Source organism: Lygodium microphyllum, chromosome 6 (genome assembly GCF_053477565.2).
Source record: "Lygodium microphyllum isolate KBCC chromosome 6, Lygodium_microphyllum_v1.1.10, whole genome shotgun sequence".
NCBI classification, from domain to species: Eukaryota; Viridiplantae; Streptophyta; class Polypodiopsida; order Schizaeales; family Lygodiaceae; genus Lygodium; species Lygodium microphyllum.
In genome coordinates this window covers 4,897,948-4,970,036 of record NC_141140.1, presented here as the reverse complement: position 1 = coordinate 4,970,036, position 72,089 = coordinate 4,897,948, and the positions used below count along the sequence as shown (strand labels likewise).

General features: G+C 39.6%; 3 protein-coding genes across 3 annotated transcripts; 2 read left to right on the top strand and 1 right to left on the bottom strand.

The window, feature by feature from the left end:
• Positions 1-37,834: 37,834 nt before the first annotated feature.
• On the top strand, positions 37,835-48,267 carry LOC148034252 (uncharacterized). The gene is made up of 2 exons (XM_087679218.1): positions 37,835-38,704; positions 48,012-48,267. Exon 1 carries the CDS (start codon positions 37,986-37,988, stop codon positions 38,619-38,621), a length of 636 nt encoding a protein of 211 aa, XP_087535344.1. The 5' UTR covers positions 37,835-37,985; the 3' UTR covers positions 38,622-38,704; positions 48,012-48,267.
• On the top strand, positions 39,086-43,182 carry LOC148034254 (pentatricopeptide repeat-containing protein At2g33680-like). The gene is made up of 4 exons (XM_087680464.1): positions 39,086-41,375; positions 41,638-41,708; positions 42,871-42,945; positions 42,991-43,182. Exons 1-4 carry the CDS (start codon positions 39,086-39,088, stop codon positions 43,180-43,182), a joined length of 2,628 nt encoding a protein of 875 aa, XP_087536590.1.
• Positions 45,554-47,017, bottom strand: LOC148034253 (uncharacterized). The gene is made up of 2 exons (XM_087680479.1): positions 46,949-47,017; positions 45,554-46,661 (listed from the first exon to the last, which is right to left on the bottom strand). Exon 2 carries the CDS (start codon positions 46,649-46,651, stop codon positions 45,575-45,577), a length of 1,077 nt encoding a protein of 358 aa, XP_087536605.1. The 5' UTR covers positions 46,652-46,661; positions 46,949-47,017; the 3' UTR covers positions 45,554-45,574.
• Positions 48,268-72,089: the final 23,822 nt, after the last annotated feature.

Genomic DNA, 72,089 nt, shown 5'->3' with positions numbered 1-72,089 from the left:
TTGATGTGGTTCCTAGTTATAGCCAAATGCAAGTCCACTCAGATGATAGGCACAAAACAAATTTTGCCATGGAATAGGAAGGGTTCACCTATATAGCCATGCCATTTGATTTAACAAATGCTTCAATCACATTTCAATGCTTAATCTACACTAGTCTATTGGCTCCACTTCTAACCTCCTAGCCCTTTCCCCCACAACAGAGCCTCAGGGGCACATCAAGGGTAAGACATTCACACTATGAATTTTATTGCACTATAAAATATTACACTAACCAATCCTCAATAAGTGTGACACAATATCCAAGATTACAGAATTAAACCTACCTCCCAATTGTACTTGTCAAGCACTTCATATTGCATGGTATAGTAGTCATAGCCTCAAGAAGTGCACATTGACTTTAGGTACATTGAAGGCCATGAAGATCACCCAACAATATCAGTGGCCATGCATCCTTCAACGTTCTTTCCCTTTATCTCTTCTTTAGTCGATGCCATCAAGACAATCCCCACCTTTCCACCAAAGATAGCTACTACCACTAGTATGATCATCCCCAATGTGAAGCATTTGACTTTGGTTCTAAGTGCCAAGGGACTAGCACTTGTCTAGGAGGGTGGATATTGTTAATTACATTTTTGAAGGATTAACCCAAAAGGAGACAAAGTGCAAGTGTTGGAAGTTTTCCTAAATGAATTGAGCTTCAACAAGTTTATTTTATGGGATACTTGTATTTTCTAAAAGATAATATGGATAGATTATTATATGAGACCTCAATGAAATTTATATTTATTTCCATTGATCCACATAGTTAAAATGAGGTGCATAATTTAATTTCCTATATTAGAAAGGTCATCAACCTTAGGAGAAGTATGTAACTAGACTAGAATAGGTCATAAGGCCATGAAATGGACATGATGTCCAACTAGAAAACTTATATATAAGTATTGAAAAAGAATAGAACAAGCTATTCATGTGTGTATAAACTTGAGTATCATATCTTCTTGCTTTCTTTGTGTATGCCTATGAGATTGAAGGAGAGGAAGAGAGTGAGTGGAAGAGGGAGGGAGAAACTTGAGAGTTGAAGCTCTATCAATCTCCTTTCTTTCTATTCATCTCTTCTTCGTGAGAGCCAAAGTTAAGGTGAGGGCAAGGTTAAGTGAGAGATTGCAAGGGATATATATCAAGCTCATATTGTCCATCTTCTCCATATTCTTCCCTTTAAGGGATATGTGTGAAACTCTTACTAGTCATCTTCTTCATTCTCTCCTCTCTATGTGGTATATGAAGTTGGTGGTATTGGAGTTGTAAGGAGAATGAGATCTCACCACGGAGGATTCACTAGTACTAATAAGGAGATGTCACTTGCGTGCAAGAAATGTATGAAAATACCACTTATCCACCCCCTATTTAAGGGACCTTACCTTATAAAATGTACATTTCTTCCCTTATATAACCCCCCTCCCTTACACTCACGTGGTACCATACAATAAACCCTAGTGGACCCCCCGGGGAACACACACACACACACACACACAATATATATGTTTATGGTGCCTCCACAATATTAGCTCTCTTGTAAGAAGCACCTTATTATCTTATCACTCAAAGAATAAAAAATGATTGTATACATCTATAGTTAGGGTTAGTGAGTGAGATGGGAGATTAGCCACACTAAACTTTACCCTAACAATGTCCCACTTAAAGATCAATGTGCCATTAAGGGGAACAAAAAGAATGAGAGAATGTGTGAGACATTCACACATTGAAGAGAAATGGTTTATGTTTTATTCAAGAAAAATTCATAGACATAGATATTAATAGATAGTCCTTGAACGCACGTGATTGAACCCCTCAAACCACTGATATATCTCCCAAAGCATATGTACATATCTTTTATACCACTCAAGTACCTCACAATGCCTTTCACTACTTCCCAATGCTTTTTCTAGGATCTATAAATAGTCCTTGAATGCACATGATTGAACCCCTCAAACCATTGCTATTTCTCCCAAAGCATATGTTATACCACTCAAGTACCTCATGATGCCTTTCACTACTTCCCAATGCTTTTTCTAGGATCTGATATGTATCTGCTCAATACTCTGTAACGTGTCCACATGTTTCCTTTCAGGATACGTCTTAGCAGTCCATCGGGAAGAGAGTCTAGAAAGCTCCGCCTGGCACTCCCATGGAATGTTACGGGGTTTGCGATCTAGGACTTCCCGTGTCTGCCGCGTAGCGGAAGAATTCCAGTCCTTCCCACTTAGGACTGACCTGAATCAGGGTTTCCCTTAATGGTCCTTTTCCTAAACGGCAGCTAGCGTCAAACCCCAAGCGAACTACTTTACACAGAAACACCAAGGACGAAGCGGATTCATGCTGCACTTGGTTCAAGGAGAATGGGAAACGAGAGGGATGCAAGGCTCGACCTCTCTGCCCATAAGGCATAGTCCCATTGTTGTTCATTTCCTTTGAGAAGAGCTCCTTGCTGTCCATTTTGATTTAGAAAAGTTCCTAGCCAACCGGGACCACCCATCCGTAGGATGGACCCATGGCCACATCCACCGCACTTTCCTCAGGGTTGCTTTAGTTGTCTAATTACCTACCACGTTTAGTTGGACATGCATCAAGTAGCTTCCTTAATTAACCCGTTAGACACTGGTTCCTTCATGTAATCTTAGCACTTGACATAGAAAAACAATGTCAAACAAGTTCCTTTACAACAGGTTATCTTATTTATCTTTGGAATACATCCATAAAGTCCAGCCCGCAAGCTAATCCATAATCCACCCGAAGGCTATCCATAATCTGCCTGAAGGCTATCCAGCAATCCACAGGTGTGGGAGCTTTCTCTCAACCTCCAAGACCCACGAACTGCTTATTGTTTCAAGCATTCCAAGCCGAGCACTAATGGCTACCTCTCACATAACCGATGCGCCATCCATATCTACGGGTGTAGTGAGCTTACCTCCGTGTCGTTCGAGTTACCTCCTCTCCCGCGCACTCCGGTAGCTCCACGATCCAAGTGCAAGCTTCAAGCAAGCTCGATCCTCCTGCTCCAAGATCCAAGCTCCATTGCCGCGAGCAAGACAAGAGAAGAGAAGAGAAGAGAAGAAGAGAGGAGAAGATGGAGAGCTTCTCCACCCCACGGTCCCTCACCCTCACACACTCACTCCCTCACACTCTCACACTCCCTCTCTCAAGCACAATCTCAAGCAAGCAAGAACAAGAAGAAGAAGAAGAAGAGGAGAGCTACTTTTGGCCACACACAAGAATGAGCTTCTCATTCACTTTTTAACTTTATATATAAAACCCTAAATCCCTTTTGGGTGGTCATCCCCTTTTTCCCTTCTTTACATGGCCGGCCGTAGCCTAGGTCCTTTTTCCCATTTTTCTTCTATCTTCCTACCTTCCTTTCCATCGCCCATCTACATTTACAAATTGCACGGGTGAGAGCCCGGCGCTCCTTGAATCAAACCATGATGCGCTTGTGCTCTTTTACAAAAGTTTTGACTTGCGCTTTTCCTTGTGCACCTTTCTTCCTTATTTAGGACTCTTCTCCTTGTGTGTCTTTGTCTTTCATTTCTCTTTTCCTTGGCCTTTAGCTTTGTCTTCTGCTTTAGCTTTTTCGGATTTTCCACCTTCGTTCGTTTGAGGGTTAACAACAGGGATTACTAATCCAAGATTCTGCCCGTAGACTAGTATGCGGGCCTCGAGATCCAATCCTGAGTCATGTTGGCCTCTTGTGCAGGGCTTGGAAGGCAAGGGATTTATGGCCAGAGCCCCCCCTAGCACCCAAGCGTCCTCTTGCTCCAAGTAGTGCCCAACGGAGAGACCTCACACAATGGGTTTGGTCCACATTCCCGGCGCGGCTAACAACCCCCTTGGTTAGGGTCAGGCAGACAATCGGGGGTAACTGAAGCTGCCTCTCCCTTCAGGCCTGAAACATTAAATATCTTTCCATCCTTTAGTTCCTTGAGCAAACAAATGCAAACAGTGCTCCTAAACTGTTACAAGCACAATCATTTCCAGTGGTCGTTTATTTGTGCAACTGTTAAGGAGTGAATCCTTCTCTCCGAATGCATCCAGCATTCGATCCGGGATCAATTGCAACTTGGCAAGATCCCCAAGGTTTTGTTTATTCACCCTTTTGTCCTTGGGTTAGGGCCATACCCTGTTAACCCAACTTAACCAATACCTTAGGTTTTATTAACAGTAAATCCCGGCGACCATGTCGCTCCAATTTATTGATTGATCCTTTAATTCCAAGCAAATACCTAACTTCCCTTAACTTGGCAATTTTTCCCAAGAAAGGTGATATAACAGGATGACTACTCATCCTCTTGCAAGTTAAACTTGCGCAAGAACTTGCCAACCTCATTCCAAGAAATGGCAAAACTCTCTTGTGAACAAACCACAAGTCCATGCGACATTGCAACTTATTGCACCAATGTCGCATCTATTGCATGGGATCATTTCACCCATTGAATAGAGTTTTCTGGTCACGGAATTATCTCCAGACAAGAAGCAGGGTTTAGGGTGTCTTCTTACCCAACCCATTCCTAATTACACTAGGCCGACACGGGTCCTAGGGATTCCAACTCAATCCGAGTTTCATCATTTGAACGAGTGATCCTTAGGGTAGAAACCTTAGATCGTTTTATGCACGAGCGTCCAATTTTCCCTACATTCCATGAATGTGGGTAGGACCTTTGGTTCAAGGGTTTCGTCTTGGCAACAAGTGCAAAACTAGGCCGAGTCCTTAACGTGCTAAACCCTAGTTAGCACTTGGGTTATTTATCGTATCAGTTGAGCCATCCTATGTGAATCCCTTGCAGGTTAGGTGATTTAGATAATTCGATCTACTTGTCTTGTGACAAGGACGAACCATCCCTAGAGATGTTAACTTGATCTTAAAGGAGAAGGCTAGTTGTAACATCTCACAATTCACGTAAACATGCAATTCATTGCTTCTACATACCCTAAATTTGCAATAACCCTAACTTTTCTTTTTAAGATCAAAACGTCTGTTAAATTGCGGCATAACTTCCATTGATCCTACTAGGACTTGCATTCAAGAATTATGCCCACAATTCTTTTTCTAAGCTTTTAAGATTTCATGCTTCAATAAACCATGCAGCCTTTCCCTAAATACAACTCTTGATGAATGAAATTTTTTGTATGATGAATGTGCAACATGCACTCCTTTCCTGACTACAACGTAGTGAAATTCATGCCAAAAAAACTAGAGTTAACCTATTCCAATTTACAATCACATACCACACGCAAATTCCTAGAATCATTTCCATGCTCTTCTATTTCTTACGAGGTTAATGACTTTCCCTAATGAATCATTCAATGAATATTTGTCTAAAAATGTGACGTGCGATTAATCTTTCCATGCTTAGTCAAAGGTCCACTTTAATCATTTCAACCTTATAATGATAGGCAATAGGTGTTCTAGGCCGTCACTTTGACATGCACGATAAGGCAACATACTATTAAGGGCGTTAAATGGATAGACAATTTCTTTATATGGAAAATACCAATGATCCAATTTCATGTCATGAACTAATTCTAATCATTGTTCGAATAGTCGATTTATTTCCAGTTGCATTTAACTTGACTAGGTGATTTTGAGCATGCATAGGTGCTTCCTAATCCATGAAGTTATCGTGATTAATGCAATGCTTTTGCATGGAATCAAAATTAGTAAAAACCTGGACTTGTGGCCTTGGGGAGATATCCACGTGAATATTAGGAGAAGAACCTCCCGCAGGCGCACCTTGTGACTTTTTAGGGGCCATCGTAGGCGTAATTACGGACTTCCGATTTGCCTTTACCCTTACCCGATCGGTGAATTTACTTGCCTTGGTACACTGCCTCAAGATCTTGCCCTTCTCCCTCGTACGCAGGAGATCCCTTCCGAAGTGTGGATCCTTGAGAATACTGGCTTGCGGAATTTGGCCTTATGGGAGGCCTTGCGGGGTTGGAGCTTGGTTTGTGGAAATGGGGCTCCTACAAAGTTCTTGGAAATGGGGATTTTATGAATGGAGTTTCAAAAATTGAGGCCTTACGAGGGTGTTCGCGGAAAGGGCTCTTGCGAATGGGCCTTGCAAGAATGGAGGCTTTAAGAGCTTCTTCTTCTTCTTTTAAAATCCCGGGGGCTAGGAATGGACTTATGGGGGCCTTGCGGGAATGGGGGTTAAGGAAGCCCCCTTAGAAGCTTCTTAAAAGAAGCTTCTGGCTAAGAACTGATCCGACGTGGAAGAGGGAGGGGGTAATAATGAAATGCAAAAAGGAGACGGTGAACTGGAAATTGGCGGCTAGTGGCAACGTGAATTACGGCCAATGGCGGCACGCACGGCGGAGCTGGCGGTTGGATTGGGCGGCGACCTCCACGGCTGGGCGGCGTCAACAATAGCTTCCCTCTCTCTCTCCACGATCTCAGCACGGCATCCTCTGCTTCCCTCCTCTTACCTCCTAAGGGGGGGGTTTTTATAGGCCAAGGGGGGGAGAGGAGAGCTCCACCACGTGGCCACTGCATGGCTTCCCCCCTCCTCATGCAGCCCACAACTCCACTAAGCCCATCCCCCCACACTCCCTCTCCTCTAGCCGTGCATCGGCTGGGGGAAAGGGATAAATATAAAAAAATTTGCTTTAATAATATCCATTTTGCCCCTCCCAAGAGGGTGTTTACATGTGATTTGTGGATTTGAACCCCCGGGCTTGCTTTGCCAATGCGAAGGTCTCGATTTCTCGCGTGCAGGTTACAGATTACACTGCCGGCAATTTCAATATGAAAGATAACCTTTGCACGAGGTTTACACAGTGTGCGGGAAGTCAATATTCAGGAGCGGGAATATTACATTCTCTCCCCCTTGGAGGAGTCAAGATGTCCTCATCTCGAGAAGAACTGGGGGTATTGTTGGTTGAGAGTGCTTTCATCCATCCAAGTGGCATCCTCCTCGGGATAATCTTTCCACTGGATGAGGCATTCTCTCAAGGTTATGGATCTCAATTGTCTCTCCCTAACATCTAAGATCCTGTCAGGCCGTAGCTCAAGGACTCCTTGGCTAGGCATTACAACTTGTTGGTCATCAAGTACATGGCTAGGCTAGGATTAGGTACATACTTCTTCAGTAGGCTGACATTATGAACCCTTAGGTTCTCAGGGAGTTGCAGTCTATAAGCATTGGTTCCTAGGCACTTGAGAATCTTGTATGGTCCACAATACCTTGGACTTAGCTTCTTGCAATCTCCTAAGGATAGGGAACTCTTCTTTGGGCGTACGCGAATGAAGATCATGTCTCCTTCCTCGAAGGTTCTATCTTGACGTTTCAAATCCGTGTATGCCTTCTGTCTATCCTTGGCTTGGATGTTTTGTCTTATTGACTTCATTTGATCATCCATCTCTTCCAGCATCTGCCTTGAAGCTTCAACCCTCAAGGTTGGATCTGAGAAGTTTAAAGGACTTCGACAGTCCTGCCCATACAATGCTTGAAAAGGGGTCATCTGAATGCTTTGTTGGTAAGAAGCATTGTAGGCAAATTTGTTAAATGATGCGGATCTAGGACATGACACAAGCTATGGTGGATCAAAGATGAAGACCAAGTTCATAATGACATGGACAAGTAGAGATAAACTATTACACAAGTGAATTAGGTTCCAAGATAGATTAGCTTGGACTCATAAACACAATCTTGTGTAGAATTGACAATGACAGACACTTAACTGAAAGTACAAAGCATCATGATATTGTGTTCATTTCATAGTCAAGTACAATGCTTTATAGGCTTTGAGTTGTTCCACTCTCCTCACTGTGCATATGGGATTCAGGACAGCTCCTCTTGGAGCATACATCATTTGTCTATTTCTCAACACCCCCCCTCAAATGATGAGTCCCTACACTTGCTGGCTTTTGCCCCCCCTTCATGATAACATGGCCCGGAAGACTAGCTCATAGGCAGCCTAGTCAAGTTAAAGCTTGAGACTTTACATCTTGGCAAGGGTTGTACAAATCAAATTCACTAAGAAAGATCCACTATGGGAAAAACATATGAAGGATACAATGAAAGTTCTTCAAAACAATCTGTCAGAGTTGTTGATGGTAGTGGAAGCATATTCTTCTTCTTCTCTTTCTTCCATGTATTGGTTCTGGTGATGATCACTTTGCAATTGTTGGGCTCTCTTCTTGTGGAAACATTCACTGGCTACATGACCAGTCTTACCACAATAGTGACATGTAATCCGATCCTTGTTATTGTTGTTGATGAATCCTCGACCTCTTCCTTTAGGTCCAGCAGCTCCTTTGATGTACAAAAGATTTTCCCTAGATGATGAGACATTGTCTTTTGCATTCTTGGTTTTTACTTTGCCTTCTTCATCGAGTAGTGAGTGCTCAATATCTTTAAGTGTGAGGCTTGGAACATTACTCAAAGTGGACACAAGATTTTCATATGGATCCTTGTTTACACTTGCAAGCAGTACGGCTATTGCTTCATCTTCCTCAATATTCTTTTTAAGAGATGCAAGCTGAGTTTTTAAACTCTTAAACTTATTAATGTGTATGGTCATAGAAGCACTATCTTTGATATCCAGTTTATAAAACTGCATGAGAAGTTTTACCTTTGAATTCTTTGCTTGAGTACCAAACATTTTATCAAGTTCCTCCCAGGCGGTTCTAGCATTTCTAATGCCAGATATATGATGTAACACATCATCACTTAATCCCCAGGCAATGATGCCTAGTGCCTTATTATTCATCTTCTTCCATTCTTTGGATTTAAACTGTTCTTCTTCAACGAACCCGTCTTCATCATCTTCCTTCTTGTTATCTGCATCATCTTCAAACAGATCCCACAAGTCTTTCCGCATTAGGTGATACATGGTCTTTTCCTTCCAGGCATGGAAGCCTTCTCCATTGAACTTTGCTATTTGCTCAAGCTCTGCCATATTGCTAATCTTCATTTAACCAGCAAAAAATTGTATTTTAATGTGTCAAGAGACACAAGAGAATCAGTGTCAAATTGACACTAGTTGAGTGTTAATGGATACTAGTCGGTACTTGATCTGCTTCCTCTCAGGAACTTCGTGGGTGGCTTCTGAGCTTCCTTAGACACTTCCAGACTAGTAATGAGCTTCAGAGATTATTCCTCAGTGATCAAAATCACTGTTGATGATGGTAATGAGAAACAGAACAAGGTTACCAAGCTTTTCAAATTTCTAGATATGGCTTCCTCTAGGGTTTCAGACAGCCGACTGTTCTTTCAGTTCGTGCAGCTCAACGAGTTCACCATTGCCCAAGATATTGTATGGGGAGTAGGCTTGTATAGTGAGCTTCAAAAGCCCTATGCTCACAGGGTCGATTTCGAACCGTATGATTCGCGTCAGCAGTACGACCGTGAACAGGCGCAGACAGGACAGCGCGTTTCGATTTGTGTAATGCTGGAGCTAGGAAGCAGTAATGTCATTGATTGAAGTGCTAGGATGAAGCGTCTTGAGCAAGGGAAGATACCTCCAGAAGGAATCACCTGAAGATATGGCCTGTAGAGAGAGATCCAAGAGCTCCAAGGTGGGTAGGTGCAGTCTGGCTATGGCTGCCACAAGGTCCCACTGAGATTTGAAGTTGAAGCTGAAGATATGAGCTGAATGTGAGCTGGTTAGAGATCACCAGAGGTGAAGAGAGACTAGAGATTCAGAGTATGAGCTGTGCCATGCCCAACTGGGCTCTGATACCATGTTAAATGATGCGGATCTAGGACATGACACAAGCTATGGTGGATCAAAGATGAAGACCAAGTTCATAATGACATGGACAAGTAGAGATAAACTATTACACAAGTGAATTAGGTTCCAAGATAGATTAGCTTGGACTCATAAACACAATCTTGTGTAGAATTGACAATGACAGACACTTAACTGAAAGTACAAAGCATCATGATATTGTGTTCATTTCATAGTCAAGTACAATGCTTTATAGGCTTTGAGTTGTTCCACTCTCCTCACTGTGCATATGGGATTCAGGACAGCTCCTCTTGGAGCATACATCATTTGTCTATTTCTCAACAAAATTCAACCAAAGGCAAGTATTGAATCCACCTTTTTGGTTCACAGCAGCAGTGTGCCCTTAGCATATCCTCGATGACTTGATTGACTTGCTCTGTTTGACCATCAGTTTAGGGATGGTAGGCTATATTAAAACTGAGTTGAGTCCCAATGGCTTCAAAGATAGCTCTCTAGAAGTGTGATATGAAGAGAGAATCACGATCACTAATGATTCTTCTAGGCAACCCATGTAGCTTGAATATCTCCTTGATAAACAACCTTGCAATGTCTGAGGCTTTATAGTTTGTCTTAACAGGAATAAGGTGTGCAACCTTAGTAAGCATATCAGCCACAACCATGATGGAGTTGTATCCCCTCTGAACTTGGGGTAGGCCAACAACAAATTCCATACTGATGAATTCCCATTTCATTTGGGGAATGTCAAGTGGTTGCAACTTTCATGGCATTTTGACATGTTCGGCTTTGATACGTTGACAAGACAAACACTCAATGACATATTTGAGAATGTCGCCTTTAAGCCTCTCCCAATAGTAGCTCTTCCTAACTGCATTGAGAGTCTTGGCATAGCCGGGATGTCCTGAGAAAAGGGAATCATGAGCTTCCCACAGTATCTTCTGCTTGAGTGACTGGCTTGCTGGTATACATAATCTCATTCTATAGTAGACAAGTCCACTACTGATAAAGAATTCATGATACTTAGCCTGTAGCTTTTGGTCCCGATCTTTGATAGGGATCTCCCTTAGCATCTTTTGATAGGTTGGATCATGGCATGCTTCTTCTCTAGCTAGCTCAAGTATTGGGTTGTTTGGCATGGATACCTTTGTGGCTAGAGATCTAGATGCTGATGGATTTTACAAGATTAGAGAATTAAGGAATGCCTTGCGAGCGACTGAGTGCATCGGCAACCACATTCTCCTTCCCAAGTCGGTATTTGATTTCAAAATCATACTCCTCCGACACTTCAATCCACTAACGTTGCCTCATGTTGAGCTCGTTCTGGGTAAAGATCCACTTGAGACTTTTATAATCCGTCACTAGAGTAAACTTGTTACCCAACAGGTAGTGTCTCCAAAGCTTTAGAGCATGGATGACAGCTAACATTTCTAGATCATGGGTAGCATAATTCTTCTCATGGTTCTTCAGTTTTCTTGAAGAGTATGCTATAGAATGACCTTCTTGCATAAGCACACATCCTAAGGCAAGCGTGCTAGCATCAGTTACTACTTTGAACTCCTCAGTTATGAGGTCTGGAAGTTTCAGGATAGGTGATGATACCAAACTTTGCTTTAATCTATCAAAGCTAGATTGTTTGGCAGTTGACCATTCAATGGATGTTTGCTTCTTCAGTAGATCCATTAGAGGTGCTGCCATCAAAGCATAGTTTTTTATGAAGACCCTATACCATCCTGTCAATCTAAGAAAATTGCGTATTTCTTTAACAATTGTTGGTATTGGCCATTCTGACTTTGGCCGGATCCACTGAGATTCCTTCCGCTGATAAAATGAATTCCAGATATTCAATCTGACGTTTGAAGAATTCACACTTCTTCATCTTAGCATAAAGCTTGTATGCCCTCATTGTCTCAAGGACAATGCAAAGCTGGGGTTCATGATCTTCTTCCTGTTTAGAATAGACTAGGGTATCGTCGAAGAAGATGAGTACAAAGTCATCAAGATATGGCCTAAAGATATCATGCATTAACATGTTGAAGGTGGCAGGTGCATTCATAAGCCCGAATGACATGACTAGGAACTCAAAGTGTCCATATCTTGTGTTGAAGGCTGTCTTTGGGATATCTTCTTCCTTGATCCTTATCTGATAGTATCTAGACCTAAGATCAATCTTGGAGAAGATCTTCGCACCTTGAAGACGGTCAAGAAGTTCATCTATTCTAGGAATAGGATACTTGTTCTTAATCGTTGATTGATTCAACCCTCTGTAATCAATACACAGTCGAAGCGTTCCATCTTTCTTCTTCTAGAACAGCACCAGAGCTCCCCATGGTGAACTGCTTGGATGGATGTAGCCCTGATCCAACAGTTGCTTGAGTTTCTCCTTCAGCTTAATTGCTTCTGGGATGGACATTCTATAAGGCCTCTTTGCAATTGCCGCAGCTCCCAGCACTAGCTTGATCTCATGATCCACTTCCCTTTGAGGCGGAAGTTCTATCAGCTCTTCAGGAAATACGTCCGTGTACTCCTTTAGCCATGAGGGCTCTTCACTAGACTTTTGCTTCTGATCTAGCTTATTAAGCTTAATCAAGTAGACGGGTAGACCCTTTCTAACTCCCTTTACAATCCGAGATGCTTTAGCCAATTGAATCTTCGGCTTTCTAGCCTCTCCTTGAGTTGTAACCAATTCCCCTTCAGAGTTTCGAAAGGAAACTTGGCCCTTTCCACAATGAATGTGGGCATCATTAGGTTTAAGCCAATCCATTCCGAGAAAACACTCATGGATACCTAGGTTCATGACCCTGAATTTGACCGAAGTCGACTTTCCTCCCAGAAAGAATTCCACCTTGGCAGTTTGCCTGGTATAAGTGACCTCACGACCATTTGCTAATTCCATAAGCAAGGTAGGTACTTCTACTGTGGCTATTCCTAATCTTCTTGCAGAAGCTGGTGAGATAAAGAATGCATACTGCCACAATCAATCAGGATTTTGAAACCTTCACCTTGATAGTCCGATGGTGTCTGAATCACCGAAAATTGGCGATTCGGGCCTTTCTTGTGAAGAGCGGCGTGGACTATTGCCCTCTCAAACTCTACTTCCATGGTCGGGTCTTCTTCTTCGCACAATTCCCTGTTGGCAACACAGGCAATTCTTCCTCTGCCTCGGGTGGCAGCTCCTTGGCCACGGGTTGTTCCTTGGAAAGGAGCTTGACATTGTCCTCCACCAAGCTTGGGGCATTGCCTTTTGAAATGGTCGGGCTCATTGCAGTGGAAACAACGGAGATTGCCACCATTACTTTGGGTAGGGACAAAGTTATTGACATTATTAGTCCTTGCTTTCATTCTTTGTCCCCGATTTTGACCTTGAACTCTCTTCGCTTGGGGCCTATATGCTCCTCTATTCTGATCATTATAAGACCAAGTTTTGTTACTTCTTGGCCTAGCCTGCACCTCCTGAATTATGGGCGTAGCTCGAATGAGTGCGTCCTATAGATCTGTTGGGCTCATAGATTCGAGGCGGGTATTCACTGGTGGATTTAAACCGGTACAAAATTTCGACACCTGCTGTGTCATATCCATTTGTGGCACATACTTCAGAAGTGAGACAAACTTTGAGTAGTATGCGTCAGACCCAGTTGTTTCAGCTCATAGAACTCATTCATTTTCTACGTGCAATACGCAGGTGGTAAGTATCTTCCTTGCACAGCTTTCTTCAGCTTTTCCTAGGTAACGGATCCTTCCGAGATCCCTTGATCTCTACACCATTGCTTCCACCAAAGCTAGGCTTCGCCAGTGAGCTTCAGCTTGGCAAGCATTGCCTGGTGTTGGCGGGTGCAGTACCGGCTACTTCAAAGTAATCTTCCATGGACTCTATCCAAATCTCAGCATCAGCTTGGACTATCCTTCCTTTTCCGTCAAATTCTGGCGGCTTAATCTGCTTGAGAAGAAACTTCTTCTCCTGAATCACGGCCGTACTTGATGTAGGGGACGGACTGGGAATCTATACCTGGGGTTGTGCTTGGGTACAGGATTCTTAACGTTAACAACTCGCTAATCGTTATGATTATATTTCATACCCAATTCAGCTTTAGCCAAGAAACCTAGCCACTTAACTTTTTATCAATTCTCACAGACAAGACAACATTGATAAAAAGAGGTCTTATTTCATTTATATGGGCATGGCCCTTTCGGAGTACAATATTTCCTGGGATGGTAGAGCAACTGGTACATTAGTTTGGGGAGAATAATGTTGTGTTACATTTAGCCACAGGAACTAGATAATAGTATGGTTTCGGGTCATGGATCTTCAAGAATTGATAAGTCATCGGAAGATTAGGGTATCCTTTCCTTTGGTGCCTATTCTTCTCATAGCATTCCAACACCTTGATCTTGTCGGCGGGGATTATGCGGGTCAGTTCTTCGTATACATATGAGTTCAGCTCGACCCTCCGACCTTCGACATGTAAAGTTGTGTTTACGTGAGCCTCAACAAAAATGAACAGCTTCACGATCTTCAGGTCCTCCAACCACTTGATTCTCTTTAGGTTGGTTCGAAGGTACGCAAACCGGTGGGCAGCTATGTAGTAGATTCCTGATTCCTGAGTCACCCATCCATCTCCATTCCACGTATAAAGGCGATGGATTATAAAGACAGTCTAGGTTGTTCATCATATCGATCCTTCGTTGATAATCTGAGGAATGCATCACGGTCATAAACATGACTTGAAACACTAAGAATCTCTTCCATGCTTCATAATTCTACAAGACAGCATTGAAAGTAAGGAAATGTTCTTAACAGCAACATTTTATTTACTTCTTCTTATTAAGATTTCTTATAAAGACAGATCCTTCGTTGGTTCGCTCTGATACCAACTATAACGTGTCCACCTGTTTCCTTTCAGGATACGTCTTATCAGTCCATCGGGAAGAGAGTCCAGAAAGCTCCGCTCGGCACTTCCATGGAATGTTACGGGGTTTGCAATCTAGGACTTCCCGTGTCTGCCACGTAGCGGAAGAATTCCGTCCGTTCCCACTTACGGCTGACCTGAATCAAGCTTTCCCTTAATGGTCATTTTCCTAAATGGCAACTAGCATCAAACCCCAAGCGAACTACTTTACACAGCTAGCATCGAACCCCAAGCGAACTACTTTACGCAGAAACGCCAGGAACGAAGCGGATTCATGCTGCACTTGGTTCAAGGAGAATGGGAAATGAGAGGGATGCAAGGCTTGAACTCTCTGCCCATAAGGCATAGTCCCATTCCGTTCCCCTAAAACAATATAAATTGGGATTTATGTAACCTAAACTCTAGGTCAACACCCTTGCTGTTCATTTCCTTTGAGAAGAGCTCCTTGCTGTCCATTTCGATTGAGAAAAGTTCCCGGCCAACCAAGACCACCCATCTGTAGGACGGACCCATGGCCACATCCACTGCACTTTCCTCAGGGTTGCTTTAGTTGTCTAATTACCTACCACGTTTAGTTGGACATGCATCAAGTAGCTTCCTTCATTAGCTCGTTAGACACTGGTTCCTTCATGTAATCTTAGCATTTGACATAGAAAAATAGTATCAAACAAGTTCCTTTACAACAGGTTATCTTATTTATCTTTGGAATACATCCATAAAGTCCAGCCCGTAGGCTAATCCAAAATCCGCCCGAAAGCTATCCATAATCCGTCCGAAGGCTATCCAGCAATCCACAGGGATTACTAATCCAAGATTCTACCCATAGACTAGTATGCAGGCTTTGAGATCCAATCCCGAGTCACGTTGGCCTCTTGTGCAGGGCCCGGAAGGCAAGGGATTTACGGCTAGAGCCCCCCTGGCACCCAAGCGTCCTCCTGCTCCAAGTAGTGCCCAATGGAGAGACCTCACGCGACGGGTTTGGTCCATGTTCCCGGTGCGGCTAACAACCCCCTTGTTTAGGGTCAGATAGGCAGTCGGGGGTAACTGAAGCTGCCTCTCCCTTTAGGCCTGAAACATTAAATATCTTTCCATCCTTTAGTTCCTTGAGCAAACAAATGCAAACAGTGCTCCTAAACTGTTACAAGCACAATCATTTCTAGTGGTCGTTTATTTGTGCAACTGTTAAGGAGTGAATCCTTCTCTCCGAATGCATCCAGCATTCGATCCGGGATCAATTGCGACTTGGCAAGATCCCCAAGGTTTTGTTTGTTCACCCTTTTGTCCTTGGGTTAGGGCCATACCCTGTTAACCCAACTTAACCAATACCTTAGGTTTTATTAACAGTAAATCCCGGCGACCATGTCGCTCCAATTTATTGATTGATCCTTTGCTTCCAAGCAAATACCTAACTTCCCTTAACTTGGCAATTTTTCCCAAGAAAGGTGATATAACAGGATGACTACTCATCCTCTTGCAAGTTAAACTTGCGCAAGAACTTGCCAACCTCATTCCAAGAAATGGCAAAACTCTCTTGTGAACAAACCACAAGTCCATGCGACATTGCAACTTATTGCACAAATGTCGCATCTATTGCATGGGATCATTTCACCCATTGAATAGCATTTTCTGGTCACGGAATTATCTCCAGACGAGAAGCAGGGTTTAGGGTGTCTTCTTACCCAACCCATTCCTAATTACACTAGGCCGACAATGTTCGGTCCTAGGGATTCCAACTCAATCCGAGTTTCATCATTTGAACGAGTGATCCTTAGGGTAGAAACCTTAGATCATTTTATGCATGAGCGTCCAATTGTCCCTATATTCCGTGAATGTGGGTAGGACCTTTGGTTCAAGGGTTCGTTTTGGTAACAAGTGCGTGAAACTAGGTCGAGTCCTTAACGTGCTAAACCCTAGTTAGCACTTGGGTTATTTATCGTATCGGTTGAGCCATCCTATGCGAATCCCTTGCGAGTTAGGTGATTTAGATAATTCGATCTACTTGTCTTGCGACAAGGACGAACCATCCCTAGAGATGTTAACTTGATCTTAAAGGAGAAAGCTAGTTGTAACATCTCACAATTCACCTAAACCCGTGATTCATTGCTTCTACGTACCCCTAAATTCGCAATAACCCTAACTTTTCTTGTTAAGATCAAAACGCATGTTAAATTGCGGCATAACTTCTATTGATCCTACTAGGACTTGCATTCAAGAATCATGCCCACAATTCTTTTTCTAAGCTTTTAAGATTTCATGCTTCAATAAACCATGCACCCTTTCCCTAAACACAACTCTTGATGAATGAAATTTTTCATATGACAAATGTGCAACATGCACTCCTTTCCTGACTACAACGTAGTGAAATTCATGCCAAAAAAACTAGAGTTGACCTATTCCAATTTACAATCACATGCCACACGCAAATTCCTAGAATCATTTCCACGCTCTTCTATTTCCTACGGGGTTAATGACTTTCCCTAATGAATCATTCAATGAAGATTTGTCTAAAAATGCGACGTGCGATTAATCTTTCCATGCCTAGTCAAAGGTGCACTTTAATAATCTCAACCTTATAATGATAGGCAATAGGTGTTCTAGGCCGTCACTTTGACATGCACGACAAGGCAACATATTATTGAGGACGTTAAATGGATAGACAATTTCTTTATATGGAAAATACCAATGACCCAATTTCATGTCATGAACTAATTCTAATCATTGTTCGAATAGTCGATTTATTTCCAGTTGCATTTAACTTGACTAGGTGATTTTAAGCATGCATAGGTGCTTCCTAATCCATGAAGTTATCGTGATTAATGCAATGCTTTTGCGTGGAATCAAAATTAGTAAAAACCTGGACTTGTGGGCTCGAGGAGATATCCACATGAATATTAGGAGAAGAACCTCCCGCAGGCGCGCCTTGTGAGTTTTTAGGGGCCATCATAGGCGTAATTACGGACTTCCGGTTTGCCTTTGCCCTTATGCGATCAGTGAATTTGCTCACCTTGGTACGCAGCCTCAAGATCTTGCCCTTCTCCCTCGTACGCAGGAGATCCCTTCCGAAGTGTGGATCCTTGAGAATACCGGCTTGCGGAATTTGGCCTTATGGGAGGCCTTGCGAGGTTGAAGCTTGGTTTGTGGAAATGGGGCTCCTACAAAGTTCTTGGGAATGGGGCTTTTATAAATGGAGTTTCGAAAATTGAGGCCTTACGAGGGGGTTCGCGGAAAGGGCTCTTGCGAATGGGCCTTGCGGGAATGGAGGCTTTAAGAGCTTCTTCTTGTTTTTTTAAAATCTCGGGGGCTAGGAATGGACTTATGGGGGCCTTGTGGGAATGGGGGTTAAGGAAGCCCCCTTAGAAGCTTCTTAAAAGAAGCTTCTATTCAACGTGGAAGAGGGAGGGGGTAATAATGAAATGCAAAAAGGAGACAGCAAACTGGGAATTGGCAGCAGCTAGTGGCGACCTGGACTACGGCCAATGGTGGAGGTGGCGGCTGGATTGGGCGGCGACCTCCACGGCTGGGCGGCGTCAACAATAGCTTCCCTCTCTCTCTCCACGACCTCAGCATAGCGTTCTCTGCTTCCCTCCTCTTGCCCCCTAAGAGGGGGGTTCTTATAGGCCAAGGGGGGGAGAGGAGAGCTCCACCACATGGCCACTGCATGGCTTTCCCCCCCTCCTCATGCAGCCCACAACTCCACTAAGCCCATCCCCCCACACTCCCTCTCCTCCAACCGTGCATCGGCTGGGGGAAAGGGATAAATATTAAAAAAAATTCTTTAATAATATCCATTTTGCCCCTCCAAAGAGGGTGTTTACTCACGGTTTGCGGATTTGAACCCCCGGGTTCGCTTTGCCAATGCGGAGGTCTCGATTTCTCGCGTGCAGGTTACAGATTACACTGCCGGCAATTCCAATACGGAAGATAACCTTTGCACGAGGTTTACGCGGTGTGCGGGAAGTCAATATTCACAAGCGGGAATATTACATACTCCCATTGTAAATGCAATGTCCAAACAAGTGGTAATCATAGCATACATGAGACTATCCACATATGATGAATATGGAGTCTTGGCAGTTTCAGCCTTCTCCTCATCAAATTGGAAACAATTGTCGGCATTGAGTTTCACATATGGAGGCAATGGAGTACTAGTTGCCTTTTTCCCCTTCATACTAAAACACTGCAATCTTTGCTAACATAATCCTTTTCGAATAGATATAGCAATCTCTTTTTTCTATCCTTGATTATATGCTTGCAAAGAATGTGATTTGCATCTCCCAAATCCTTCATTTCTAAGGTTTTCATTGACCTTTTCTTTAGGGCATCAATTTGGTACTTGGATTTCCCAACTATCAACATATCATCCATATAAAGGATCAATGCTATCAAGTTGTCATCTTTAACCTTTCTTGTGTGTAAGCAATCGTCTATCTCACTTCTTTTATAGCCGTGAGATTGCATAAAGGTGTCAAACTTATTATATCATTCTTGTAGGGCTTGCTTTAGAGACTCGTTTTTAGCTTGCAAACAAGCTTTGCTTTGCCATGTTCCACAAAACCCCCTAGTTTCTACATGTAAATCTCATCATGAAGGTGACCCTGTAGAAATGTTATCTTGACATCCAATTGTACAAGCTCCATATAATCTTTAGTCACCAAGGTAAGCACAATGCGAAGACTAGTCAATTTCATCACATGTTGAAATATCTCATCAAAGTCCAAACCTTTTTCTTACTTAAAACCTTTGGCCACTAACCTTGCCTTGTACGTTGGTTTAGCATCACCTATAGCGTTCAACTTATAGATTGACTTGGATGGGAAAAAAAATATTGCCCTTTGGCAAAGGAACCCACTCCAAGTTTGATTCTTCATAATGACATTTATCTCAAACTGCATAGCTAGCTCCCAATTAAGCTTATCATCATTAGTCATGGTCTCTTTAAAATAAGATGGCTCCCCACCATCTGTCAATATCACATAGTCAATTCCTATCAAAAATATATTAGGGACATGAGAGATATGAATAGATTTGTGTAGCACAATGGGCCAACTTAGAGTGGGAATTTCAACCTCTACTCTTTCTTCCATGAAGCACCATAGTGTTCTCAAGCTAGTACTCAATAAATATCCCTACTTTCTACTCACTAGCTAAAGCATTACATGTGCCCACTATTTGTACACTCGATGCACCAACACTTGTCCTATGTGGCAAAATAATAGGTGGTGTTGCATCCTAGAAAGTAATCTTTCTTATTTCCACTTCCTTAAGAGGCTTTTTATGCATCTTTTTCTCATTGAAGTCCACATCATTACTACATATAATATTTCTACCTTCTAGATCCCAAAGGCGATAACGCATATTGCCACTCTGACCATAGCCCAGAAACTACACTTAAGCTAAGCATGTGTAAGTTCCCACCATGTTTAGTGCTAAGCATATATTTTGCCAATTCAACCACTCTTTGTTCTTTCTCTAGGTTGGAGCTTCTTGCAAAAACAAATAGCATACTTTCATGGAGCGATTGATCACTCCCCCCTCCCCCACCTCAAGCCTTTTATTAGCTTTTCAGTTACATTTAGTTTAATTCACCATTAACCATTAAATTAGCCACCAAGGTTGCTCAAATAGTTTAAGAAATTATAGAATACATGACGAAGGTATATAACGTGTGCTTATCCTTAATGGCTTGAAACTTTCTTAATATGAATTTGAATGAAAAACTTGCTCAGAGAAACACACAGTGTGAGACAAACCACCCGAATGGCTACTCTTGAGTCAAGACTTGGGGGGGAGGGGGACGTATTTGACCTATTTTTAGGCATGCCAAGGAAGGGGTTCGACACAGAGACACATTTATATATTCTTATGAGAAAAATGGTTAAGGTTTTGTAGAGAGCAATATATTATAGGGGGGGTTGGTAAAGAAGGTATTCTACCTTTATCCTAACAAGGTTGGAGGTGAGTGTTAGATATCATGCGGGTAAAATAATATACTTGTTTGGAAAACAAAGTGTCAAAAATTGTGGGCTGGGCGAAGGTGACAAAAGGGAGAGGAGATCCATACAAGATACGTTTCGTGTGGCATCTCTCTCGTCAAAAGGGAAGGAACGTTGGCTTTTGATACATTCTCATGCGCCGTTCCGTGACTTGTGGCTTTTCGTCTTGTGTACATTATTGACAATCATATCTAACCACCAGACCAGCCAAGCATTTGTGATCCGCAACTCGTCATCAAATCATGAAAGCGAGCCGGGAGGCTGAAAGGGAATGTTTATAAAACAAGTAGAAGGTTATTATCACTCATCCATCACCACAACTACTTTATGAATCATGTACCCACCCACCCTCAACTACTCTTGTTTTCGAAACATACTCTTGCTCTTGGAGTTCACCACCATTGAAGCTTCACAATTGATAAGGATCTCTTCATGTATCATGCCTTTTCATGCATGGTAGTAGCAGGTGGTTGGCTAACTTGCCCTTGTAACCCTCATCATGAACATCTCAAATACTACCATTGTCAGATGAATGCATGGGGAGCTCGAGCTCGGAGGGTCTTGATGCCAAATTCAACCTTTGCCTTTCAACATCATAGGACAAGTCCATGTATTGGAAATCGCTGGCCTTTCTGTGGACAAAGGACAAGAGATCAATCACAAAGGAGCCTGATGAGGCGTCGGAGATGATGTGTCTTTGAACAAGAGGGAGAAGAAATGGTCCAAGAGATCACATGTCCTAGGACAATAGAGCAAAAAAGAAGGGCCAAATACATATTGAAAAATAAATAACATAATTGTGTGTATAAAGAATTATTATTTAAGGAAATGTGTACAAATCAATGCGTCATCAGAACTCTAAATGATCCAATGGAAAACCCCAATCTTATAACATTCTTTCTATAGTGCCAATTAAAGATGTTGGTTGATTTTGAGCATAACGAACACTAGTAAGCATGAAATTAGACAAGCTCCAAAAAGGAAACTTTCCGATTAAACATAGGCTTTGTTAGCCAATATTGAGACATTATTGTAATTGCCAAATGTTAAACATATATCGAGTCTCAATAAAATTTGTACCATTAGGTATATTATTGATGTTGAGTTTACCTATCTACTCCACATTTTAAATCCAATGTGTGTATGTATATATATGTTTCCACATGGGAATAGATGGACATCCCACAAGATATTATCATGTTATGCTTGTATTATACAAAATGCACCTCTATTTGCATATTTATTATATAAATACATGTGTTTATGTTACGCATGCAAGTTATGTACATCTTTGTACACATGCATTTGACATGTAGGTTGTGTAGCTACCTATAAATGTGTATTGTGTATATCTCACAAGGTGTAATATAAATTTGCAAAGGATTGCCTACTTGAATGGTACATTAAATTTTAAAAAAAAGACACCACATATTTATAGAATCAATAAAGCAAGAGAAAAGGCATGGATTCTTAAATCTATGTCTAAGAATGTAGAAAACAAACTTGGACACACACACACACATAGAATGAAATAGATGGTAAACCATTAAGAAGGGAGAGAAAGAATGCTAGATTTCCATGTACTACCATCATGTTGAATTTACTGTCTATTCCTTAGATAGGCTCTTCAAGTGTCACTAAAAGGCATGGATTTTTATATCTCTCATTGAGAATGCAAGAAAACAAGCATGAGAGAGAGATAGAATAATATATATGTGATAAAAAATTTGAGAAGAATATGAGATTGCAAGGTACTCCATCATGTTGAATTTTAGGTCTATTTCTAGGATAGGATCTCAACCTATCCTAAGCTAGGCCAATCATTCATATGTTCAATGTAAACCTAACTCTCAATAAGAACAAAGGGAGCTCATTTTGGGGATATGTAAGAAATCAAATTAATAGATTCTAATGTTAGAACTGCAACCTTATTTGGCTAAGCATTTGATTGGAAGCAGTATTTTACATATAGTGGTGACAACACAACTTTGAAACTTGTGATGAAAACCAAGCAAATACGGGCTACAATAACATTGGAAAATTTTCACAAAATGGAATAAGAAATTTTTTTGCTTTGTCCAAGGAGGATCAAAAGTTTTTGCTTTATTAGGAAGAATGCCCTCTATTGTGATTGTCAACCAACTCTTGGTACAAAAACGGGATCTTAATTATTATAGGAAATAATTACTTTGATTAAAGAAGGATCAATAGCATCCATTTAAGCTATTTATGTACCTATAGAGATGACACAACCTACTCGGCTCCTCCCACTACTACATATGGGCATTCAGATGCTACAACCATGCTATCTAGAGGTTTAGCTACTAAAGGTATTTACCCTTCCATAGATCCCTTAGATCCGACTTTGACTATGTTACAACCCTAGATTGTGGGTATCATTTCAAAATAAAGGCTAGCTAGTTCTCACTCAATGAGAATAGTCATACTACCATTTGGTCATGTGGGGACATGGAACCTGAATAGGATTTATATTTGTTTGTGTTGTGTGTGTGAATAAGACTTATGGCTTCACATGGATGTAACAAATCATTACTCTATTAAGAGAGCATGCATTAATGAAATAAATAAAGCAATAAAGCAAGAGAAAAGGCATGGATTCTTAGATCTATGTCTAAGAATGTAGAAAACAAACTTGGACACACACACACACACACACAGAATGAAATAGATGGTAAACTATTAAGAAGGGAGAGAAAGAATGCTAGATTTCCATGTACTACCATCATGTTGAATTTACTGTCTATTCCTTAGATAGGCTCTTCAAGTGCCACTAAAAGGCATGGATTCTTATATCTCTCATTGAGAATGCAAGAAAACAAGCATGAGAGAGAGACATAATAATATATATATGATAAAATTTTTGAGAAGAATATGAGATTGCAAGGTACTCCATCATGTTGAATTTTAGGTCTATTTCTAGGATAGGATCTCAACAGGCCAATCATTCATATGTTCAATGTAAACCTAACTCTCAATAAGAACAAAGGGAGCTCATTTTGGGGATATGTAAGAAATCTAATTAATAGATTCTAATGTTAGAACCGCAACCTTATTTGGCTAAGCATTTGATTGGAAGCAGTATTTTACATATAGTGGTGACAACACAACTTTGAAACTTGTGATGAAAACCAAGCAAATATGGGCTACAATAAAATTGGAAAATTTTCACAAAATGGACTAAGAAAATTTTTTGCTTTGTCCAAGGAGGATCAAAAGTTTTTGATTTATTAGCAAGAATGCCCTGTACTGTGGTTGTAAACCAACTCTTGGTACAAAAATGGGTTCTTTATTATAGGAAATAATTACTTTGATTAAAGAAGGATCAATAACATCCATTTAAGCTATTTATGTACCTATAGAGATGACACAACCAACTCGGCTCCTCCCACTACTACATATGGACATTGAGATGCTACAACCATGCTATCTAGAGGTTTAGCTACTAAAGGTATTTACCCTACCATAGATCCCTTAGATTCGACTTTGACTATGTTACAACCCTAGATTGTGGGTATCATTTCAAAATAAAGGCTAGCTAGTTCTCACTCAATGAGAATAGTCATCCTACCATTTGGTCATGTGGGGACATGGAACCTGAATAGGATTTATATTTGTTTGTGTTGTGTGTGTGAATAAGACTTATGGCTTCACATGGATGTAACAAATCATTACTCTATTTAGACAGCATGCATTAATGAAATGACGTAGCATTTTGAAATGAAATTAGTGCCTTTTTTCACCTCTCCCTTATTTCTATACTTTCCACATGGTATCTATCCTAGGTTCAATCATGGAGGATGATGACCCTATTTCTACTCTCCATCTCATATGTGATTTGGTAAAGACATGTTTCTCCCCCCTACTCTCACTACACTAGAAAATGGACTTTTTGTTGTCTCTTCTCTAGCATTGGTTCTTTACAAAAATGAAGCATATATTAAACCCACTATTGCGAAAAAAGCAGCCCCCTCTTATGACAATGAATTCATAGTAGAGTAAGAACTTTCTTATGCTTTTAGTTGCACTCCCATCAATAATAAATCTACACCTGTAGAAAAGAACTTGTTGACCATGCAAGGAAAAGACATGCACAACATCAATTATAGCCAAGTAATGCAAGATACAACCTTTCTTGTTGCTCAAGATGCAACCACTAAACAATATACTTTTCTTTAAAAGAAACCTTAACCCTCAAACTTTCTTATTCCACCTCTATTCCTAGTCTTCTTTCACACACATCATGTAGACCTCTCATATATCCTTTTACTCATGTATCCTCATTATCATTGGTATCCTTTTCCCCATGTACTCTCTCAAGCAAGATGCAAACTTCACTCCCTATGATTACCTCAAGACAAATCACTTCAATCCCCTTCACTTCTCTCTAGGAGCTCATCCACTTCAAATATTGTTTATGCAATGACTTGCTCTAAATCCTCATTTATTAGATTTACTTTCCTCTAGTTGCTTGGGATATTTTTGTCCTATCTGTGGTGGCCAATTCACTCCAAATCTTGCTATCCAAACTTTCCTAGCATTTGTTCTATGTCCCATGAAGGGAAAATGTGTAATGGATCAAGGTTAAGGATCAAATGTGCATGGAACATGATAACAAGGTAGCTCTTCTTATTAAATTGATCGACCATAGTTCAAGTTGAAAGGTAAGATGAAGGCCTTCAATCATAAGAGGGAAATTTTAGATCTAGAATAGGTTATGCATTGTGTAACTAAACTATAGCATATAGGTTTAATTCCTATAATTTTCTTTCTAGAATGCATTAGCTTATCTACATATAAAGCCATTATGCTAGACAAGGGAAATGTTATGGGTGAATAAGCCCTATGACTTCATATCAAAGTAATTGTTTGCCATCTATGTATAGAGAATCCATTGATGAAATATTGAAGAAGTTTGAAATAATTGCAAAAGCTTTGCTTCACCTCTTCCTTCTTTCTACCTTGACACATGTTGAATATTGCAGCCATTTGGTCATCCATTAAATTTGCAAGCAAGGATATATTTCACAAGAAAAGAGAAAGAGTCCACCCCAATCCAATGCCCCAATCTTCATAGTGCCAAATAATCTCCAATTTTGACACATTGAGACAGATGGGAACAATGCTATGCTTTGTGACTTGCCATACTTGGAACTTGCTAAAAGGTGGAGTGGAAGATGGAAGCATGAGTGGAAGCAAGAAGAGAGCAAGAGCTATGGAGGTTCAAGGGAGAAGAGAGAGACTGGTGTGTGGAACTCCAATAGTCACAATGTGTGACCTAACTTTTCTTATTCTATTACCATGAAAAGAATAAAGAATAAAGTGGCAGTATAGGTGGCTAGATATAGGTGACCTTTAATCCCCAATAACTTTCCACTTAAAGGCGAATGTGTCTTAGCAAGGAGTAAAAGAAAAAGGAAAAAAGTACAATATATGCATAGAGTACAATAGGATGAGGAAAGGTGTCGTTTCATCATATGTCCATCAACCTCCTAAGGAAGGCATAACATTCCATTGGGAGACTTTTAATAAGCAAATCTATAGGATTCATATCCCTAGGAATCTTAACAAACACAATGGACTTGTCCTCTACCACCTCCCTAATGAAGTGATAGTGCACCTCAATGTGCTTTATCTTCACATGGAAGACTAGCTTACGAACCAACTGAATGGCACTCATCAAATCTGAATGTAGTGTAGGTGTCATAGTTATAGTAGATTTGCACCAAATGGCCTAACCATAGGTCCTCCTTGCAAGCCTCAGTGTGGCTGCAGTATACTTGGCCTTGGTGGTAGATAAGGCCATGCATTTTTTCACCCTAGATATCCAAGAGATAGTACCTCCAACATATGTAAAGATATACCTAGCAGTGGACTTCCTACTATCTACATGTCCTGCATAATTTGAGTTAGTGTAACCCATGACTCCTATATCTTGGCTACCATAGCAAATACACATATCTATAGTGCCTTTCAAATATCTCATGTACTCTTCATAGTGTCTCAATGTCACTTGCCATGTGTAGCCATATAAGCTCTCTCCCAACAATGAGATTCACCTTTCTGCATAGTCTCCTCATAGGTAAGTGGCTCAAGCAGAGTGTATCACCATGGCATAATCCATAAAGGACTCATAGTGATCGGAAGGATGTAAAGCTCTAGTAGAGCATCTCAAAGTTGGTTGCGGGGCCTATATGACATATCCTCTCTATCGAGCATCATGATCCTACACAATAGGTGGATCCTAGGCCACTAAATCATCAACAACGATAGCAAGTTGTCTCGCTAGGATTGGTTGTACTATAACATGAGGCTCCTCTTGAAAGATCACCTTGCATGTCTCAATCACCTCCTCTAGTCTCATATGCATCTTTTTCTCATGGAAAATAGCATAATGGCTATGGATAACCTTCGAGCCTACGAATTCCAAAGATGATAGCCTATCTCACTTGCATCTTCATATCCAATAAGGATACGTTTGATAGACTTTGAATCTAACTTATTGTGCTTATCTTTGGTAATATGGCAGAAAGACTCACATCCAAAGACTTGCAAGTATGCATACGAGGAATGTTTACTAGACCATACCTCCTCTCCAACTCTACTACTAATAAGAGCAATGCATGGGGATGAATTAACAAGGTAGAGGTTGCTAACCTTGGCACCTCTAGCAAAAACAAGGCTACCATGGGTCATCTTCTGTGAAGAATCACCAAAAGATACATGGTACCTATCATCATCCAACTGTCTAGTTGAAATAAGGCTTTTAGTCAAAGCTGAGACATTACATAAATCATGAAGCATAAAAGGAGCACTAGCGTTAAACTATAGTCTAACATCACCTATGCCAATTATATCCAATGCAATGTCATTTCCTAGTCTAACAGAGCCTACAATAGTATGATATTTGTGAAATCAATGGTGATGTGAGGTAATATCAAATGAAGCACCCAATCAACAAGTCAACATTGAGAGTAAGTGAACGGTGTATCGGTTAACTGAGTAGCTGAAGCTATAAGAATATAGTCATAAAAATTGTACTCCAAGGCATTTATCTCCTCTATCTTCACACTAGACTTAGACGCAATCTCAGTGGACTTTAATTTTCATGTAATTTCCCCTTGCATTTCTCATTGCACCTATCATTGTGCATTTTATTACACTACGGTCTAATGTGACTATACTACCCACCACAATAATGACATGTCAAAGAGGACTTATGACCATGGGACTTACTATAGGATTGTCCATGACAATGAGACTTGCTCCTCTTGGGCCATGAGTCTCAACCACCATTATTATTATCATTTTCACCATTTCTAACTCTAATAGTAAGTGCATGAGAAGTGCAGGCTACATCAATATTATTCGTGTTTACTTCTTCAATAAGTAAAGCACTCTTTACATGATTGAATTTAAAGCACACAGGAGAATTAGCACTCATAGTAGTACAAAATGTATCCCATGGCTTTGGTAGTGTGACAAACAAGAATAAAGACTTTATGTTATCCTCAAATTCGATGTCTTGCAAGACATCCTAGCTGAAAATAGAGTGGAACTCATTCAAATGAGTAGAGATAGGGGTGCCCTCCTTCATGTGAACATCCACAAGCTTCTTCAACCAATATAACTGAGATGTAGGACACTCCTTGTCATAAAGATTGAGGACATTCTTCCATGAATCAAATGCACCACCCTCAAAAGAGATAGCTTTGAAATACACATGCTTAGACAAAGACAGTATGATAATGGACTTGCATAACTCATCAAGCTCATCTCAATTGTCTCTATCCCACCTTTAGCTTTATGACCTTGGTTTTTAATGGTCGAACCTCCTTCTCATGCAATAATACTTGCCATATTTGAGGCTTCCAATATTTGAAGTTATTACCATCAAGCTTTTCAATGTTGAAAATAATACTATCATGGCTTATGCATGAGAAGTACCTGCCATTATGATTGCAACTAACTGCAAAGTACAAGAGTATGGGCTATTATAATTACATCAAAATATCCACAAAACTAAGCCAAAGGGGTGAGCAAGAGGGTGGGAACAAAGGAAGATATAGTTGTCCACAAACAATATGCAATAGAGTGCTCAAACAATGCATCTATACTAAAAAAATTTGCTCATAAATAATATTCAGTGTTACTGTTGATAAACTATAGTAGATGACCATATATCAATAGGAAAATGACCCATGGAGTAAGCTCCCATTGCTAGGAATATCCATTTGGCAATTTGGGATATATATAATGCACATAGCTGTGTAGAAATTGAGTGCCAACAATTGTCAAAGAGCATACAGAGTGTCAGATACATAGATGCATACAACCAATGCATGTCAAGCATCCACCATTGATAAAGCATTACAATGATAGGTACCATGTATCCAAATGCTCAAAACTAAATCAGCCTACAAGAGTCAATATCTATAAGAACAATATACGTGTGTATCAAGCATGTACATGAGTAAGAGACTCCCACTATCTCTAAAGAACCAAGCTTTTCCAAATAAATATGAGTGTCTTTCACTAGAAGTGAATCCGAAATGTAAAATGAGCTAGAAAAGCTCAAGACATGAGTATCATAGCATCTAGGAAGCCCAAGTACATCATAAATACATTCAAGGATATGTACACCCAATATACCTTCAACCCACAAGCAAATAATCATTGAAGCAACTATCCAAAGCTCAAATACATCCAACAAAGCTCAAATGCAAAGCTCAAAATGCTTCATAAGCATATCTAGGCACATACATTAATGCAAGCATCCATATAAGCATATAGAGTACCCAAAGCACTTATAGTCATTCAAAGCATAAAGCTCACTATTGTATGCTTACTGTCCAAACTATTATTATAACAATAAACCCTTCAAGGACTGAGCTATTCAAGCTCTAAACAATCCAACTAGCATCCCAAAGTATTATTATACCATTCACACACCAAAATAGAATCATCGAAGCATTAAACATACATTATAGAGCTCACTATTTGCTGTCCATAGGATATACATCAGACCTGTCTTGAGTAAACAATCAATGGACGAAGGTATTCAAATCCAAATGCACATCCAAATGGAAGTGCTCAATGTCAAGGAGGTTACCCAAGTGAATAATAACCGTATTAGCAAGCTGGGAGCTAGAGATGAGTATTGGGAGTTGAATGAGGGGCAACTAGATCAGTGAGAACAGCTGCTGACGCAAATCACACTAGTTGTCCTAGGGATTTTGCTACTACTACTGGTCAGCTAGGGAACAATGGAGCTCTCACTAAAGCTAAAACACTCCCTTGAAAGGGCTTGAATGAGGCTAGAACAAGCTAGAGTGAGTCGAAGATCAATGGGACTGATGCATACCTTGGGATATGGCTACCATGAAAGCTTGAAGTGGAGCTCTTCTTCTTGAGTTGCACCAAGTGATGATGAAACTCCTCAAATGCTCACTCTAATACCAGTTGAAAGGTGGAGCGGAAGGTGAAAGCACAAGCAAGGAAGCAAGAAGAGAGGAAGAGCTATGGAGGTTCAAGCAAGAAGAGAGAGACCAAGGTGTGAGAACTCCAACAATCACAATGTGCGACCTACCTTCCCTTATTCTATTGCCACTAAAAGAATAAAGAATAAAGTGATAGTGATGGATGCCCGCCACCACTACAGTGTATAGATGTGCACGTATTGTATACAAGTAACTATAGGAAGCTAGGCACATGCAGCCTTTAACCTCCAACAACCCCCTTGAGCAAGATCCATTAAAAATAATGGTGGAGAGGACGAGTACAATAATGTGAGGAAATGAATTACTAGTGGAAGAGTTGAAGCTATTATGAATATAAATTCTAGCAGAGGATTTAGAACTTGCATGCTCTTATTGTTGCATACACACACACACACACACACACTCTCTCTCTCTCTCTCTCTCTCTCTCTCTCTCTCTCTCTCTCTCTCTCTCTCTCTCTCTCTCTCTCTCTCTCTCTCTCTCTCTCATGCAGTTGACTATTTACGTATGGGTTTGACTTCTAAATCTTGTCTTCCAAGCAATGGGTAAGTTTTGACTTTTAAATCCTATCTTGTAAGCAATGGGTGTGGTTGGAAGTGACTTTGTTATGTGGTAATTAAAAAAATCATTATTTGGAAAATTATCACAAATAGAACACACATATTTTTAAATTCAACTTGTGGATAACCCCATTTAGTGATATCTTTTTATATGTTAGAGTGGCTTCCCCAAGGTAGGTGAAGCAGTGGAACATAGTATTTTAGCTTGCACAAGAATTGCTATTGTTAATTCTAAGTGTTAGAAGTAGGGTATATCTAAGAGTTTCAACAAGTCTCTTTGAACTTCATGTGGGAGAGGAAGGGAGAGATAGGGAGCACTAGTGTGATGACCTTAACGTGAAGCATCTACTATGTATGAACATTACTGAGTCCATGATTAAGACATATGTAACTTTTACATATTTTAATTAGAAACATTAAAGTGAAAAATATATTTATATTTATGAAGCAGTCTAATCTAGCTAAACTCGATACTAGTGTTCGCAAAACAATTTTTGAGAGTTGATACAAAACCTTTTGCTTAGAAATTCATAGGTTCTTTTGAAAAGTATGAATTAATTTCACGAAATTATATCTAAAAAGAGATTGATCTTACAGCACGCTCCCTAAATATTTAGAGGTTTTTCCCCTCTAAAGTTTAGACGTTGGTTGTCACTCAATACCCATGCCTATAGGGCCAACAAGTTGGACACTTAGATATATGTAAGCAAAAGTGGGAGAGGTGATCTTTGGGTATTTCCAAACTCTAGAGAGTGGGGAGAAGATCCACTTCGTGTCTGTGACTTTACCATTTTTTCAAAAGTTTAGGGTTTAGGGTGATTTCATATGGTCACCACGTTTGCCCTCCCCCTTCCCAAGACAGTAAGCTCCATCGTTGGTACTGAAAGCCCCCTCCATGCCCCTTTCCCCCCCTAGGGGGGACCCTGCACCATAGGCCTCTCACATGGAGGCACCTCTAGGTATGTTGGGAGTCTCATCCGCATTTGGAGCATTCATAGGGAATATGCATACTACTATGCCACAAGTTGGATCTATCTCATCACCCTTCATTCACCAAACTCATTCGACTGCCTTCCTACACAAGACAGGTATGGCTAGCTCCCTACAAAGGTCATATGGTCAAATCATGGGGAACCCCCTCTTTAATGGTCTCTCAGTGCAGTAATCTAAATAATGGAGTGCATAACCTTTGGAACTGTGGAGAAGCTAGCAACCATGGTGGTGAAGGTTTGGCCTTGGGTGGTGGTGTAGCACCCAAGGGAGGAATTGGGGAACTTCTGGGAGCTAGCAGAGGGGGGAACATCAATTCACCAAAGTGCCCTCATGAGCCTGGAGGTGCTACTAACAAGACAAATAATTTTCTACAGCAGACTCGCCCTTCTCAATTCAATAAACTAGTGGCTGGTGAAGGTGTCAATGGAGGACATGAAGACTTTGGACTTCCCCCAAAGGGTAATCAGGGAGCAAGTCATCAAGGTAACCCATCTTCAAGCCTCCCAGATAACAAGGTTTCTCTCTTAGTCCCTGCTATTGAATTGAAGAAATTTAATTACACCTATTAGTTAAGAGCACTGATAGGTCTTTGTCATGGAGCTCGCCCACCAATTGACTTTCTAAGAAACTAGGTTAGAAATAATTGGGAATCAATTGGGTGCAAACCTATTAGCATGCAATACCTACCAAATAACTATTTCTTTTTCATGTTTGAGTCTGAAAGAACAAGCGGTCTTAACTATGTTGAGCTATGGCCAATGGATGATGCGTAACTCACCTCTATCTTTACTGAAATGGACCCTAGAATTCGATCCGACATGGTCAAACATGACATGTTTTCTTGTCCAGGTAGAATTCCTAAATTTTCCTTTAAATCTCTATTTATTTCTAAAAATTTTGGCTATATCCACAGGAAGATTACGTGGTCAAAGGCCATATACGGACATAAATCCAAGATGGCATCCTCAGTTGCTCATTGAAGTAGATGTCAGTAAGAAATTATCATTGATAATCTTAGATACAAATAGGCTATTTATTAAGGACCAACCGGTTATCTATAAAAATCTGCCTAATGCTTGTTTTAAGTGCCTTAAAACAAGTCATTTTATCAAGAACTATCCTGAATGGAACACACATGAAACTGCTGATAATAAGTAAGATGATACCCCCCTAAAACTGAAAAAACCCAAGATGATGGTTTTCAACAAATTTATAGGAAGGGGAACAACAAAAGTAAGGGACAAACAAACAAAAAACTAATGTTATTCACAAAGGTAAAAATAACAATAGATACGATGCATTATTAATGAATTTGAATAATGAAAATAATGGGGCTTCCAAGTTGGGTAAAACCGGCCATAGTAAGTGCCAAAACATTGCAAATTCAGATAATGATGAGGCTATCATTGAGGAAACTCAACTAGAACAACAGAATGAGGGGGTTACTCCAGTAGACATTTCAAACTTTGATCTCAATGTACAAAATGAAGATGTGGACTTTACCTAAGCTAAAGAGGAGGAAGTACTTGGTGGGGATTACATCCCTAACAATCCACCCTCCTTAGAAAGCCCAAAAAGGGTGGAAACAACACACAACAAACAAAAAGAAGATTTTCCAAGGTAGGTCAAAGTGTGAGTAACCCCTTTGGATAGGGTAAGGACTCTCAAAAGAAAGGTAAGTATTTAAAAAACTAATCTCAATAATGAATATGTTTACTTTTCTGTCTTATAACTCGAAAGGTCTCACTGACCCAAAAAGAGCAATCACTATCAGGAAATGGCCTAACCAAGAAGCCATTCTTCTTGAGGTTATTTCCCTACAAGAAGTCAAAGCTATTGAAGATACTTTGACTAAGAATCTGAATCTTATTTCCAAATATTTTGTACGGTTCACCACTAAGCATAATCATAGAAAAGGGAGGTGCATGTATAGGCCTTTCTAGTAGGGTCAAAGATCAGCTAAGTAATATCTCTATTGACAATGATAATAATTGGATAGTTGCCCACTTTAAAAATCTTGATGAGTTTGTTGTTGTCTCCATGTATGCCCCTAACTCTTCTTTAGAAAGAGGAAAAGTTTGGGATTCCTTGCAGGTTATAAAGTGCCCCATCATATTGGTTGGGGATTTTAACATGATGGAGTCCTTGAAGGACAGGTTCTTAGAAAAGGGACATTGCATCTCAGGTACTAAGAAGGAAAAGTGGATGGCAACTAAGGCCTTTCATGGGCTAGTGGACATAAGTAACAGTTTGAGTTTCACTTGGTCTAATAATTAGGTAAAATCTAACCTCCGGAAAGCTAGGTTGAACAGGTTTTATATTTCAACAGGCCTTCTGGCTACATTATTTAATGCTAAGTGTAAAATGCTTAAAAATATTGTTATGTTGGATCACTTCCCCATTCAGTTGAGTCTGTCAAATGACTCCCAAATTGTAAAATCTGGATGGTTCCACACCAATTCATGGTTATTTAAGCTAAAAGAGGTTAGGGACTCTATCAAGAATATATGGAAACGCTCAATCCTTCATCTCCCTAGCTCAAGCATGGACGAGGGCTATCCAATATACCCAAGAATTTCTTAGACACCTAGGGTTGAAAGAGCAATAAAGTATTCCCTTAGTAAGTCTCTAGAAGTCCAAATTGAATCAGGGCAAGTACACTTACAGACAGATCTTCTCAAGGTCAATGAAGAATTCAGACTTTTAGAAGACAAAGAAGCATCGATCATTCAGCTTTTCACTAGACAATGGTGGGCTAGGAAAGCTAGTAGACCAACCGCAAAAATGTTCAACATTCTAAAGAAAAAAAAAAGAAGGATATTGTCCCTCTCTTAACTAAGATCGATGGTACCAAAGCTAAAGACAATGCTAAAAATCTAGTAATTGCTAAATAAATCTTCTCTAATATCTTTAGTTCTCCTAGAATTAGTAATCTAGATGATACCAATGCAAAATCCAAATTTGCCCTGGTTAGGAAGAAGGTGGTCCCATCTTCCATAGCCTCCCTACTTGATGGTGAGCTTGCTGCATTAGAATTGGAAAACACCATAGATGCTCTACCGATGAAGGAAAGAGCCTAGGGATAGATGGTCTCCCTAATGAGTTTTTAAAAGAATTTAAAGAATTCTTGATTATCCCCTTGCTAAAGTTATGGAAGGAATCCTTGAGATATGGAGCCCTACCTCACATAATCAATGAAGGGGTGGTAAAGCTTATACACAAAAGAGACGAGAAAGATCTACTCTCGAATTGGAGACCAATCACCTGCTTGACCTTGGCCTATAAAGTATTTGCTAAGGCTTTGGCCGAAAGGCTTTCTCCACATCTAAATTCTTGGATAAGGAAGGAATAGAAAGAGTTTATTAAGGGAAGGTATATCCTAGGTTCTATCATTGCTCTTTGGGAAGGGATTGCATATGCTCAAAAGAAGAATCAATACTTTGTTTTTTTCAAAATAGATTTTGATAAAGCCTGTGATAGGTTGGAATGGGACTTCATCTTTCAATCTCTACATGACATGTGATTGGGGAGGAGATTTATAAAGTTTGTAAGCACTTTATTTGGCAATGCATCCTCTAGAATTGTAGTTAATGGAGAAACGACTGATTCAATACTTCTTAGAAGATCAATTAGATAGGGTTGTCCCTTGGCCACACTGTTATTTGCTATTGCAACATATTGAAAAGGGGAACATCAAGGGGATCAAACTATCCAATAATAAAGACATGGTTTTAAATCAGTTTACTGATGATGCTAATGGGACCATTAATAATGACCCTATCTCAATATTAGTTTTTTGGAATTGTCTTCAAACTTTCAGTAAAGCCTCTGGATTTATTATCAACCTAGTCAAAACAGGTATCAAATCTTTGATTTACTCACCCTCTAGATGGCTAATTGAGGCTGGGTGCAAAGAAATAAAAAGGGGCAAGGTTTTTAAACTTCTTGGAATTCCTATGGGCTTTGATATCTTTATGAAGTAGAGATGGGATTGGGTACTAGAGAAAATTAGAAAACACTTTGAGAAATGGAAAGGGATTCAATTTAATATGGCTCACAGGTGCCTAATGCTCAAACATATCCTTATTCCCTCCACAATCTATTATTTAGCATGCTAGCAGCCAACCAAAACATGATCGAAACAATTGGAGCACCTAGCTAGAAATTTCTTGTGGAGTGGGGACATGGATAAATTTAAGATCTCCAAAGCCTCATGGGTCATGTGTACAAAACCCAAAAATCTTAGGGGACTAGGGCTTTCAAACCTATAGACATTGGCTAGTAAACTTGCAACAAAATGGGTTGCCAAGATTATCGATAGGGAGGAAGATTTTTGAACTACCTTGTTACACTCCTCGATTAGTCAATTTCAAGTAGTTGGCTGTCCAAGATGGAAAATTTTTAGATTTGCTCACTGTTATCCTAGGCCCAGTAGAAATTAAAACAATAGGGTGCTCATCACTAACGAAGGGGATCTGGCAGGCTTGGTTTAAATATAAAAAACTGATAGTCCCATCTCCACATTCCAACTTTACCTTGGACACTGCAGTTGACTCTATATGGTTTAGATTTTTTCACCAATCTATCTCAGAGAATGATTTGAATAAAACCTACAAAATATACCAGAAAGGGATTAGAACTTGGGGTGATATATGGAATCCTAACACAAAAAATTGGCTAAATAATGTACAACTCACGAGTAAATTTGGCCTACTTTCGGTTGAAGTCAACATGGTAACCAATAGAATGCAACTATGGGATCCACACCTCTCAACTATCATCAATCTAAAACAACCTTTCAACTCTAGAGGAGTAAGCCTCTTCTACCCCTTTCAAATCTTTAGGTATGCAATAAAGATTTATGTGCTAAGCTCAATGAAAGGTGGCACATTAACTTGAGTAATAAACAATGGAATTACAAATTTACTAATATTTGGATGAAAGTTCTTTAGCCTAAGATACCATATCTAATGTAGCTCATAATCCTTAAAGGTCTCTAGACTAATGAAAGGGCTTTAAAGGTAGGAATTGGAACTGGACTCTGCCCAAGATGTAATACAAATGTGGAATTGATATCACATATTTTTTATAAACTGTCAACATAACACTAACTTATTTTGTTTCTTGCAGGTGCTATTAATGACAATCCACCCAGCTAAGTTCACCTGGAAAGAGATAATCTTGGGTGAAATATATGGCATATCTCCAGTAGTTTGGATTTGGATAAGAAGCCTCTTTCTTGGAATATATGGATTTGCAGGAATGAAAAAGTATTTGAAAATGTCTCTATCGATCCTATTCATGGATTTAAGACGTATTTTTTGTTGCAAGTGGATCAGGATGCTGAGAAGCTGCAAAGACTCCAGAAGGAAGCTTATCTTGGAGGCTCGGAAGATGAAGTTGTTGCCATGCTGTTAGAACTCAAGAAGAAAATTGTGGATTCCAAGAAGATCTGAAATTCGATCTGAGTCCTTTTTCCAATTGATACATGTTGTAATCTAAGACTGTTTGGATAAGGCAGCTTCCCTATATTGAAGTCCTCTTCACCAACAACTGTAAAATTTACATTCCATTTTAATATATTTTAACACTTCCAAAAAAGAAAGAAAGAAAGTGGGAGACATCTCATTGTCTCATTAGATGCGAATAAATTTGGTGTTGTTGGAGAAGCACAACCTAGGGCTTGAACTCACACATCGTCAAGCTCAACCCACACTCAAACCAAGTGGGTTATGATCTTATTGACACGTCATTGCCCCGTTCGAAGTGACTCCAGATGTGGTCAATGTTCATGGAAAATTGAGGTTTACTGTTATCTGAATTATAAAATTTTCAAAAAAAAATTCAAAATTTAAAAATAGAGGATTTTGTACATTGAACTTTATGAAAGTCTTACAAATTTTTTTTGACAAATACATGTAATTGCATTCAAAAATCCCTCCAAAAATTTGAACATAAAGCGCTTGTCTCTTCGATCAGAAATGTTTTTCGTGCAAGGCGGAACGTGGTGTTATGTGGAAAAAGGAGAGGACGTGTGAATCGGGCTCAATACGGGAGGAGTGGGGACAAAACGGTTTTGACGACACACCCCGATCCTTACGGAACACCTCTAGAGCCAACGTTTTATGATGCTCAAAGCCTCTCTCTCTCTCTCTCTCCCTCTCTCCCTCTCTTCTCAAAGCTCCCCCCCCCCCTTTCTCCCTCCCTCTCTCTGTGCATGTCTGTCTGAAAGCTCGCTCAGTTGCTCTCCTGCTCTCATAGGCTCCTCCATCAAAAATGCTGAGGAAGAAACGGCGCGTTGCTCACAGATCCAACGAAAGTTTCCCTGCTGTAGAATCACAGCAGCAGCCGTCAAAGGAGGAGGAGGAGGAGGACGACGACGGCGACGAGGACACGAAGAAGAATACGAAGCCATCGCCGACTACTGCATACGGCCGAAAACTCGTGCATCTGCTTCTTCTTCCTCCCCGCGCGCGTGTCCGCGTACTGTGCAGGAAGCTTGTGAGAAGGACCAAGGATTGCTGCGCGCGTCTGCTCTGCGATGGCAAGCTCTCGGCCATGGCCGTCAACTGCAGGACCAGAAGAAGAAGACCCGACCTTAGGGCCTTTCGACGCAAAAAAGCTTTCTGCCCGCGGGAGCCTTTGTCGTCGTCGTCTTCGTCTTCCTTTCCCGCCTCCACCTCCTCCTCTTCTTCTTCTTCTTCTTCATCTTCATCTTCAAATTCTACCTATTCTCGGTCAGCCCTGGCCCCCTCCTCCATGGCACCCTCCTCCTTGCACGCAGACGCCATCGCCGACTGCCTGGAGTTCATCAAACGCTCGTCTTCCCTGCATTATACACCGTTTGACTCCTCGCCATGTCCACCTCGCCTATCAGTAGCAGAAAGCCTGAGGTCAAGGAACCTCCCTTGAACAGGAAAGCTCGCCTGTCTGGTTCTGTATCATAGCTAACTTGGCCTGTGGCCTAGGACTTCCACATCTTCTTCTTGCTTTAGGCCCGGTTCACACTTGCCCGGTGGACAAAAGGGTGAAAAATCCCCTTTTCCACCCAGCCACAAGGATTTCCAAAGAGTTGTCCGCCCTCTCATTCACATGAGTGGTGGACAAGGAAAGGAGCGAAACGAGCATTTTGCTCCACTGAACGGAGCGAAACGCTCGTTTCCTTGTCCACCACTCCGTTCAGTGGAGCGTTTCGCTCCGTTCAGTGGAGCAAAATCTGCATAAACCTGTAATCGGCTTCGTGATCTCTGATCTCTGAGTACTCTCGCATCACAATTCGGCACATGTGCAGCCTACGACTATGAATCCTTCTCACATGTTAGCTGGCTTGAGCTTCGACAGGTTTCCTGTGCCATGGCAATGAATCGTCCCGGCTTATGAATAAGAATGGTTCCTACACTTCAGTCGATGCGTGCTGCCGCCTTCTGCAGGCCTGTGCCAAATCAAAAGACCTCTACAAAGGTAGGCGAATCTATTGGTCGATCTGTACAAACGATGTCGCGCTCTCTGATTCTCTGGCAAGCCGCCTCATCCGAATGTTTGCCGCATGCGGAAGATTACCTGAGGCTAGTGAGGTCTTCACCAAAGCCCCCAAAGCGAACACATTTGTCTGGCATGCTGTTATCTCTGCCCACACTAACTCGGACCACAACCACGAGGCCGTCAAGCTCTATTCTCAAATGCAGCAGTTCAATGTCGTGCCGGACGACTATCTCTTTGTCGCTGCCCTCAAAGCATGTGCCAAGGCAAGGCTCCTTACTTCTGGTAAACTCATCCACACTGACATTGTTAATAACTGTCTCGAGTCTGACATCTATGTCAGGAGTACCCTTATTGACATGTACGCTAAGTGTGGGAATCTTGAGGATGCCCACACCTTGTTCAATAACCATCAGATTCGCGACATAGTGACATGGAATGCCATGATTGCTGGATATGCAAATGTGGGGTATCTCCATGAGGTTCTAGTTCTTTTGGGCACAATGCAAAAGGAGGATTTGAAGGCTGATAATGTCACCCTCTTTAGCATTCTCAAGGCATGTTCTAGGACATCAGCCTCAGATACGGGAAGACAACTAAATGCTTACATTCTTGAAGCTGCATTAGAGTCAGATCTTTCCCTGAACAACAGTCTCATTGATATGTATACAAAATGTGGAGAACTCAAGGACACTGAATATTTGTTTGGAAAGTTGCCAGTGAGAAGTGTTGTAACATGGAATGCAGTTATCGCAGGTTATGTTCAGCAAGGGCTTTCTGTAGAGTGCATTCAACTTTTTCAACGGATGCACCAAGAAGGAAGAACACCAGACAAAGTGACATGCATTTGCACTTTGAAAGATGTTGCCAGTTTAGCAGCTCTAGATGTTGGTAGGCTGATTCATGCCTACATTATTGAAACTATTCTTGAGTCTGATGTTGTAATTGCAAACTCTCTATTAGACATGTACACAAAGTCTAAGTCTCTCAAAGATGCGGGCAGTTTATTTGGCCGGTTGCTGAGGCGGGATGCAGTGACATGGACTGTAATGATTGCTGCATATGCTCAACATGGGTATAGCCAAGAGGCACTTCAGCTTTTCCAAGACATGAAACAGGAGGGAATGGGTTTAGACAACATTACTGTTGCTGGTGTACTCAAGGCATGTTGTCTATATCAGGGCAGAATGATGCATGTTGGCATCCTTTGCAGCCACTGCAGGTTTGATCTTCTTATTGGGAATGCCCTTATTGACATGCTTGCTAAGTGTGAGAGTCTCATTGAAGCAAGAAGAGCATTTGATCAATATGGATATGTGCAATATGGATTCAATGGCCAGGAGGCTTTGACACTTTTTGAGCAGATGCAGCAGTCTAGAGTGACACCTAATGCTGTTACGTGTGCTAGCATCTTAAAGGCTTGCTGTCTCTCAGGTGCTCTGCATCAGGGCAAGCTTATTCACACATGTGTTGTTGAGAGTGGCTTGCATACTGACCAAGTGATTGGAAGTGCCCTTATAAATCTTTATGCTGAATGTGGAAGCTTGGAGGATGCTCATGGAGTGTTTGAAACATTGTTCAAGCATGATGTTGTCACATGCAGTGCAATGATTGCAGGATATTCGTTTCATAAGAATTACATTTTAGCGCTGCGGTACTTTAAGCAGATGAGACAAGAAGGCTTGAACCCAGACAGTGTTGTCCTTGTCTCCCTACTTTCTGTGTGTAGCCATTTGGGTTTGATTGAGGAAGCTTATCAGTGCTTCTGTTCAATGGAAAATGAGTTTGGGTTCAGGCCAAACCTTGAGCATTATAATTGCATGATTGACCTTCTTGGTTGTTCAGGTCGCTTGCATGAAGCTGAAAAACTGCTTCAAAGCATGAGATTCCAGGAGAATATGGTAGGCTGGAGATCTTTGCTAGGTAGCTGCAAAATATATGGTAATGTAGAAGTAGGAAGACGCTGCTTTGATGCTATCAGCTTACGAGATGCAGGAAATGCTTCTGCTATAGTTTTGATGTCAAATATTTATGCTGATGCTGGCATGTGGAAAGAAGTGGACAAATTAAAACAGCTTCGTAAACAGACACAAGCCTGGAGGAAGCCAGGACATGCCTTCATTGAGATTGATGATTTACTTTTAATAGTTTCCATTTATGTATTGAACATTTGGCAAGGTTCACGAGGCAAGCTTCAGACTCATTTGACACTTCTGCCACTTTTATTCATATTTGCCACTTTTAGAATGTGTGACATGTCCTTGCTCTAGATTGATATTTGATATGAGGTTCCTTTTAAACATTGTATCAACTGCCATTGTTTTGATGATGTTAATAGTAATGAATTGTAATGTGATTTTAAAATGACCTATATTCTGGAAGATTTGGCATTGTTTATATGTTCATATTGTACAAATTTTTAGATGTTTCCTTAAAATTAATACTGTAGGAAACTCGTTTCCGATCTTGCTGTTTCCAAAACTTCTGGCTACTATGGCTGGAGATGGGAGAGGAAACAAGGTGACTGTGAGAGGATGAGGAGCAAGGCCCTCTTGCAGACTTGGGACTTGGGCATGTTTTTCCATATTGCACCTCAGATGGTTTGGCATTAAAGCCCACCAGATTGGTTGTTCACACAACCATTCTTTTTGTGATGTACTTAGCCACTCTTTGCAGAGTTCCTTGTGCTTTGTACTTTGCCTGAAGGGGGTTTCCTCCGAGGTGCTATTGATCGAATTTCTTTTCTTAAAAAAAGAGATTCAGATAGAGGGCCCCTCAATGGCAGCTAGAGAGGACAGAAAGTGAAGAATGCAGAGTATTTGTATGTTTTACAGGCTTCTTAAACTCATGCATTGTTCAGGTCTCAAATTTTGGTTTTTCATATTGATTGTAGTGTAGATCATGTATAGACCAGATTTGTCTTTTTGTGAGACATAGGTTGTGGGCATTCTTCCTTATATTTCTCCACATATAGTTTGTCGTTTTTTGTGTAAAATAATTGGATGATTGATGGTTTATAAGTTGAAATGCCTTGCTCCAAATGTATTTCAAGGTCTTTTCTCCATAAGAACATGGAAGGGAACGTTACCTTGAATTCACTGTTACTGCTTCATGCGAGTTCATGAAACTGTGAAGGACGTTATCAAGGTTCGTTTCTTACATTTAACAGAAATGTTTGCTTTTTACCCATTATCTCAGAGTTATACCTCAATAAACTTCTCTATTGAGTCTCAACAAAGGCCCGGCTGGAGTGGCATAAATTCTTACTCTCTTGAAGAGTTCATTAAGCAATTCTGAGATGATATCCTGCTGACAAACATCATGCTCTTAGCCATGTTTCTGAAAGGTATTGCCTTTCCAAAATGGCTACTTGCAGGCATTTGCAGACAAAAGCAAGTGCCCAAGTACCTCAACTATTAAAGCTGCAAATTACAGCAAATATTGTTCAGGAACGGAGTCATACCACTAAGGACTTCTAAAGTGCATGGAGAGATCCTGTTAGAAACACTTGAATTGAGAAATCCTGTTAGAAACAAATCAACAAAACATTCTGAGTAGCAGAATCAGCATACAAAATTTTGCATAATGCAACTGCAGTCAGGAAGCAGTTAACAGGTTGTAAAGGAAAGTCTAATTAAGTGGCAGCATATAGGCGTGAATGTCAACATTTCATGTTTTACAGCGTGCAGAAAAGGCGTTAAATGGACATATTGAGCATCCTGATGTTTGGGAAGTTAGGGATGTTGCTCCCAACAAGGCAAGTTAGTATCCATTATTCTGATAAATAATTTCATACTTTCAGATGGCAATTTTTAATGACTCGTATGCACATGAACAGAGAATGCTATGCTTAAGCTTTGATTTACCACATAAAGTTGGCTTCAGAAGTTGCACTGAGGCAAACTCTGATGTGAAAGTCGCATTGTCGGATCCAAGAACAGGTGATGCAGCAGTACCTGATGCAGTACCAAAGAGGGCACGAACAGGCAGCTAGACTATATACCAGTTCTTGTAGAACTTTCTCCTCTTGTACGCTATACACCAGTTCCAAAGAGATTCTCCAGTGTCCTTATCCTCAAACTGGAGGTGACCTTTGTGCCTAGATGAGGAATGCCATAAATAGAATGAAAATTCAAACCCCAATTTGTGTCCTTATCAGTTTGGTAGGAGAGGCATGGCAGCCACACCACGAATTTAACATTGTAGACTTGTTACCAATTGTCATGGATTCCTGTAGTGAATGGCAGCACCCTAAACTTAAAGTCATCTAAAACCATGAAAATGCTAAGAGAAAGCTACCACCCTAAACTAAAAGTCGTCTAAACTAAAGTCATCTAAAACCAAGACATGCCAGCATCATCATAAATATTTGACTTCAAAACTATAGCAGAAGCATTTCCTGCATCATTGTGGCTATCAAATTAAAACAGCACCATATATTCTACATCACCATATATTCTGGCTATCAAATTAAAACAGCATCAAAGCTGATAGCAGCACAAGCAAATGCAGGAGTCCCATATAACAAAAGTGTTATTGTGTTATGGACTATATACCCTTCAAAATAGAAGGAAGACATTACTACACTGCAAAATTTGCTACTGATATACCATTAATTTTGATCAGAATAACAGAGTACACAGAAAAGAACAGAAATGAACATGTAACAGAGTATTATAAATTTCAGAGAATATTTTTAAAAATTGCTAAGCAGATTTGTACAAAGTTGAATCTGAATCTGTAGATTTATATTGTAGATTACTCGTCTTCACCTAGATGCTCATCTTCACTATCACCAAAAACCATTTGGATGTTTCTACGACAATGCTCCTTATACATTACTCGAGCCAAATTGTCCCTGCGTTCAGTACCTCTACCCATATTGTTGGTCTCTACATCATCCGCTTCAATTTGTGCTCGATTGACCACCTCCGCTTCTGACATTGGTAGAACTGCACGAACTTCAAATAAGGTGGATGTTGATGTCCTTGTGGTCCCTACCTCAAGGTTTACTGATTGCCTGAGGGTTGTTTCAGCATCCCTTACCCAATCCATGTCAAAGGTGTCACCATGTAGTATGCAAATATTATGCAACACAAGACATGCAGTGACAATGTCAGGAACATTAAGCAGATCCATGTCTATGCGTTTTAGGAGAATCCGAAACCTTGCCTTCAGCATTCCAAAAGCCCTCTCAACGGCCATCCGTGTACTGGACTGGATGAAATTCCAATAATACTTCATCTTAGACAAGCCTTCCTTGCTTCCTTTAAAAGGAACTAGCATGTATGGTTTTGCTGTGTATGCACAATCACCTACTAAGCAATACTTGCCAAGGTCACCTTTGTTGCATCGGATCCCAAGTGCACTGTTGCCAAAGTTCACAGAGTCATGTATGGACCCGCACCAACCTACATCATAGTCCCAAGCAGTGCAATCAGGTGCAACTGTCAATTGTAACAAAATAGAGTGAAAACCTTTTCTGTTATAGTAGTCTGCTGCATTGTCCTTAGGTGCTATGATGGGGATATGTGTTCCATCAATGGCACCAATCACAAAGGGAATGCCTCTGATAGCTTCAAATTGTTCGGAAAGCTTTTGCATTCGAAACGGTGTTGGCCAACGTATATATGTATCCTTCAATCCTGATGCTACCAATGCTGCACAAAATTGTAGCACTATGTGACATGCTGTACCTTTCCCACATCCATAGAGATCTGCAAGAACTTCGAGCGGAGTTCCACTTGCCAACCTATGCAAAGCTATGCAAATACGGGTTTGAAGTGGTATGGCTTGTCTCATGCGAGTGTTTTGCCTCCCAAACACAGCAGACAACTTGTTACAAAGATAGTGGAATGTATCCCTGCTAACACGAAGGCGTTTCTTGAACATTTGGGCTGTGTATGATCCCATTAAAGTGGCTTGATAAAAATTTTGGGCGCGTGGATAAGCCCAACATCGTCGAGTAAGGTGACCTCGACAATGATTTAGGGTCTTTGCCTTCATCATCTTGGCAACAACTTTTGCCTCATAAAGCCATGCCTTTGCAATATCATCAACTTCCTCCGATATACAATCTAGCATGGCTAGCATCATAACAGATATCACCCAAGCACAATACAAAGCCATCTCTCTACTACATGCCATAGACTCTGCATATACAAAATCTAATCAAAACTTGCTAATCCTAAAAGACAAATTTGAAGATACACATATGCTAATCCTAAAAGACAAATTTGAAACACATTTTAAGTTAGTATACTTTTGAAACCAACATATGCATTTTTGAAGACACATATAGAGACATTTTACAGTGTTGAGATTGGAACACCAACATGAGATTAAAATTAATCTTCAAACTCCCATTACAACTCAACATTACTACACTAAGTAGGCTTCTTAGCTAGCTCTAGAAATGCCACCATGCTACCATGCATGGCTTGAAATATATCAAGTTTGCGGGATTCTATTGCATCTCGTCGCTCAGATGAATCTGTTAGTTGTGAGATCAGCTCTCGTCCAGTGTTAACCATTCCAGATAGATAGTCATCAACGGCAGGCTTGCGACGTGTGCGATTAGATCCCAATATCTTTTGTGCATTTTCTATAGATGTACTACCTTCAACATTCCCTGGGGATGCTTCTCCCTCTACATTCAAGTTTTCTTGGGTGGAAGAAGCATGGCTGATGCATGTGACATGAGCTCGGCCATGCATGTACTCATCCACTACATCATACCACTTACATGTTATCTTCCTATCATTGCCCGAGATTGTGTTATGTGCTTTATCTTGCTTGTATTGTTGATACACACGGGTCCACTTCTTCCTGCAAGACTCACTGTCCTTATCGAAATCAGAATACATGGAAGCCAACTGTGTGGCAATTTTTCCCCAAAGATCAACACCTTGTTTTTGAGGCTTGTTGAACTGGTCATTCATACTACCACGAGCATGAACTAGCTGCTCAACCCAAAAATCCTTCCAAAAGTTGTTCTTTTTTTCTTCTCCATTCTCCTCATTGTCTATGTCATTGGTCATGGCTTTCTTTCCCTTAGTCTTGCTCTTCTTAGGGAGAGGAAGGGTAAGTGACACATTATTGGGTGCCACTACACGCTTCTTTGTTCCTCGAGAGTTTGGAGGTCGTTGAGGTAATTGCACACTTGCCTCGTGATGGTCCAGATTCTGACCTTGGGTAGAGAAGGGTTGAACCCCTTGCATATTGGTAGCTTGAGGTGTTGTGTAATGCAAGTGTTCAGAATAGGAGCTGTCATTAAGCATAGCACTAAACCCATGTGGAGGCATTCCGAATTGCATACCCATTTGTGGAAGATGCTGCAAATAATACGATGTGTTTGGGAGCAAACCTGAAGGACTTGAGATTTGGCTATCCAAAGAGATTTGTGGCTGTGATTCCATGACAATGTCATCTTGAGAGTCTTGCGTATATTGGCGGAAAGCCATTGCTGCAAGCCTACAAAATAAGACAATCATTTGATTACAGACAGACATTCACAAATATATAGAGAAAAGAATAGCAAAATTGTACCTAACTTTGTTTTTTTATTTTATCCTGCTCCACACACTTTCTACCACATGTGTGAAGGCTACAACAAACGAAAATTGAGTTCTGATGTACACCAATGAATGCTGCAAATTAAATAATGTTTTGCTACAAAATTGAGTTCTAATATCCGTCTACAAACCAAGGCTCGGTACTAAAAGCAGTACTTTTACAAATTTCTTTTCTTTTGAACGTACCCGAGTGATCCCTTTGGCTAAGGGATGATGCCAAGTGACGCGAGATGAGCAGGTGATTCGACGTAATAGAGACCTGATAAAAGCTCGCATGATAGCAAAAAACGAAAATTAGGCCAATTTCAACACAAATCCAATGTCTAGACTTGATTTATTGATCCAATGCATAGAGAGACACAGATACACCCAATTTTTTAGTTCAATGCAGACTGCATGCCTCTTTGGGAGTGGAGAGAGAGAGGTGCACCGATTCAGATAGATAATGCACCTAATTGAGAGAGAGAGAAATCAAGCAAATTCTGGTCAAATTGTGCACACATTGAGAGAGAGAGAGAGAGAGAGAGAGAGAGAGATATGCACCCAACTATTAGGGAAAAAAAAAGAGACGAATACGATTTCCATTGGGGAGAGAGGGAGAGATGCACCCGACACATGGGGAGAGAGGGAGAGATGCACCCGACATCATTGTGCCACAGAGAGAGAGAGTACCTGTAGATTGAAGCTCGAGAGTTTTGCGATCGAAGCAGCACGTATATATAGCGGGGAGAGAGAGAGAGAGTCAGAGATGCACCCAACTATTACGAAAAGAAAAGAGACAAACACGATTTTCAATGAAGATTACATGCCACTGGGGAGAGAGGGAGAGATTCACCAGACATCTCTATGCCACAGAGAGAGAGAGAGAGAGGACGTTTACGGAAAAAAAAAAAAAAAAGAGAGAGAGAGTACCTGTAGATTGAAGCTCGAGAGTTTGATGATGTGATCGAAGAAGCACATATATATAGCGGAGAGAGAGAGAGCTCAAGAACTGCAATGGAAGTCTTGAAGCTTTTGCTTCATAGGCAAGATGGAAGGCGCCAAAGACAAGACATGGCGCGAAGGAGATATATCCATGCTGGCCAGGCCGGAAGAGAAGAGCGAACACTTGACCGTGACGTGTCAAAAAGAGCCCCTACTTTTTTTGGGCTTCCACCATGTGTGTGAACGTTCACTTGTCGATGCTGAAATTTGATTGGTCAACTTCGTTTGGGACGCCCCTTTGTCTGCCGAGTCTGAACCCACTTAGTGGACCCTTCCAGGTGAAGGGAAAGACGTGTACTTTACTGAAGAAATAGCGTTAATTCGGGCTTTTTAAGTTTTTTGTGTAAGAAGGTACGAGTGAGCCACGGCTCTTTAATGCCAGTCTGTCTGGACGTAAGGTTTTCGCCGTACGGCTTTTCTAGCATCTTCGACGGATGCCAGTCTCGCGGCTTTCTTCTTACCACGCCTACAGCACTATTTATGTCTCTGGTTTTGCAGCCTAATCAAACCATACTTACATGCTTCTCGACAAGGGTGCATGGTCGACATGGCGCAATCCACTCAGTATTCAAAGGCTTTTTAGAAGTTAAGTAATAGGATTATGGATATCACCTACGTTTATTAAAAGACCTTTTAGAAGCTAAGGAAACACCATTTATTTTGCTTTTGTATCTTCCATTTATTTGTTAATACAAAAAAGTAATCACACTTGAAGGAAGTATTTGCAATATTACTAAGTTATAAATGGAATGGTCAAAAACCATTGTAAGCTCTTGTTCTGGTTAGGGGTTTGAAATCAATCTTGTAAATATGACTTCTTTCTTTTCCTTGAGAAAATGCATTACATTTATAGTTAGATACAGATAAAGTATGCACAAAGTTGGGGGACTAGCATAGATCATACCGTTCCACAAAAAGAGATATATGAGATCTATGTAGAGTGATACTCCTTTGGCTATGACATTGTGGAATTGGTCTTCTATTAATAAAAAAAACTTTTTTGAAGGAAGCTTGAAATCTATTAAAGAGGAAAGTAAAATAAATATATAGCTATAATAGTGATTTGTTTGTCTTGAGTAATTGTAGGTATTTACAATAGCATCTACTCAAAAAAGACATTTCTTTTTCTCTTAGTATTCTCCTATTAGAGCTTGTTTTCCATTTCCATAAGAATACTTGCAATTTCTTCAACATTGGAGCCGGATTAAAGTTCGTGAAGTTTTTGCATCTTGCTTGTATCTTTCTCAACTTGTATCTAAAAATCAGATTTAAACCCATATGATGGTTCCATAGGCATGTTTTCAAAAATCTTTTTATTCCTACTAGTCCATATATTCTAGAGGTAAATACCTCTTAACCAATTCCACATTATTGGGGGAATGCCATAAATTTCCACTAAAATAACCTCCTTCCATGATATCTTAGATGGTTGATGTGGCAAGATCAAGACCTACAAGAAGCAACAAATATTAGTACTATGGGGACATCTATAAAAAAGATGGGATATAGATTTTGCTTGTTGGTTGCATTTGGGGCATAGTCCATTACTTATTCTTGCTTTATGAGCCCCTCTCATTAGCCCATAAGGCTTTAAGGGTTATCGGCCACATGAGACATGAAATTTTAGGTTGAATCACAAGCAACCAAAGATTATCAAATCAATATATCCACTGATGAGGGCTCCAGCTCCAATTGATGTGCCATCTATAGTTTAACTTATATTATAGTACATTTAAATCTTGTGCAAGTCATAAAGATGGAGGAGAGGTATATCACCCAGTAAACACATCCCTTCAACATTGAAAGGGAGGTTGATGTTGATGACAACCAATAGGTGGGGCCTCCACAGATTGGTTCTACTTTTGATTAGGAACATTGCTTGCTTTAAGTGAAACTTACTCAAAAGTTGCTCTTTAGAAATCCATGCCTTAGTTTTGGTATCCCAAAGATCCCCCCATACTTGGATACCTTTCTTGGATGGCATGTAGACTTGATTTAGAACTCTCCCCTCCAGGATAGAGTTGTGGAAGAAGTTGAACCAAACAGAATGAGGCCCATGGTAAAAGGTATGATGAGGGTGTGGAGCAGGGCCAAGAAGCTTCTTATACTTAAACCATGCCTCTCAGATGCCTTTTGTTAATTTAGAAGAATGCTTGATTTTAATTCCCATTGGATTGAGAATAGCTGTGAGAAGGGTTAGGTTTTTTCATTTGGGGCATCATGCTATATTGAAGTTTTTGCATGAAGCATGTAAAAGAGTTATCCAATCTTCCTCTTCTTTATTCGAGCTCCTTGCAACCCGTTTGGCTGCTAATTTAGTTGCCAATGATTGTAGATTTGGTAATCCTAAACCTCCTAGCTACACTACAAACAACCCAAGAAGCTTTTGGCATCTTGAACTTATCTCCATCTCCACTCCATAGAAAATTCCTCCCCAGTAGCTCAAATTGTTTTATGCCAACCTTTGATGGTTGCCAACAAGCCAAAAAGTGGATAGTAGTACGAATGAGGATATGTTTTAGTACTAGATTTCTACAAGCTAGATTCAATTGCAACCCTTTCCATTTTTCAAAATTTCCCCTTACTCTCTCAAGAACCCAATCCCATCTTTGCTTCATAGAGATTCCAGATCCCATTCGGATTCCTAGTAGTCTAAACACTTTCCCATCCTCAATCTCCTTGGACCTTGCTTCTAGGAGCCACCTTGGGGGGGGGGGATTGATTAGAGTTTTGATGTCTGTTTTAACAGGGTTTATGACTGACCCTAAAGCTTTATAGAACATTTGTAGACAATTATAGAATGTAACCAAAGAGTTCATGTCATTGTTGACAGTTCCATTGGTATAATTAGCAAACTGATTGAGCACCATATCTGTATTATTAGGCAATCTAGTTCCCTTCAAGTTACCTCGTCCTATATCAGCCATCCTAGAGAGTTTGCAAGTATGGGAACTAGTGATGGAGCAACGGGACATCCTTGTTTAATAGATCTTTGTAAAGGAAGAGAATCAATCATGTCTTTGTTTACAACACTTCTAGTAGAGGCATTGCCAAACAAAATACTCACAAATTTTATAAATCTCTTTTCCAACCCCATATCATGTAGTGATTGTAATATGAAGTCCCATTCTAGTCTATCATAAGCTTTATCAAAATCGATTTTGAAGAATACAAAAACTTGGTTGTTTTTCTGAGACAACTCCATTCCTTCCCATAATGCTATGATAGAGTCTAAAATATATTTGCCTTTGATGAAGCCTTTTTGCTCCTTTCTTACACATGAATCTAGATGTGTAGACAACCTCCTAGCTAGGGTTTTTGCAAAGACTTTATATGCAGATGTCAGACAATCTATGTGCTTTGAATTGACTAACACATCTTTGCCATCCCTTTTATGTATCAGTTTGACAACTCCTTTGTTAATTATATGGGGCAAGGCTCCATTAGGGATTCTTTCCATATGAATAGTAGAGGAGTTATCATGAATTCCTTGAATTCTGTAAAGAATTCATTGGGGAGGCCATCCAATCTTGGGCTCTTATCTTTAGCTAAGGCATCTATTGTTGATAGCTATTCATGCAAGCTCATTCCATCGTACCTTATTGATGCCAGGAGGCATATTCCACGGTGGATTCCGTGAGGTTTTACGGTGGATTTCGTAAACTTAGATGACCGGGGCTCATACGCAAAGAGGATTCTTTGTGCGAGAAGTTGATGGGGACGCCTGTCCTTTTCGGGCGTTTCATTAATTTAGTGTGTACATGGGTGATTCCATAGCGGGTGATTCCGCAAAATGCATATTAAATTAATAAACGTTTATGAGTTTAGAGTGCGCACTCATAATAAATTAAGGTTAGGATTTATTTCTAACCAATTGATTTATTTATGTAGCTGAAGACTGCTAGGTATTCACTTTTGTCGGTTTAATTGTGTTATTTTACTAACGATTGTGAATGCTTCAGTTGATGTGTAGAGATAGCAGCAGTGGCGGAGGAAAGCATTGGAGTCTAGCGGGTTTTCGATCTTTGGACTATATTTTGATAGGCGCCACGTCTATATTTTGTTATGTTTATAGAGACATCGATTATTTATTATTATTTTTGTATGCGCTTATGCGCCTGGATATGTTATTTCTATTTGGACATTGAGATTGGGCGTGCCAGACACTATGGGCACCGTCCATTAGCTTTATTTTCCTATTTTTGGTAGAAAGCAAACTCAAAAGCTAAAAGCTTGTCATATTTTTGTAATTGGGCTATTTTTGAGCATAAAGATTGGAAATATACATTAAATACATGCTTTGTGAAGCGCTCACACAAGGCATGGGGGAGATTGAACCCAATTTGTCTCTTGTCTCATGTCGTGTTTGCTTTTACATTGGTTTTTGTGCTAAAAAGTAGAGTACTTTGTTCTTGGGGACCTTTGGGAATTCACTACGTGAGCTACCTGCGTCCGATCTGCGCACCAGTGGTATCAGAGCGGAGCAGAGATCAAGGGCTTCCAATCGCTACCAATCTCGGGCGAAGGCGGAGCTCCAGGAACAAACGGCCTCTACAGTCAATCTCGTCGCGAACCGTCGATACAGGCAGACTTCTGGTGATCAAGAACCCCTATTTCCAGTGTCAGATCGCGAAGGACCACTCTCTGTCGGCGGAGGACCACTCATCAATTCTTTTCTTCAAGTCGTTGAAAAAACAGTGAGAAAGCTCTAATCTTCTTCATTAAAAAGCTTAATTACAAAGCTTAAGAGCTTAAGAGAAGCCTAAGCTTCAAATCGTCAAGTCGTGGCAAGAGGAGGACCCCCGAAAATTCCGCGTTAAAAAAAAAAACGGCCCCCCCCCCTCACGATCAGAAACGGCGGCCTCTTTCTTAAACTTATTAAGCTTAAGCTTAACTAATTAAGCTTAAGTCCCTCCATACTCTGCAAGTCAGTGAAGGCAGACAAGTCTGCAAACTCTCGGTCACGCACTCCAGAAGTCAAGTTCAGCAAGTCACTTGGAATCAAGTCCTGCAAGTCCTGCAAATTGGCTAAGTCCAACAAGTTCACAACCCTGCAAGTCTGTTAAGTCTGCAACTCTGCAAGTCAGACTAAATCAGAACTGACTAGTGCTTAAAACTCCTAGAAGACTTGTTCGTTTGCAAAAACTCAGAACTGGAAAGTTATTCGCAGCAAGCTGTTTTACCTATCTGCAAGTTCGTTGAAGTACTTTCAGCAAACGGAGACAGAAATATTTCAGAATTTCTGAAAATTGAAGAAGAAAATACCCAAAAATACATAGCCTTGTAACCCCAAATTTGAGCTACGCTCATCCCGCTAACTGATTTTGAGTGAGAAAGGTTTGTTGAGTTTTACAGGATGACTACCCCACATATGGATGATCCTATGGCTGAAGACGACCTACCTGAGCCTACCATGGAACAAAAGCTGGATCTTATCATGTTACAATTGGACGAAGAGCGAAGAGCTAGGCAAGCCTTGCAAGCGCAATTGACAAAGCTACAAGGAGCGTCCACTGATAAAGAAGAACCCCAAGCTGAAGATTTGATTCGCTGTACCATCGACGCCACTCTTGAAGCACAAACCATTCGCAAGGAATCCAAGATAAGTAAACGAAGTTTCAAGTTTCGCACTTTCAATGGCATAAGAGAAGGAAAGACTGTTTTATCATTCATTAGCCAGTTTGATGACTATTTCCATGAGGAAACTTATCCTGAGAAAGATAAAATCAAGTGTGTTACTAATCATCTGATAGATAGAGCATCACTTTGATGGACTGTAGTCCGCAAGAGCATAGAATGTCCTGCTACATGGGAAGATTTCAAGAAGAAGTTCATGCAAAATTTCCTACCACCGCAATTTCATGAGAAGGCAATCAAGCAATGGGATTTACTTCAACAACGCGACCGTGAGCCTATTCCACAGTATACAGAGCGTTTTTGGAATGCACTCTTACAGCTACGCATGCTTGAAGACGTACCAGAGACGACACATAAGCGGAAGTACATGTCTGGACTTCTTGGACATTACTACGCTGAGGTGAATATGTTCAAGCCTGCTACCCTTGAAGATGCTATCTCCTTAGCTCACGACACTGAAGATAAGTTACGCGGAAGAGATCGACGACCACAGCCATTCCAAGCAAACGGTAATTATGGATCTAAACAATTCAATTCCAATTTCAGAAGGTTTAATCCAGGTCGTTTTTCATCACCATCTTTTCGCAAGAATTGGCCTAAACCACCTGCATTACCATCCACTGTCAATCCAAACCCTAAGCCTATCCAACAAGCAAATCCAAATATACCCAGACTCCCAGCCATTGCAAATAATGTGACCAAAGCCAAGCCCATCGTATGCTATAAGTGTCACCAGCCAGGCCATCTCGCAGCAAATTGTCATTCAAAGAAGCCATCAGCACATATCAACTACCTTGGAGCTATGGACGAAGACGAGCATGAGGATATGCCGGATTTCACTGAAGAAGAAGATGATCCTACTACTACTTCCGACACTTTACCAGGTATGCCTACTTTACATTCATTATTGACTATGAAATGTATGGTACATGGAAAAGAAAGAATTATATTGCATGATGACGGTAGTACCCATGACTTTATTTCAGCAAAATTGGTAAAGGAATTGAAATTGCATACAGTACCTACGCACTATCGCATAAAAGCTGCATTTTTAGGTACTAGGTACAATGGCACACAAGAAGTTCAAGATTTAGAAATTCAAATTGGTCCATATATTGAAAGAAGAAATTTCTTAGTTGTCCCATTACAGTCTAGTGACATTATTCTAGGAATGCCATGGAGACACCAACATAATCCCAATATAGATTATTCCACACACACAATGAATATTAATTTTCAAGGAAAATCTATTACATTATTTGGTATGCATGCATCTCATATGTTTCCACTGCTTTCGCATACTCAAGCAAAACGTGCACTACGCAAGAATACTAAATCATATCTCATTTGGGTGAATGAATTGCACGCAAAGGAAAATCATATACACCCTAGGCATAAGGAATTTCTTGCATATTTTAAGGATTGTTTTGCAGAAGACCTACCACCAGGTTTACCTCCATCACGTCCAGAAGACCATAAGATTGACCTAATACCTGGCACACAACCACCTTGCAAAGCCCCATATAGGCACAATCAAATAGAGCAAAAAGAAATCCAGAGTCAAGTAGAAGAATTACTAAATAGAGGTTTAATTCGACCTAGCAGTTCTCCATTCGGTGCACTTGTGCTCTTAGTCAAGAAAAAGAATAATACTTATCGGATGTGTATTGACTACCGAGCATTAAACAAGATCACTGTAAAGAATAGGTATCCTATACCTAGAGTTGACGACCTTATGGACAAACTGCAAGGATCTTCTATATTTAGTAAAATTGACCTTAAATCTGGATATCATCAGGTGAGGTTAGATAGATCCGACATATTTAAGACTGCATTCAGGACACAGTTTGGCCATTACGAATTCTTAGTTATGCCATTTGGATTAACTAATGCACCTGCTACTTTCAGTAGAATGATGAACCGTATTTTTCTAAAATATCAGTATTGTGTGATTGTTTTCTTTGATAATATTTTAGTGTTCAGTCAAAGTGAAAAAGAGCATTATGAGCATTTATCATTAGTTTTTCAATTACTGAAAGAAAATCAATTGTTTGCAAATCCTGACAAGAGTGAATTCTTTAAGACTGAAATAGAATATCTAGGTCATATTGTATCAAAAGAAGGAATAAAAGTTGATCCTAAGAAAATTGACGCAATATTGCATTGGCCTATTCCTAAAAATGTACATGAACTACGTTCATTCCTTGGTCTTGCTAGTTTCTATAGGAAGTTTGTACGTAATTTCTCATTACTTGCTTTACCACTGACCAAACTTCTTAAGAAAGGCATTGTTTATCAATGGACTGAAAACCAGCAGAAATCCTTTGATTTACTCAAACGTGCATTGACCAATGCCCCTGTTCTATAATTGCCTGATTTTAACAGACCATTCTTTCTAGTTGTGACTGATGCTAGCGGATCAGGAATAGGAGCCGTGCTAATGCAAGACAACCATCCAATAGCATATTCTAGTTCTAAACTGAAACCCTCTGAGCTTAAATATTCCACTTATGACAAGGAACTCTTAGCAGTTGTACAAGCATTGAAACAATGGAAGCATTATTTAATGGGTTCAGAATTCATGATAAAGACCGACCAGCAAAGCATTAGACATCTACTTAGCCAACCCCAAATTTCTGACCGTCATATCAAATGGGCTTCATTCATTCAAAGTTTCCATCCTATCATTCAATACCAACCTGGAAAAGAAAATGTAGTTGCCGATGCATTGAGTAGAAGACCTGCAATTCATAACATTTCTATCATATCTTTTGATTCTTTGATTGCTATGAAAGACACATATCACCAGGATATTACTTTTCATTCTGATTGGCAAAAATTAGTTCAAAATAATTTCATTCCTGTTGATTCATTGTCATATAATGATGGATTCATGTTCTTTGAAAAGAGACTGTGTATTACTATTCCATTCCGATCTTTTGTTTTAAATGAAATTCATTGTCCCCCATATCAAGGTCATAGAGGTATCATTTCTACATTACGCATGTTAACTGAAGATTTTTATTGGTCGCATATGGATGCAGATGTATCTAATTTTGTTTCTGAATGTTTGATTTGTCAAAGAATAAAGAGACATCATGGTAAACAGTATGGGTTATTAATGCCTTTATCTATTCCATCTAAACCTTGGGAACATATATCTATGGATTTCATTACTGGCTTACCAAATACTAAATCTAACCATGACATGATTTGGACAATTGTAGATAGATTTAGTAAGCAAGCATATTTCATTGCATGTAAGAAAACTTTAACAGCATCACAAGCAGCACAGTTATTTTTGAAAACTGTTTTTACTAACCATGGATTGCCGAAAGTGATTATTTCAGATAGAGATTCTAGATTTTGTAATAATTTCTGGATTACACTGTTTGCAAATCTAGGCACAAAGATTGATTTTTCATCTGCATTTCATCCAAAAACAAATGGACAAACAGAAGCCACAAATAACACTATTCTAGATATTTTACGTGCATACACTATCTCTAAACCTCAGACATGGGATACTCATTTGCATTTATTACAGTTTGCTTACAATAATACACCGCACACATCTACAAAGAAAGCACCTTTTGAAGTTATTTATGGACATAGATTATCTACACCTGTTGCTTCTTTGTCTAATAGAATACAAAGTGCCGATGATATTGCTGTTATGCATAACACTATTTTTGATGAAGTAAAGGATATGATTGCTAAAGCTCAACAATCATATACCAAACAAGCCAACAAGAAAAGACAAGCCATGAATTTCAAAGTTGATGATTATGTTTGGCTTAGAATAGAAAAGCGTAGACTACAAAGTGTAGATAGACATCCAGTTGTCAAATTAGCCCCTAGATTCTACGGACCATTTAGAATCATTCATAAGATTAATGACAATGCATTCAAGTTAGAATTGCCATCTCATTGGAAAATTCATAATACATTTCATATTAGTTTATTGAGACCATTTAGAGGACAATTACCTATCCACCCTGTCTATGAAAACCCACCTTTACTAGAAGAAGAGACTGAAATACTTGAACCAGAAGCCATTATAGACACTGACTACATGACCACTAGAACTGGCCGAAGGTATTCTCGATATCTAGTAAAATTTAAGAACCATCCTGTAGAGGAAGCACAATGGATGCACGCTAGAGACCTAAATGCTTTCCCCACTCTGTTAGCTCCACATTGAGCTAATAGCAATTGAGGTCAATTGCTATCCCACCCCGGGGGTATGATGCCAGGAGGCATATTCCACGGTGGATTCCGTAAACTTAGATGACCGGGGCTCATACGCAAAGAGGATTCTTTGTGCGAGAAGTTGATGGGGACGCCTGTCCTTTTCGGGCGTTTCATTAATTTAGTGTGTACATGGGTGATTCCATAGCGGGTGATTCCGCAAAATGCATATTAAATTAATAAATGTTTATGAGTTTAGAGTGCGCACTCGTAATAAATTAAGGTTAGGATTTATTTCTAACCAGTTGATTTATTTATGTAGCTGAAGACTGCTAGGTATTCACTTTTGTCGGTTTAATTGTGTTATTTTACTAACGATTGTGAATGCTTCAGTTGATGTGTAGAGATAGCAGCAGTGGCGGAGGAAAGCATTGGAGCCTAGCGGGTTTTTGATCTTTGGACTATATTTTGATAGGCGCCACGCCTATATTTTGTTATGTCTATAGAGACATCGATTATTTATTATATTTTTGTATGCGCTTATGCGCCTGGATATGTTATTTCTATTTGGACATTGAGATTGGGCGTGCCAGACACTATGGGCACCGTCCATTAGCTTTATTTTCCTATTTTTGGTAGAAAGCAAACTCAAAAGCTAAAAGCTTGTCATATTTTTGTAATTGGGCTATTTTTGAGCATAAAGATTGGAAATATACATTAAATACATGCTTTGTGAAGCGCTCACACAAGGCATGGGGGAGATTGAACCCAATTTGTCTCTTGTCTCATGTCGTGCTTGCTTTTACATTGGTTTTTGTGCTAAAAAGTAGAGTACTTTGTTCTTGGGGACCTTTGGGAATTCACTACGTGAGCTACCTGCGTCCGATCTGTGCACCACTTATACCCTGACATGATAGTTGGGTCCTTAGTTGTCATTACAAGCCAACTCTAGTTAATATGCAGGGTCACTTTAGACCTAGTTTAGTTGTACTTTGAATTTTTAGTGTGATGAATAATGAAGTGAAGAATAGTGTATACTACTCTCTAAGCTTTTGCCCCTATGTCTACATCTCTCTCAACTTGAACATGGTATCAAAGCAGCTGTAACTTCAAATGAGAAGTCAACATGGCTAGGAGAGTTAATCAAATTGATAAGATATTCATTGCTATCCTTTTCTCCCAAGAAGTCCTTTAAGGATGCTTCTGACATTTCATACACAGAGAAATTCCAGCTGATTTCATGGTGATGCCATGTTCAACTTCGTCCTGGTGTGTACAGTCAAATGTACATGACCAGTAACCTTCTGGGCAGTAATGCCAGTAGTAGCGACCAAGGAGTTTGTGAGAGTTGACTTGCCATGGTCAACATGGGTAATGTCAGACATGTTCATGATATTATGCTTTTGATCCATGATGGATGTTGTATCATGAAACTTGATAACTTTGGTTGTGAACAAGGAGCTAAGAATTCGGTTAGAGGAGGAGAGACGTGGAAAGCGTGATCCAAAAACCACGTGGACATCACAGAGCACTATGTGGAAAGCAAAGAGCATTATGTGGACATCAAAGAGCGTAGCTTTAGCTAAATACATGAGAGTGATATATTTGCAACATCCTGAATATTCATATCTGAGTATCTCAAAGAATAACCAATAGTTGTATTTTATATGGACATCAAGAAAGAAATGTGCCATTTTGTTTGTGGACTATGCATACAATTCAACAAGTCATGTTTGTATTTGTACAATAGTTTTGTAGTAGCAATGAACACATCAAGCAAGCCTAAAGATCACACAATCTAACTTAAAAGGTACTTGATTGTCTATTATGCACTGACAATGATGAATGGCAGCCCATTGTTGATTAATGGTATACTTATGGAGATTGTGATGGCTGAGTAAAACACTTGTGGGCAGGTCAGCAATGCTGGGACAAATTTGAATGTAGGTGAGCTTTGCAATTTCGGAATTGAATGTCGTTTGTGGAGTCCAAGGTGCTGAATACAAATGCTGGTATGGCACTAAATGGTCAGTGATAGAGCTGTGCATGTTCAAGAGCATTGTTTGCTCAAGCTTGACTCCTATAAGGCTGATTCGATAGACTGCAAACTAATGGTAGTCTTACTAGAGTAGAGGTTGAAATGTATGATCAATGATATTTATACATGTATGTATTAAGGTTCAGTGAAGGTAATACATGTCCATGATATCATTAAGCTGATTGGGCTATGTCCAGATTGTTAGGCCTATTCACTGCTAAACAACTTGGTTGAATAATGATTATGCAGAAAATAATGTCTACAATGGTATGATTTTTATTCACTAGTGTTATGTTAGAAGTTTAGTGATGCAAAGGAGGGTATTAAGCTCACATGCTTCTAGTACAACAAAAATACTAGTGCAATAACTTGAAACATGAACTGTCTCGATTGAGAGAAAGCATACTTATGCTATGCAATTTGGATTCTGAAATGTTCTTGATGTGCTGATTTAGTTGATTGATGTTTGAAATGAGATGAACTGGAATAAGCTTAGAATATATAAGTATTACTTGAATATATGTAAGTAGTGACTCGTTAAAAGACTATTGGTTTGCAAGGAGTCCTTGCATTGTCTATTTTAAGACTGCATTGAATACATGGAGTTGCAAAGATTGTAAATACGAATAGGACTGATAACATTACTCAAATAGAGGATGAGAAGTTGGATAATAACAACTATGCTATCTAAAATTTCAGAATGGAGAATTTTCTTGTTAACAAAGGTTATTGGGACTTGGTTATAGGTACTTAAGCTGAGCCTAAGCTTCCCGAAAAGAATCCACAGCTTAGGGCATATCAAGCATGGATGGAAAGAGCTTAAAGGGTATTGCATTGGATATCCCTATGTATTTTTGATGTTATGGTTATGAAAATCATGAATTACAGCCCATCTAAGGATGCATGGGATATTTTGAAGAGATACTATGGTACTACCATTAGTGCTAGAAAAATACAGTTGAAGCAAAAGTTTAACACGATGGATAGGAAAGGATGGTTCATTCAGGACTATGTGACTGACATAAAGGCTATTGCAAATCAGCTAGCATCCATTGGGATTGAGGTAGATGATGAGGATTTGGTGGTTGTGACCTTGAATAGTCTAGGGCTGGCCTGAATACAAGTCTTTTGATACAGGGTTGAAATACCTGACTTGGCATCCTTGCTTATCCATGAAGAAGTTAAATTGGGTTTGTGATTATGAGCTCAAGTAGCTCTTAAAAAAACAATGCAACTTTTTACTCTAATCAGCGAGGCTGTGGTCATTGTGGCAGAGGTTCTAGCTATGGTAGGCGAACCTTGAAGCATACATCTTAGCATGGGCACAGTCAACAACAGTAGGGATTTACTAGTAGAGGTAGTGGATACTCTTGTGTCAGGGGAAGATCTAAACCTAGGGGCAAAGGATCCTTCCACACTCATTCTAATCATGAAAATGCAAACAAGAATAAAAATTTCCATTACTGTGGCAAGCATGGCCACATTGCAAAAGAGTGCTAGAAGAAGCAACCTGATCAAAGGATATACAACAGGGTCACTATGCATCATCCAGTCATGCATAGCTTAAGACTTGTGAGAGACTGTTTGCTATGACTTATGTACAGAATAATGGCAAGCAGCAAAGAAAAGTCTGATGATATCTAGTATATAGATTTTGGTGCCTCAAACCACATGACACCACATGGCGAATGGTTTGATGAATTGAAAATAGGTGCTACTGGCAATGTATATGCCGGAGATGATTCTCAGCATGGCATAGCATACACAAAGATTGTTTCTTTGGTTATGCTTGATGGCAAAAAAAATAATTGCATTATGTCTTGCATGTTCCATCAATCACTAAGAATTTGTTATGTATTGCTTAGATGGTTTAGCGGAACCTATAGATATGATTTAATAGAGATAGTTGCTTCATAGAGGAGCATGGTAGAGGATGTAAGTAAATGTAAGTTTCCCTTTGTCAAGAATATGCGGAATAGTAGCAAGCCTTTACAGATTGTGCACTCAGATATTTAGGGACCCACTCATAATGTATCACTTGGTGGGTCTAGATACTATGTGATATTTGTAGATGGCTATAGCAGGTACACATGGGTATACATCCTAAAGCATAAGGATGAGGTTTTGGATGGCTTTCTAGATTTTAAAGCTCATGCAAAAAAAAGAACTTAACTATTATGTCTCATGCTTACGGTTTCTGATGGTGGTGGATAGTACGTGTCAAAGGAGTTTGACAGATACTTAGCAAAGCATGGGATCAAGAGGTAGTTGACTTGTAGCTATACTCCTGAGCAAAATGGAGTGGTTAAAAGAAAGAACAGGGTGATTATGGAGGCAGCTAGGGTCTTATTAAATGAGAAGGACATGCCTTTGTCTTATTGGGATAAAGCATCACTTACGACTACCTATGTCATGAATTGAACATCTGCAACATGATTACATGAAAATACACCTTATGAGCAGCTCTATGGCTACAAGCCTGACATCTGACATTTGAAAATATTTGGTACTATTGCCTACATTCATGTTCCAAATGACTGCAATTGTGATTGTGCATAAGCAATAACGTAACTCATATCTGTACGTATTACTACTTTCAATGTGTTCGTATGTTGAAAAAAAATTAAGAGTCCTGTATTTCAAGAAACAAAACAAAACAACTTTATACAATTATTTAAATTCAGTACACATCACATGAGATATTATGTATATATAAATAAATATTCAAATGTGGCAAAGTATAGAAAAATTTTTGGCATTCTAAGATGCTATGGTGCTATAACACTCATTACAAAACCTTGCATCATTAATCTCATAACCTATGGAGGAGTCCCCTTGTCATGTCCAAGCCGAATGATAAAGTTCATGTCTTTATCTGTGATTGTGACACACTTTGCATGGATGGTCACAAGTTGTGTATCATCGAACAAGTCGATGAGAAACCCCTCTGCAGCTATTTGTAGGGCCTCCATAGCTACAGCAATCCACCTTCTTGCTGGTGGGCCATCTCGCACTCATGCCCAAAATCTTCCCATCCCTTTTAGCTCTAAGTCTTGAATGACTTTCCGAATAGCCTTATGAAAAGAACTTTTCGAGATGAGAATCAAAAGAGCATTGATACCTCCTAATTTCTCTCAAAGCCACTGTACTTGGCTTCCACTTGCATTTCTTGTGATGTTGAGGAGGACCCTTGTGAGGGCGGCTTGAGGAAGGGGGGTGAGGTTGAGAAGTTGGTGCATCTGAGCTAGTAGATGCTCCAAGGGGTTGAACACGATATGGGGCTTTGAGCGGAAGCTTATTTGCAACTACCTTAGACCTAGCCATCTTTCCTGTACAAGAGATGTGAGAACTCAATGAATAAGATAGAAAGTGAAACCCTCTTTTATATAACCCTAAACTGTAAGACTCATTCACATAGATGCACACTCTCTGTTTCTCTCTTAAACTATGAATTGCATTCACATTGAACACATTGTTTACCTTACTATATTAGCTCTCTTCAAACCCATTTGTTGCCTTGTCGAAGCCTTGTTTCTAGCCACTTGGCATAGTTTTCTTTGGTGCTTGAGGCTTCATAATGCACTCTTTTAGTGACACGATGTGATTCCATCATGTCTGCAGTCGATTCATCAACACTTTCATTTGCTCTCTTTTGCGAGAGTTTATCTTCATCCACTACTATAATCCTATATCACCAAGATAGCAATTGGATCATTGGATTGCTACCATTCACCCCTCCACCATGATCAATTATTCTTTGGTATGCATCATGTGCTATCCAATGTGAATTTTCCATCCCTTGTGTGGACCAAATTCTAATGCTTCCCTTTTTTGCAAAGTATGGCCTATGTGCCTCAAGGATATGCTACAAAGACACATATCACACATGAGTAAAACTATGCTCAATATTTATACAATTTAAATAATTTTAAAATATTAACTTAGTACGCACCATGTAATGTGTGATAGAGCTTTTGCCCCATGCTTCCACCATGTTTTCGTAGAAGCTATGCACAACAACCTTGTTTTTCCTCCGTTACTTTGATCAGAAACTGCAAAATGTAACTTTTTTTACCCATCGTAGTCCAGCGGCCTACTAATCATGACATTCCCTTCCTCATTGATGGGTGCTGAGAGAAACTTCCTAGCCTTTGCTCCTCCAAAGCAAGGCTTTTTTGGCAAGTTACCAAATTTTCATGATCTCTTCTCATCTTTTTCAATCGTCACTTGATGCTTGTGTAGCCCAATTTTTGATAGCACTTGCTCCACATTCCTACACGTTGCAATGGCTTCTTTTTCTGGTTGCATCCTATAAGCAAAGCAAATGTATTCATATACAAGTTTCTCCATGATTTTGACAAAAGCATGCAATGAACAAATGTGAATACGATCCCATGGAATGTTGAAGATAGGCTTTCAAGTGGGATCTTCTCTATTGCGCATCGGTGCATCACTTGTCACCCTTTGCTAGTTCTTCTTTCCGTCCTTTCCTTCCACCCTCTCTGCTAAGCAATATAGACATGTATTCTTTGAATTTGCACCATTGGAGATTCCACACATGCATTTTAAAGTTTTCAAGTCTCTTGCAAGATGCCATTCAACCAAGTATTGACCATATCCTTCAATCGAGAGCATCTCACCATGTTCATGACAATCGACGATGCTTGGAATGCTCGTGTGCATAAAGAATAGCTGCAACACCTCAAATGTTTCCTTAGGAACTTCAAATGCAACGAGCCACCACACATGGCATTCGGATTGAACACTAAAGTTCCTTGGGTTGTTCTTGTCGAATTGTAAAGCTCTATTCATCAGAGTTACACTAACTCTTTGAATCTTTACTCCTTTGATGACCTCACTTTCATATAATTTTATAACAAACTACAATTTATCATTACATTTCTCAACAAATATATTGTAGTACATTACCATTGTCGACTGCACCTTGTACAAATCTAAATAGTAATCGTTGAGTCTAGTGAACTTCACCTCATATGCATCTTTGGTCCCAACCTTTAGTGTTTCCACGCATTGAACATACATGGGATCTCTTATCAGCTCCAAAACCTTTGTATTAAGTTACCGTCATGCCTCTATTAACTTTGAAGGTTGAGGAAGAGGCACAATTCTATTTCTCTTCATCACATGACCAAACCCAGCCTTCACACCTTTGAATATCTTTGAGTAAGTCATTATGCTAATACCGGTCCTGTTACAAATAGATTGTGCATCCACAGCTAAGAACTCATTTGACACATCTTTTAATGTGCACTCAATCACATTTTCCTTCACAGCCTTAAACTTAGGATTGCTCAAATCATTTTTCAATGTACTTTTCTTCAACAATCTACTAATACATGATCTAACCTCACCTTCACCTAGGTTCTCTTTCTGAGCTACCTTACATGCTTTGATACATTGCTTCCACTAGCCACTATTCACAATTAACTCATTGATTGACTTCTTCTTTTGTTTGCACTCCTATCCTAGCTTGCTGTTGATCTTTCTCAAGTTGTCCAATTGTACCTTTGCCTTCTCATATGAGATACTAATGTCATGGATAGTGTCATGCATTGAAATAATTTAATTGTTTTGTTGAATTATAGTGTCATTCAGCTGTACTACTTGTCCTATGAGCTGTTATATATGAAGTTGATGTGCAGCGATCACATCATGGCAAATTTTTATGGTTATTTGGCAAGTTGTAAATACTTTGAACACCTGATCATTGAGCCGCCTAGCATAACCGAGCAACCCATTTTCACCCTCGCACACGTACTTCAGTAAATTTGTGATTCTTGAGAAAGTTGAAGGTCTATTGTTTAAGGGGTCAATTAGGTAGATTCCCCCATCAACCCACAAATCCACATGTTTCAATCCCATTTGCATGTAACTTTGTAAAACTTGAGGGTTGACATTGGTATGATGGATTCTTTTGAATAATGGGGCATATTCAATATCTACCTCAATATGCAACTCCTTCTTTCATGTGTTCATTTTATTATTAATAGAAACGGGGAGCCTACTTGGTTGTCATAGGAGGTAGAGTGGAGATACACAGAGAGGCACACAAAGGTGCCAAGGGAAAGGAGGGTGTAAGTAATTCACTCTGTTAATGAAGGTTGCATAAACACAGAGAAGAGGTCACAATAGAGCCATGACAGAGTATAGATATGGGGAAAAATAGTTTAGAGGGTAGGGATGTCCAAGACTTTTCATATTTTAGACATTTCTATTTTACCTCCAAAAATATCACCACAAAACACGAAATTTGACTAGTTGGTTTGTTTTTTGACCAAAAGCTAGAATGTAAAAAATCCCCAAAATATCTTAAAATGAACTTCCAAAATTTCATTTTTCTTGTTCTCGATTAGAAAATCAATTACCTCATATCTACTAATCATTTTGCATTGAAAATGAAGCACCACACTCTTGTAACTAACTCCTTTTTGAATATAAAATTTGGTTGAAAAAGACTTCTTGAATGAGGAGAGAGAAGCAATCTGAGTATATCTTTGTAGATAATATAAAACATGCAAAACGAGATTGCAAAAGTGGAGAGAGAAGAGGATTATTTTACTATTCTTCTCTCCTCTTTTCCTTGTTTTAAGGAGGAGAGAGGGGGGGCTAAAAGGCCCATTTGTGAGTTCATTTCTTCCTAATGCTCTCTCTCTCTCTCTCTACATTCGTTGAAACTTTCAATGTCCTTCTCTCTCTCTCTCTCTCTCTCTCTCTCTCTCTCTCTCTCTCTCTCTCTTTGTGCTAGAGTTTCCTCATCTCTCTTGTGTATGTGTGTGTGTACTTGCCAGGTTTATCCCATCTTAAGCCACATTCAGCATTGGAGCTATGAAATCTCTTGATCAAAATTTTAGAGGAAAGGGATTTTAAAAAAGCATGATTGAAGTAAAAAGACAATTCAGTTGATGCCTTGTTCAACCTATATTTTCATGCTATTTGATGAAAGCACTAGAGATTATTAATTTCCAATGTAGGTACTCCGATTATGTTCATGAACAAGCTTGTTAGTTTGGGAGGAAAAATTTGTTAGCTGAATATGTCGAGTGTACATAGACAATCATCGATTGGCTAGAAATTCAGAGTACCCTTGGATTGGATTCTCAAGAGACTACTTCTTCAACTAAAAATAATAGTTTCTACATGCCATTTGTGTATTCTATTCTGAATTTCCAAAGAGAGCAAGAGAATGATCAATAAGATCCACAATCTTTTAATAACAACAACTTGGAGCTTAGGGGCAATACACATATAGGTGAATATGCTGGTGTTACTATGGATGTTCAACACTTTCCAGTAAATCTAGAGTCTCATGAACAATCATTTAAGGAATGACTTTGTGGGAAGTGAAACATGTAGAGTCATGGTTAAAGACATCATAAATGCTCACTAGAAGGTCACTCAAGGAATAAGTGAATATTAGGCATTGAAAAAACATGAGGAATGTAAAATTAAAAAGCAGCATTATATGTCACATTTGACATCCCATTCACTAGTGCAAGAAAATATGATATGCAAAAAGATATATAGAATGATGGAAAAATGTCACCAAGAAGCAATCTAAGGAATGGACACTAGTGCTAGAAAGGAGATATTTAAATAACTTCCCCAAAATCCTAGTTTGTAGCATAAACCTTGTATGTTGAAAAGGCAATCACATCATATATCCAAAACCCTATGAATCAAGTTAAAGTATCCCATTCAAGTAAAGAGCTCATGTGTAAGCAATCAACTTGCATGATGTTAATGGAAATTGTGCAAATGAAATTAGAGAAGCCTGTTAATCAATCTCAAATAGCAAAGTTCATGGAAATGCAAGAAATTTTGCAACATAGCTGGCTTGCATTTGAATCATGGTAAGCATGGACCATTGCCATTGGAAAATTGTTTTAGGAGGCACTCTCAAGGAAATACCATCACAATAGATTTTTGGACCTCAAAGATATATACATAAAATGGTTGGGTAGAGGTCCTTTCATGAGTCATCGGATATATCTTCTCGATGAATCACAGATGATCCAGATTAGTAGCTTTGCTAAACTCCTGCCCCATTTTCATCATTTCATGATAAGATAACATTGGTAATTGTAGACTACATGGCATGTAGTCAAGGTTAATTTAAGGATGCATAGCATGTAGTTCAAAGTAAATTTTAGACTACATGGCATGTACTTCAAGTAATTACAAACTATATGGCATATGCTTCAAGGTAATCACATAGACTACATGACTTGTACTTTTGTGATTAGCATGTACTTCAAAATGTAATCATAGACTACATGGTGTTAGATATGCTCAATGCCCTACCCTCGTTGGGTCTTGACTTATATGTCAGATGATGTCTATGTGAACGGATTGAAAAAAGGTGACCTTTGTAGATCTAGCCTTTGGATTAGATATAGTATTTATGTTGGTAGCAACTCGAGGCAGAATGCATCGAGTGTGGGAGTTATCAAGGACCCCTGTTTTGGGGTTTGGGGACATGGAAGCAGCCCTTGTCTGGGGGTCTCAAGGGGGCTAGTAGCCCCCTTGATGGGGGGTCTAGGGGCAACACCCCTGACTCGACAATAAAGGGAATATTCCTTGGACAAATAGGGAAGTCTCATAATATGGTTGGATAGGTCAACTAGATGACCTTCCCGAGCTATAAAATGTAGACCACTCTAAAGCCATCATCAATCTATCTTTCCCCCAGGTAGAGTTCTTCCAGAGCTACCCTTAAGCTCTTCGCCTATCAGCTATTTGGATTTCCATCTAAGCTTCAAAGTGGAAGTGCACAGGTGGATAGAGCCATCTATGTATCAATTCATTTGAAATTAAAGCAGTTTTTGTTCTTCTCATATTCTATTTGCTCAAATTTTATTTGTTGCATCGTGTAATTTCTACACATGGTATGTGCTTGGTACAATCTACACTATCAATGTAATCTCACATCGGAATGGTAGGTAGTTAAGGAAGAATTTAGACTACATGGGACTACATAGGTAATCACAAATGTAGTTGAGAAAAAGTTTAAGACTACTGACATGTAGTTCAAGATAATCACAAACCATAGGGTAAGTAGTTAAGGCAGAATCTAGACTATTGATGCAATCTCCAACTACAAATGGCAGGTAGTAAGGGAAGAATGTAGGCTACAAAGGTAATCACAAACTATATAGCATATGGTTGATGTAAATTTGAGACTACATGGCATGTAAACAAGGTAAATTTAAGGCTACATGGCATGTACTCAAGGTGATCACAAAATCACTACCTAGGTAAAGAAAAACCACAATGACAAGTATTCAAGGCATTTAGTCCACCTACAAAAATTTAAAGTACTCTAATATCTTAAAAATTATAATGTACATGTAGTGCAAATAGAGCTTTACAAGAGATTTTAGATTCAACACCTATATATTAAGATGCCATAACATGTTTCAAGAATTTGAAACCTTGGTTTACTTGCAAGTTAAGGGACATGTATACATCTTATTATATTGCTAATGTAGAAATGATATTCTTAAACGAAACTTTCAATCACATGAGGCAAAATAGGCATGGAGTTAGTTGTATGATATGTATGCCAAAAGGGGGCACCTCATCATGTGGGGTTGCATACTATGCTCGTAATAGTATCACCATATTATGTGAGTTAGTGTTTTCATAAGTAGTCTTGCTTGCCAAGAAAGTGCCAGAAATGTGGATCCAGAAAGTTTATGCTTTGTCCAAATGAGATGTGTAAAATCACACTTCAACTTACAATAAAGGACTTTGAGGATGTTCTCAAAGAGGAAAGAAGAAAGAAACACAAGGATGTGGTATTGGATTAAATGGAATGTAAGGATTTTAAAACCTTGCTTCAAACTCACATGCCTAGGTTTATGAAGCACAAATTCATTGCCAGGTGATAGTGTAAATACTTCCAAGAATGCATACAAAAGTTTCTTGCAAATGTAGTTGTCTCTGTCATCCACTTTACAAATAACCACTCTTTTAAGGAGAATGATGAAATTTAGTCTATGCATTGACATTCTTCACAAGTCACCATTCTAGTACGCACAAAATATGTTTAAGATTGCATACAAAATTTTCTTGCAAATGTGGTTGTCTTCATCATCCACTTTACAAAGAACTAAACTTTCAATGAGATTAATGAAATTCACTCTATGCAGTGGCATTCTTCACAAGTCACCATTCTAGTACACATAACATATGTTTCAATTAGAAACAAACAATGTCTGACAAAGAACTAACACTCTTTTTGTGTAATATAGTTTCAATTTGCATAGTGCATAGTTGATTAATCAAGGCTTTGACTACTTGAAGCAACATTGGATGTGGTCTAAGGGGTGTGTTGCTCAATTCAAAGTATCAAGACCTTTCTTTTTGTTTTGCCGTATCATCCCTTCTTTATATCTTTTATTATTTATACTATCTACTAATTATACCCACAATGGTTTAAACTTTTTAATTTTGTACGATTTATTATTATTACTATCAATTATTTATAATTTTTTTAATTTAATGCATTGTTTACACTTGTTAGCAAACTAATACTATATGCACAATGGCATGAGCAATTGAAGCCAAAATTCTTGGCCTATGAAGCATGCCAATGATGTGGTCAACTTCTTAAGGCATAAATTTGGTGTTGGAGATTGCCATGAAGGGGTAATTAGGGTGTTCTTGGATGTCAAAGTAAATGATGTGCCAAGAGATAAGTAGTGGAACTACAAGCACATAATAGGATCACACTCAATACACTATGTCAATGGCTACTCAAACATCAATAATTGTACATTGAGGTGTAGATTCCTTTCTTATTTTTGTGAATTTTGCATGCCACAATGCTAGAGAAGATGCCATAATATCGAGTATATTAATGAGTGGGATTACCATACACTTGAACCCTTGGATGATGAGCAATTCAGCTTTTGATCAATCATCTAATGATGAAGGATTAGATATACATGTGTATTTTGGGCACCAGAATGCACTCTCTACATGGATGACAATTTTGCAACCAATGTTAGTGAGGATAGAGTCGATCTCTATATTGTAAAATGTGCAAATGAAAAATACAAAGCTCCTAGACCTATGTGAGGTATTTGGGGCAATTATATTGCAATACACTCCTATTTGGTGGAGGGACATTTTTATAAACTGGGTGTATATTACATCCTTGGAATTCAACCAATTGTGTTTTTAGCATCTCACTTAGTTAGACTCATTAAGTTCCCAATGGAGCCACTAGAGGGAGAGCTATATAAGCTTAGATTATCCTTTAAAGTTCATGAGAATCCTTTGAATTTCACAAGTCTAACATCTACAATAGCATGCCTTTTGGGCTATAAAAGGTATACCAAGAGAATATAATAACATAAAGGTAGTTCTTTATCTTTAAAAAAATTCAAATTAACCTACAATAGATATAGCAACATGGCAAAATCACATCTAGAATTCTTGTAACTTCTTTCCTTTTTGTAATTCGATCCATTAAAATTATTTGAACATTAAAAAAAGTACAACTATCTCAAAGATATAGTAGCAATGTTAATGATAGTACAACAACATATATGAAACTACAAGTCACATTATGCTTCACAACAAAATTCATGTGTCTATACAAGTCTAAAACATGAGCTTGATAAAGAATAGGAGTTAGAATAATAAGTTTTGTGTAGTGTATTGGCACTATTACAAAAGGCTATATATTGATATATATAGCATTGAATCCATATTCTATTTACAACATCTATATGCAAGCACACTTGGCCATATTCCCTAAGGTAGTTGTGCTCTCATCTAGAATTCATAAGATTCTTTGGTTTCCCCCTCATGATGACACTTGTCCACAAGTCTATCTCAGACAAATTTTGTTTTTTAATTTGGAAAACTTGTTGCAAAATAATGACGAAACCCATTGCTCTAACCATGGTGCTAAGTCTTTTGTCATATAGTTACTCAAAAGCTTCGCAATGGGTGATAGTACAATGTACAATTCCTTTTTTGTTGTACAAGCACTTATACCAGCTATAATTGATTAGTAAGACATCTTATTCCTTGTGCTTACAGAAGTACTCAGAGGAAATTATGAAAGCTTTTGAAGAATATGGGCTTGGTGGATTGAAGCTCGTAATTTTCCATCTCACATAATTCATGTCTAGCCCAACCACCAAGATATTTCTTCAATGTTCACAAAACAAGCATCCATTATCTTCTCCATATTCCTAGGATGGAACTACAAATGTACACATCAACTTAGTGGTATACCCAAGCTAAGAATGACACTAGATTATTATGTATAAAGAGCATCCTACATCCCATTTTTCCAAACACATAAAATTCTATGACCATATACAAATATCTGCAATGCATGAATGCATGCACTTGCATATTCAACCATGTACCTAGAAGCCAATTCATGGATTGCAATATATCCTTGTACATCTACATTTAGAGTGATGGCATTCCCAT

Bases quoted from the DNA above. Each gene is read 5' to 3' on its own strand.
- LOC148034252 (XM_087679218.1), top strand. From the start codon at position 37,986: ATGCTGAGGAAGAAACGGCGCGTTGCTCACAGATCCAACGAAAGTTTC.
- LOC148034254 (XM_087680464.1), top strand. From the start codon at position 39,086: ATGAATAAGAATGGTTCCTACACTTCAGTCGATGCGTGCTGCCGCCTT. The intron at 41,376-41,637 runs GCAAGCTTCAGA...TTAATACTGTAG, and splicing joins CATTTGGCAAGGTTCACGAG to GAAACTCGTTTCCGATCTTG. The intron at 41,709-42,870 runs GTGACTGTGAGA...CATGTTTTACAG, and splicing joins GAGATGGGAGAGGAAACAAG to CGTGCAGAAAAGGCGTTAAA.
- LOC148034253 (XM_087680479.1), bottom strand. From the start codon at position 46,651: ATGGCTTTCCGCCAATATACGCAAGACTCTCAAGATGACATTGTCATG.